Source organism: Hyaena hyaena, unplaced genomic scaffold (assembly GCF_003009895.1).
Source record: "Hyaena hyaena isolate Hyena2069 unplaced genomic scaffold, ASM300989v1 scaffold_397, whole genome shotgun sequence".
In the NCBI taxonomy this organism is placed as follows: Eukaryota; Metazoa; Chordata; class Mammalia; order Carnivora; family Hyaenidae; genus Hyaena; species Hyaena hyaena.
In genome coordinates, this window is record NW_024081028.1 from 409,509 (window position 1) to 481,597 (window position 72,089).

The 72,089-nt window shown below is 37.5% G+C and overlaps 2 protein-coding genes and 1 pseudogene across 7 annotated transcripts in view; 2 read left to right on the plus strand and 1 right to left on the minus strand.

Moving 5' to 3' along the window:
* Nucleotides 1–316: 316 nt before the first annotated feature.
* On the minus strand, nucleotides 317–43,181 carry ZMYM6 (zinc finger MYM-type containing 6). 2 transcript variants are annotated; one of them, XM_039251749.1, is made up of 16 exons: nucleotides 43,073–43,181; nucleotides 41,788–41,953; nucleotides 32,762–32,846; nucleotides 31,662–31,911; nucleotides 28,596–28,767; nucleotides 26,336–26,527; nucleotides 23,911–24,061; nucleotides 23,145–23,260; nucleotides 22,034–22,306; nucleotides 21,717–21,867; nucleotides 20,825–20,997; nucleotides 19,103–19,250; nucleotides 17,489–17,629; nucleotides 17,025–17,065; nucleotides 3,922–4,066; nucleotides 317–2,108 (listed from the first exon to the last, which is right to left on the minus strand). In XM_039251749.1, the coding sequence occupies exons 2-16, from the start codon at nucleotides 41,878–41,880 to the stop codon at nucleotides 403–405; spliced, it is 3,837 nt and encodes a 1,278-aa protein (XP_039107680.1). In that variant the 5' UTR covers nucleotides 41,881–41,953; nucleotides 43,073–43,181; the 3' UTR covers nucleotides 317–402. The 2 variants fall into 2 exon arrangements, with proteins under 2 accessions (XP_039107680.1, XP_039107679.1); XM_039251748.1 differs by having other exon boundaries at nucleotides 317–2,234.
* Nucleotides 26,594–27,256, plus strand: LOC120244915 (annotated as a pseudogene).
* A 19,723-nt stretch (nucleotides 43,182–62,904) lies between the features above and the next one.
* ZMYM1 (zinc finger MYM-type containing 1) overlaps nucleotides 62,905–72,089 on the plus strand; it is a 24,673-nt gene continuing 15,488 nt past the window's right edge. For 3 of the 5 annotated variants that reach the window (XM_039251711.1, XM_039251714.1, XM_039251715.1), the window contains exons 1-2: nucleotides 62,905–63,130; nucleotides 71,797–71,966. In XM_039251711.1, the coding sequence (XP_039107642.1) occupies nucleotides 71,871–71,966 (96 nt within the window). In that variant the 5' untranslated portion in view covers nucleotides 62,905–63,130; nucleotides 71,797–71,870. Of the gene's footprint in view, nucleotides 63,150–71,796; nucleotides 71,967–72,089 lie in introns of all 5 variants that reach the window. The other 2 variants (XM_039251712.1, XM_039251713.1) reach the window with 2 other exon arrangements.

Genomic DNA, 72,089 nt, shown 5'->3' on the forward strand with positions numbered 1-72,089 from the left:
TTAGCCAGGCCGCTTAGATCTTTGTTTTCTACCTACCCACAACCTGCTGGGGTGGGTGGCTGCCTGGCTGAAGACTGCAATGTCCCATGTGCTTCTAAAGGCCAAGCAGATTAACATCCAGGTGTGCTAATACATTATAAACAGGCTTTTTGTGGCCTTCACTTTTGCCCCTAATCAAGATGATCCAATCAATCAAATAGCTAAATTCTCTGACTTGGACTATTAAAATTATAATATATAACTAGGCATAGATGCAATTATTAAATTCCTCAAAAAAAGAAAAATTATTAAAACACGTAATCACTGAAAACACATATCCACATTAGGAAATTATATTTTAGGATACTTGTAAAAAATTTAACACAAAATTATAGACTTTGATAATTAGCAACACCCATGTTACTATTCTTTCTCCTTTACTAATTTTTCTATCCTTGGAATTAAAGATGTGACTGCAAGTCTTAGAGCAGGACCAGAAACCAACAGATTTCTTTGTTTTGACTCAGTCAAAGCGGAAAATGTAGCATCACATAAATAAATAGTTGAAAAAGGCAATAAAAACTTCATTGCCTTTTCATGAAGTTCTGGGTAATTTGTCTTTGCATTTATCCAAAACTGAGTTACAGACATTGACTTAAATACAGACTGTAATTCCAAATCTGAAGATAACTGTACTAGTTTTTCTTCTTCGAAGTCCGTGAGATTAGTATTTTTGTAATTCATAAAAGGATTAATTATCCACAAATTTCCTGAACGCAAGTCTTCTTCTGGTGGGTAACAGTCATTGAACATTTGACAAAGTCCTTCCAGGTGCTCAAAAATAATGCTTGCAATGCCTCTCATATTTAAGTCTGATGAGTTTAAGAATTCGGAAAATGAAGGGAACATATCATAATCATTCTCCTGTGTGCGCTTCAACCACATTTTTAACTTTTCCTTAAATATATCCATTTTATTATACAAATTGAAGAGAGTAGTCATAGTTCCTCGAAGACTTAAGTTGAGTTCATTTATGAGTGAGAAAATATCTGATAAATAGGCCAGCTTTGCAACCCATTCCTCATCAAGAAAATACTTGGCCAAATCTGAATGCTTTTGGTTTAAAAAATTTTCAATTTCATGTCGTAATTCAAATAATCTTGTTAAAATTCTCCCTCTTGAAATCCAACGTACTTCAGCATGAAGTGATAGATTCACATGCTCAGACCCCATTTCTTCATACAAAATTGTTAACATTCGTGAATCTGATGCATTGCTCTTTATAAAACTTAAAATTTGTGCTGACTGCAAAAGAATTTTATGTAAGCATGGAGACAACTTTTCTGCTGCTAAATGTTCACGGTGAATAAAACAGTGTGTAAATGCCACTGTATTCGTGGCAATTTCTTGAATTTTTGCCCTTAAACCAGAACACCTGCCAGTCATGCTTGCAGCCCCATCGGTGCAGAGACCAACACAATGTTTCCAATTCAGAGACTTACTATCAATATATTTATTTATTAGGTCAAATATTTCAAAACCAGTAATTTGAGAAGGCATTTCAATGCAACACAGTAATTCTTCTTTTATATCACTGCAATCATAATCAATGAAACGAATATAGCACAAAAGAAGGGTGATATTTGAGATTTCCGATGATTCATCTACTTGAAGGGCAAACCACTTTGATTTTCTGACTTTTTGAATCAGCTGATCTTCAATGTCTGCAGACAACTCATCAATCCTGTGTCCAATCGTGTTATTAGAAAGAGGAATGGTTTTCATTTTGTCTCCAGCACTTGAACCCAAAACTTCTGAACACATTTCTACTAAATACGGTTTAATTAATTCTTCAGCGATGGAGAATGGCTTCTTGCTGGCAGCAATTTGGAAAGCAATTAAATAAGAAGCTTTCACAAGTGACTTTTCAACCAGTAAACACTTTTTTAAAGAACTATTTTGACATTCCATTTCAAGAGATTTTTGTTCAAAAAAATCTACTGGTTTGTTTTCTAATTCTGAGTGTTTTGTCTTCAAATGATGAGAAAGATTTGCTGGCTTCATGTTTTCAGTAGATAAGATTTCTCCACAAATGACACATTGTGGCCTTGGTGAACTTTCTTTTGATCCTGGACAGATAATAAAACCAACTTTTAAATATTCCGCATCATAAGTCTGGAAAAAACCTATTCTTTTTTTCTTTGCAGGTGGAGAATCAAGTTCCGCATCATTTTTCTCATTAGGCATAGGTAAATCTGAATGAAATATTTGAATCACTGTTATTTTCAAGAAGAAATAAGCAATAATCTTTGTTTTCCCCCACACATTTAAAATTTATCTTTTTTTACTATATTTGTCAAAAGAATACACTAAAATGGAAACACAACCCACGATACTTTCATGGTGCCTTTATTAAAAACTGAATTTCTCCTTGCCCAAAACTTGGCCACTGACTAGACCAAAACTAGGCTGTAATACATGAACTAGGAATGCTATGTATTCCACAGATTACTGGAATTAGGGCTGAAATCCACAGGATCCATCAAATTAAGAATAAATTATTTTACTTTTTTGAATTTCAGAAAAAGAGAAAACATTTTTTTAAAAAGTTAACATTTGGTGAATCTAAATGAAGGATATATTAATGTTCACTGAGCCACATTTCCAATCATCCTGAATTTTGAAATTTTTTCAAAATTAAAGTTGAAGGAAAAAGGAAGGGTTAATTTGTAGTTTTAATACCCAGTGTCAATGAGGGTAAAGAGAAATGGGTGTTCTCAAACACTGATGTAATTTTCAATTTTGCAACACATATCAAAAGCCTTAAAAATCTATGATAGCTTTTGACTCTGAAATTCTGCTACTTAGGATTTATCCTAAAGACCTAATTAGACAAGTGAACAAAGATCCATTTACACAACTTAACTGAATACTGTTTATAACATTAAGTAACTAAAAGCGATCTAAATGTCAATCTTAGGGGGATGGATAGGTACATACATTGGAATCTATGCATCCACTAAAAATCTCAATGTGTATTTAAATTTATGTTGACATTAAATATTTCTGATGAGCAATGTCAAAGGAAAAAGTAGTTCAAAACAGTATATCTTAAACAATCGTATTTAATCTAGAAATTTTTAAAAAATGTATAAGGACACACATACCTATACATATAGATGTCCACAGATCCTTTACTACCTTCCACATGTGAATGTATACAGAATATAAATTCATGTACACAGAGTATATCATTTTAACAGGAATATAAAACAATCAAATTTACTTTGGAAGGAAAACATGATTTTCCTGGACTCCTACTAAAAGAAAGGCACCCTACAGAAAAACTCAAGATTTGTTGACAGATTATACTTTTATGTAAACTATATATATTCTGTATAGTAAAAATATCATTAAAAACAAAAATCAAAAAATGCTTTGGGCAAAGTAGGCTATGCAAGTAACTGAAAACATAAGGGTAGTGGCAGTTAACATGGATTGGGGCAGCAATAGTTTATAGCCTTTCCAAGTATTGAGCCCAAGTCATTTTCCTGATCACCAACACCTCAGACACCGTTATACTTTTAGTAAATGACAAATCAATTCACAGTGTTTTTAAAAAGAAGAACTAAGGTTAAATCATTAATGCTTTTAAAGAAATTTGTATCATATGATAGTCTGTACATTTGAAAAACAGCAGTGCAGAGATGTCGGTCCACTCTACACATAATGCTGTGTGCGCAGATGGATTCAATTTAGTAGTTACTAGTGTTAATGACAATAATTATAAAAGGAATAAATTAGATGTTCACAGTATGTGATCTACGAATTAATGTTTTCACATTTAAGAAACTGTAAATGATTTTCTTTGCCTTTCTTAAAAAAACAAATACAAACAAAACAGAATAACTTCCCACATATGCAGAGCGTAAGGATACATACCTGTCTGACATTCCCTGTGTTGTGTATGTGGTTTGCAAGAGATGGCCTTGGTCTGTGTGACAGGCTTGCACAATACTGCTTTATTCTTTAAAACCTTGGAAGACTGGGAAGTTAGAAGTTTCATGGCATCTATCTGTGTGCTTCCCTAGTTAAAAGCAAATTCAGAAACCAAAAAGATGTTTTTTAGTACCTTAACACTGACCAGAATCACTATCAATTGAAAGGTGGCACATAGCAAAAGAAACAGAATTCCTGTGAAAGAGTAGTTGCAATTAAGAAGTACTTTGGGGGGGCGCCTGGGTGGCTTAGTCGGTTAAGCGTCTGACTTTCACTTAGGTCATGATCTCGTGGTTCATGGGTTCGAGCCCCGCGTCGGGCTCTGTGCTGACTGCCAGCTCAGAGCCTGGAGCCTGTTTCAGTCTGTGACTCCCTCTCTCTCTGACCCTCCCCTGCTCACGCTGTCTCTCTCTCTCTCATAGAAATAAAAAAAAAAAAAAAAGAAGTTACTTTGGAAAATATACACTAATTCCTAAATCTTCTAGTCAGTATCAGTCCCATTTATTAATTTTTAAAAATACTCTGCCTATAGTAAGGACAATCAACACAATGGAAACAATCTTTGCTCATTAGGACAACTGGCTATTCAGAAAAATTAGATCCAACTCATACTTTATGCAAAAATATATTCCATTATTGATTCAAGACCTCAACATGAAAAAAATGAAACTTTAAAATCATTGGCGAGGGAGTGGCTAGCTGGCTCAGTCAGCAGGGACTCTTAATCTCAGGGTTGTGAGTTCAAGTCCCATGTTGGGATAAGAGATTACTTAAAAATAAAATATTTTAAAAATAAATAAAACAAAAAAATAAGATAAAATCACTGGAGAACTTTCAAATGACCAGAAGAGGAAGTATTCTTAAATGAAACACAAGAGTTATAAACAAAATAGAAAAGACTAATACATTTGACTATCTTGATTTTTTTTTTTTTTTTTTACAAATAAAGGTCTTTATAAAACAAAGTTGAAAGCTAAGCAACAGAGGTAGAGAATATATTTAACAGGCGCTTGGGTGTCTCAGTCAGTTGAGCATCCGACTTAGGCTCAGGTCATGATCTCACCATTCGTGCGTTTGTGCCCTGCATTGGGCTCTGTATTAACAGCTCAGAACCTGAAGTCTGCTTTGGATTCTGTATCTCCCTCTCTCTCTGCCCTCTCCTGCTTGTGCACTATCTCTCTCAAAAATAAAAATAAAACATTAAAAAAAGAGAGAGAGAGAATGTATTTAAGCATGTTTGTTGGAGTGCCTGGGTGGCTCAGTTGGTTAAATGTCCAACTTCAACTGAGGTCATGATCTCGCAGTTCGTGAGTTCAAGCCCCACATCAAGCTCTATGCTGACAGCTCCAAACCTGGAGCCTGTTTCAGACTCTGTGTCTCCCTCTCTGCCCCTTCCCCACTTGCACTCTATCTCAGTCTCTGTCTCTCTCAAAAATAAAAATTAAAAAAAACTTTTTAATAAATAAAACATGTTTTTCATTCAAAAAGTATTTACAGAATGTTTACTGTAATCCAGGAACTATTCTAAGCCCTGGGGATACAGCAAAAAAAAAAAAAAAAAACAAGACAAAGAAAGTCCTGCCTTTATGGGCTTTACATTCCATAGGGAGACACAGAAGATAAACAAGTAAAGCCAATATATACTGTATAATTCCAGGTAGTGACAAGTGCTATGAAAGAAAGCAAGCAGGGTAAGGAAATGGAGACTGATGGTGTGGAGAAGGGGTATTTTTGGAGTAAATATTTGAGCAGAGCTATTATGAACTCAAAAGAACAAACCACACAAAGGCCAGAAGTCAGAAGACTCCAAGCAGGGGGATTACAGATGCAAAAGCTCTGAAATGGGAAAGAGTGTAGCATGCTTTAGGAACATCAACAAGAACAAGGCTGAAATAAAGTAAGCAGGGGCTAGAATGAAATGTTTGAAGAGGCTGGCAGAAGTCAAATTGTATAGGATCTTGAAGGTCTTAATTTCAAAAACAGTAAGAAATTAGGACTGTATTTCAAATACGATGGAATGCCACTCCAGATTATGTTTAAATTTACTTCTTAAATAAGTAATAGATATAATAATTTTGAATAATGTAATGATACAAAAGGTATAAAAGTATATACATGAAAAGTAAGTCTTCCACCCATCTACCCTCTATCCAGACTTAACCTTGAACACAACCACTGTTAACAGTTTTGCTTTGCTTTTTTTAAGTTTATTTATTTATTCTGAGAGAGAGAAAGCACATATGTGAGCAGGAGAGGCCCACAGAGAGGCAGAGAGATAGAGAATCCCAAGCAGGCTCCACACTGTCAGTCCAAAGCCTGATGCAAGGCTCGAACCCACACACTGTGAGATCATGACCTGAGCCAAGATCAAGAGTAGGACACTTAACCAACTGAGTCACCCAGGCAATCCCCTAGTTTCTTACACATCCTTCTAGAGGTGGTCTATGTAATTAAGTAAACTGTTTATGTAATTAAATGCTACAAATTGGTGGCATATTATTAATGAGGTTCTAGCACCGTGCACTATACTTATTAGCAAGCTATCCTAGAGGTATCTTTACATAACTTTGTATAAAGCTGCCCTAATAACAGCTTTACATATTGAATGCATTACAGGTAATCTGAAGAGTCTCTGCTGCTGAATACTGAATGTTAAAAACATCTGCTATTACAAACAATGCTTTAATAAATACCCCTACATATAAATTAGTTCTACATGTGCTAGTATATTTATAGAATAAGGTATTTTAAGTATAGTTTGGTGGGTCAGAAGATTTTAATTATGTTGATACAGTCAAACTGCTTTCCATAGAAGCACACTGTATCATATTATATGACCTTCAGCAATGTACGTGAGCCTGTTTCCCAACATTCCAGTTAATACAGTATTTATGAAACTTTTTGTTACTTCTCAATAAATGAAAAATGATGTAACAGTCGTGTGGTTAGGTATTTTTCATGTTTAAGCATTATTAGTGTTTTCTCTTCTGTAAAATATCTACTCCTATCCTGTGCCATTTTCCTTTAGCTTTTAAAAAATTTCTAAAAAGTTAAAAACAAAGGGGGGGGGGGTGCATGGGCCCTGAGTGGCTCAGTTGGTTAAGTATCCGATGGCACAGGTCATGATCTCACAGTTCAGGAGTTCTAGCCCCACATCAGGCTCTCTGCTGTCAGCAGAGAAGCCTGCTTCAGAACCTCTGTCTCCCTCTCTCTGCCCCTCCCCTGCTCACACTTTTCCTCTCAAAAATAAACATTTAAAAGTTAAAAATTTTTCCATGCATAATTTTTTGAGTAATGTAACATGTGACATAAAATTCAAAGATTTCAGTATTAAACATGAAAATATACTAATTCCCCTCTTAAAATTCTGCCTCATTCATTCAGTTCTCCTTAGAGGCAACCACTATTATCTACTCATTGGCTGCCTTCCAGAGCTTTCTATATACATGTATAGGCATGTGCAGTTTATGTGTGCGGGGGGTGTGTGTGTTTAAAACACAAATGGCAGTTTGCTTTGGTCTTTTTCATTTATTATATGAGACCCACTCTATGTCTGTACATATATAGCTACCACATTCTTTTTAAGTGCATAGTTTTCTACTGTATGGATATAGCATATTTATTTTAACTATAATCCCCAAAGAGCTACTATATATGCTTGTACAGGGAACTCCACTTACCAGGCCACAGGACTAAGTATGACCTAGGAGAGGGGTATATTTCAGGTTCTACCCATGTAGGCCTATTTTTTTTTTTTTCTAGTTCACACAGTTACTCAGAATGAACTCACAATGGCCCTGACTACTGATCAAACAATGTGGTTGTTTTTAAGCTTTCGCTACTACAAACAATGCTGGAATCATCCCTGTACATACTTCAATTTATAAATGTGTAAAATGTATCTGAGATAAACTCCTAAAAATGGAGTTCCGTGGTAATATGGTATTTACATTTTAAATTTTAACAAGTTTTACTAAATTGCTCTCTAGCAGTTTTACCAACTGCAATAGACAGTATGTAAAAATGCCTTAACAGTGTTATCCATCATTTTTATCACTGCCAATCTAATAAAGCTGGAATTTCTCTAATTTCGAAGTTGAATATCTTTGCATATGTTTAAGAATAATTTTTATTTCCTAGTCTGTAAACTGATGGATCAGGGTTTTTTGCCCATTTTCCTAATGGGTGCTAGGTCTTTTTATTGATTCATAGAAGCTCTTTACATATGGAAAAACTGGGCTTTTATGACATGAACTGCAACCTTATAATATTTTTCATGTCTTCGACTTTGAAACGTAGCTGAATTGCCATAACAACTCTTTATGGCTTCTGGATTTTGTGACACATTTAGAAAGACTTTCTCCACTTCCATATTAAAATTCTTTCCTGTTTCTTCCCTACTACTTTATTACTTTTTTACACTTAAATCTTTTCTCCCTCTGGACTTCATTTTGGTGTAATTTTTAAGGTAGAAATCCAATTGTATTTTTTTCCATATACACTGTTGTGACAACACTGTTCATTGAATAATCTATATTTCTCCTACTGACCTGAAGTGCTACCTTTATTATTTCTAAATCTGTATATATATTTAGGTCTATTTCTGGACTTCTGAGTTCATGGTTTCAGTATCAGTTGTTTTATCTTCCTAGCTTCATAAAACTTACAGTTTTACTAGACTTTTGGAAACTAGCTCTTCCCCCCCTTCTTTATTCTTCTTTTACAGAATTTCACTGAAATTCTCTTTTTAAGCAGTGGAGTGACACAATCTGATTTAAAATCATTCTGCTAACAATGTTGGGGAGGGAATGCAAAGAGCAAGAATGCAAGCAGAAAGGCAGGTAGGAGGTCACTGAAATGAATCAGAGAAAAGATGACACCGCCTCAACGGAGGTAGCAGTAAGAGTGGTAAGAAGTAAGGAACACTAGAGAGAAAGTCTGGGGGGAATAAATGGGTTCCGATTTAGACATATTACTTGACATGGCCTTTAATCATCTAAGTGTATATGTCAAGTATATGTATTCAGTTGGATACATGAATCTGGAGCTCAGATGTCATAGCAAGATAAATAAATCTGGGAATAAGCCACCATCTAGGTTGTGTTTAAAAACCACAGAACTGTATTGAGTCCCCAGGAAGATTGAGAAAAAGGACAAGTATGCTGACCTAGAAGATGAAGAAGGTGTTTCAAGAAGAAAGGGAGATCAACTGTATCAAATGTTACCGAAGGATAGGTTAAACAAGAACTGAAAATTGACCACTGGACTTGCAAACTAAAGGTTCATGGCAACCTTGACAAGAGCAATTTCTTTTTTTCCATAACGTTTACTTATTTAAAAAAAAAATTTAATGTTTTTTATTTATTTCTGAGAGAGAGACAGTGTGAACAGGGGAGGGTCAGAGAGAGAGGGAGATATAGAATCTGGAGCCTGCAGATTCTGGGTTTCCCTCTCTCTCTGACCCTCCCCTGCTCACGCTGTCTCTCTTTCAGAAATAAATAAAACATTAAAAAAAAAAAAGAATGGTGCAAACAAAGCCTGACTTAAGTGCCCTAAGGAAAGATAACAGATAAGGAAATGGAGGCAGGAAGTAGAGGTCACCCCTAGGGGAATTTTTCTAAAATGCAGAGAAATAGGATAATAGCTGGAGGGCTCTGGTGTTAAAATATTTTTTACAGATATTAAGTATTACTACATTTTTTTATGTCGATGAAAATGAGTAGAAAGAGGTGGGGACAAATCCAGAATATATAAAGAAACTCCATAAATCAATAAGGAAAAGATAATTCCACACAAAAATGGGGAAAAATTAAGAATAGGAAATGAGGGGCGCCTGGGTGGCTTAGTCAGCTAAGCGTCCGACTTTCGCTTGGGTCATGATCTTGCGGTTCGTGGGTTCGAGCCCCGCATCGGGCTCTGTGCTGACTGCCAGCTCAGAGCCTGGAGCCTGTTTCGGAGTCTGTGATTCCCTCTCTCTCTGACCCTCCCCTGCTCATGCTGTCTCTATCTCTCTCCTAGAAATAAATAAAACATTAAAAAAAAAAAAAAAAAAGAATAGGAAATGAAAAGAAAATTCAAATGTTCAAAAACACGGTAAAGTAAAAGTGTAAGTAAAACTGCCAGTTATCAGTGACATGTAAAATAAAATAAGGTATTACTAAACAGACTAACCAAAAAATGTTTAAATCTGACAACATTAAATGATAGCAAGGCTGTGGGAAAGGGGTACTATCATAAACTCTGGTGGGAATCAAAACTGAAACAGCCATTTTGAAAACAAAAATGGAAATACTCTTTGACTTCAAAACTCTACTCCTCCATATCTACACCAGACAAACACCAGCACATGTGCACAAGGAGACGTATACGAGGAAGTTCACTGTAGCAGAGACTTTTTTTCAATAGTCAAAACCTGGAAGCAACCCAATGTTCATCAATAAAGCAATGGATAAATAAAATGCATTACTTTCATACAATACTATACAGCAGTCAATGAACTAATAATAAATGAATTCAGTAAAGTCACAGAATACAAAATTAACAGACAAAAATCAGTTGCATTTCTATACACTAATAAAGAGCTATTAGAAAGAGAAACTTAAAAAACAATCCCAACTCACAACTGCATCAAAAGGAACAAAATATCTACAAATAAATTTAACCAAACAGATGAAAGATCTGTACTCTGAAAAGTATAAGATACTGATGAAAGAAACTGAAGAAGATACAAATAAATGGAAAGCAATACGACAGACTGGAAGCAATTCTTCCAGCTCATAGACTGGAAGAATTAATATTGTTAAAACATCCACACTACCCAAAGGAATCTACAGGTTCAATGCAATTCCCATCAAAATACCAACAACATTTCTCACAGAACTAGAAAAATCTTAAAATTTGTATGGAACCACAAAGACCCTGAACAGAATCTTGAGAAAGACCCTGAATAGAAATCTTGAGAAAGAAGAACAAAACTGAAGGTATCACACACTCCCTGATTTCAAACTACAAAGCTATAGTAACCAAAATGGTATGGTACTGGCATGAAAACAGACATAGAGATCAATCGAATTGAATAGAGAACCAAGAAATAAACCCACTCATATATGGTCGATCAATGACAAAGGAGACAAAAATATACAATGGGTAAAAGATAATCTCTTAAAAACGGGAATAATACCTGCAAAAGAATGAAACTGGACCACTAACTTAAACCACATAGGAAAATAAATTCAAAATGCATTCAAGACTCGAATTGAGTGAGCTGAAATCATAAAGCGCCTAGAAGAAAACATAGGCAGTTAGCCATTTTTTTTTAATTTTTTAAGTTTATTTATTATTTATTTTGAGAGACAGCATGAGTGAGGGAGGGGCAGAGAGCGAATCCCAGGCAGACTCCATGCTGCCAGGGCAGAGCCCAACTCAGGGCTCAAACCCACGAAACTGCAAGATCATGACCTGAGCCAAATCAAGAGTCAGACGCTTAACCCACTGAGTCACCCAGGCATCCCAGAAGTTAGCCATTTGACATAAGTATCAGCAACATTTTTTTGGACCAACCTCTTCAGGCAAGAGCAACAAAAGCTAAAATAAATAAATGGAACTACATCAAACTAAAAAGCTTCTACAGAGAGAAGGAAATGACCAACAAAGTGGAAAGTCAATCTACCGAATGCGAGAAGATATTTGCAAATCATGCATCTGATAAGGGAATAATATCCAAAATGCAGGAAGAACTTATATAACTTAATATCAAAAAAATAAACAACGCAATTAAAAATGGGCAGAGGACTTGAATAAGCATTTTCCAAAGAAAACATACAGATGGCCAACAGATATATGAAAAGATGATCACATCACTATCAGGGAAATGTAAATCAAAACCACAATGATTTATCACCTCAAACCTGACAGATTAGATATTACAAAAAAACAAAAAATGACAACTGTTGGCATGGATGTAGGAAAAAAACCCTCACGCACTGCTAGTGAGAATATATATTGGTGCAAGCACTGTGGAAAACAGTATGGAGTTTCCTCAAAAAGTTAAAAATAAAACTCCCATATGATCTAGCAATTCCACTTCTGGGAATGCATCCAAAGAAAATCAAAACACCAAAGCGAAGAGATACATGCACCCCTATGTTCACTGCAGCATTCTTTACAATAGCCAATATATGGAAGCAACCTAAGTGTTCACTGATGAATGGAAATGGAAATGTGATACACACACACACTGGAATATAACTTAGCCATAAAAAAGAATGAAATTTGCAACAACACAGACGGACCCAGAGGGTATTATGTGCACTGAAATAAATCAAACACAGAAAAACAAATACCATCTGATTTCAATTGTATGTGGGATCTAAAAAACAAAACAAATGAGCAAACAAAACAAAACAGAAACAGATTCCTAGATAGAATTTTTGGTTATCAGAGAGAGGGAGAGGTTGGGAGGGGAGGGAGGCAAAACAGGTGAAGGGGATTAAGAGGTACCAATTTCCAGTTATAAAATAAATAAACCATGGGGATGTAATGTACAACATAGGGAATATAATCAATAGAGATATAACTTTGTATGGTGACATATGGTAACTACGACTTACTGTGGGAATCATTTTACAACGTATAAAAATATCAAATCACTATTATGTACTGATGTATTCTTGAAACTAATATGATACTACATATGAATTATACTTCAATTTAAGAAAAAACATAAGTTTTAGAAGAAAAATAAAAAAAGAGAGAATAACACTAAGCAAATAACCCCAATCTAACAATGGTTAATTCTCAATGGTGAATATGGAAACCAAATTGACAATAAACTATTTGTTAAAAAAAAAAAAAAATTCTCAATGGTGAGAATACTGTAAAGCAGGAGATGGCAAAGTTTGGAGTAGACCAAGTTCAGCCCACTACCCACTTTTGTAAATAAAATTTTATTGGAACGCAGCCACTCACTCATTTATGGACTGCCTATGGTTACTTCTACACAACAGCAGAGATGAGGAGTTGCAACAGAGTTTGTACGGCCTATATAGTCTAAAACATTAATACCTAGAAAGTCTGCTGACTTGTGCAATTTTTTTTAAGTTTATTTCTTTATTTTGAGAGAGAGAGAGTGTGTGTGAGCACAGGTGGAGGGTGAGAGAAAGAGAGAGAGAGAGAACGAATCCCAAGCAAGCCCCACACTGTCAGCATGGAGCCTGATGCAGGGCTCAACCCATGAACCATGAGATCATGACCTGAGCCAAAATCAAGAGTTGAACGCTCAACCGACGGAGCCACCCAGGTGTCCCGACTTGTGCAGATTTTCTTCTCTGTCCTTTTCTATATCTCACCTTCCCCTGAAATTTAAGACTATTTAAATAACTCTTATTTTCATTTTATTTTTTTTTACATTTATTTATTTTTGATAGACAGAGTATGAGGGGAGGAGGGGCAGAGAGAGAAGAAGACACAGAATCTGAAGCAGGCTCCAGGCTCTGAGCTATCTGTCAGCACAGAGCCTGATGCGGGTCTCAAACCCACGAATCCCCGAGATGATGACCTGAGCTGAAGTCGGACACTTAACTGACTGAGCCACACAGGCGCCCCAAGACTATTTAAATAACTTGAAGGAGAGTTACACTGAAGTCCCAGAGAAGCAAAGAAGATTCTAAAACTTTCAGGTTTTTTTTAATTGTAAGAGTACTACATTATTTGTTTTTTGAATAGACTAAGCTGAAAACGTTAATCAGAGCTTTTCTATAACACAGTTTAAATGACTGGTGAATTATAGAGGTACTCCACATAGGGAAAAAATATATAGGGCAGTCATATTTAATATGAGGGATGTATTCTTGAAAACCCAGAATAATTCAAAACTAACTGTCCCATACATATAGAGAAAGGATGCATTCTCAGGATTCATAATTTGCAACCAACATAAAATACTTTTATAATATATACTAATAACATTAGTATAAAATTTATGCCTTTATTAATTATACAGTTATGTGCTTAATAACAGAATTAGTAATTCTGCAATAATTAATCATGTAATTTAAAAATATAATTTAATATATAATACACAATATACAAATAAGTACAAAGTTAACTTAATGATATTGCATTAACTACTGTAGTATCCTGCCTGAAAATAATTGAGTACAAGTTACCATTATCATCTTCTAACAACACAGGTAAAAGGGGAGAGTTAAAAGGTATCAAATGAGGTGCATAAGAGCACATGTACCCCAATGTTCATAGCAGCACTCTCCACAATAGCTAAAACATGGAAAGAGCCTAAGTGTCCATCAACGGACGAATGGATCAAGAAGATGTGGTTTATCTATACGACAGAATACTACATGGCAATGAGAAACAATGAAATCTGGCCATGTGTAGCAACATGGATGGACCTTGAGGGTGTAATGCTGAGTGAAATAAGTCAGGCAGAGAAGGACAAATATCATATGTTTGCACGTATAAGAGGATTAGGAGGAACTTGACGGAGGAACAAGGGGGAGAAGAAGGGGGGAAATGGTGGGGGAAAGGGAGAGAGGTAAAGCATGAGAGACTCTTGAATGCTGAGAACAAACTAAGGACTGACGGGGGGAGGGGGGAGATGGGCATGGAGGGGGGCACTTGTGGGGATGAGCACTGGGTGTTATATGGAAACCAACCTGACAATAAGCTATTTGTAAAAAAAAAAAAAAAAAGGCTGAAAAAAAAAGTATCAAATTAGGACAAGCTATCTTTCTACATCATGAAGAAGGCTGGTCTGAGTCCCTGGAAGACTTCTGCTAAAGAATGAATCTGATGTGGCTGGTTTCTTTGCCTCTGGGGATTTCTTGATGTGTAGACACACTGTCCATCTTTCACCTTGCCACCATGAAACAGCAATCCACATTTGGATCATTTTCTTTAATAATAGCAATTGTTGCTGGAATATGGTCAAAAGCATATGTCAGTTATTTCACTGTTGGCTGCTGTGCTGAAGGCTCAGGCTAAGTGCAGGGACCCTCTTCCAGTTGCCTTTGTTCTTCTAATTCTAGCAAGTCTTCCTGTATTACTCCCTGGAGAACCACCCAAGTGAAATTTCAATATCCCCTTCACCAATCTTGCACAAATTCACCTTCTTTGTCACTATCAAGATTATCAGGTGTGAGGCTATTGTCTTCCAAGATAAAGCCTCTTTAGATTATGGTAAAGCTGAAATGTTTTGATAGCTTCAGTTAGCAGCTATAGCTTGTCTGCTCATTTTTATATTCTTATAACTTTGGTAGGCTTTAAAACTGGAAAGCCAGCCATGACTTGTCATAAATTTTCTGGTCTCACATGTTTTATTTTTATTTTTTTAATGTTTTATTTATTTCTGAGACAGCGTGAGCAGGGGAGGGTCAGAGAGAGAGGGAGATACAGAATCTGAAACAGGCTCCAGGCTCTGAGCTAGCTGTCAGCACAGAGCCTGACAGGGGGCTCAAACCCACGAACCATGAGATCATGACCTGAGCCCAAGTCAGACTATTAACCGACTGAGCCACCCAGGCACCCTTCTCATCTCACTTTCAACTCCTTTCAAATCATCAACATTACTTCAGACCTTAGCACAGGCTTGATCTCAAGGGCACATTATGGCAGCACTGACCTTGCAGCTGCGTTGCCAGGATTTTTTCCATTTACTCCATTACTCTTGCCTGGTTATAAGATAGGTTTTTGTGAACTAAACAATGTACCTTCTTTAATGCTTTTGGTTTTTTGAGCATGATCTCTAATATTCTGCAGGCTGCACTCTCCTAAATGAAGAGCATGGGGGATCACAGCTATGGTCTGGCCTTCACACAGAGTTTTATCACATCTAACTTTTGTTCCAAAGATACTGAATTTAGGGTATGCTTTTTCAGTACTAGAACCACTATTTACTGAACTTGAATGACATACAAAAATATTTTTAATTGTACCAAAAGCAAATGTTAAGAGAACAACCAAAAACAGTCACCAAAAACATTAACCCAACATCCAATACATTAGGTTCATGTGATATTGATAAAGGATGATGGGAATTTTGTTTCCTGTAACATAAGACACAGGAAACATAAGACAGCCAGTCAAATTTGAAATTATGCATTTCTTGAAAATATTTTTAATTTTAGAAAGTTTCACAATACTTCAAATTGGAGACATAAAGTGGGAATTTAAATGTATTTTTAGTTTGCACTATTTTCAGCCTCACATAATTTGAAGATGCATAAAACAACATTACACTGAACTTTTTCAAGAGACTTTCCAGTCTAAAAGAAAAATACCTGAATATAGTAAAAGAGAAAAATAAGCAGCCAGATGTAATTAAGACATTACAGGACATTAAGGAGCCAGGACGCCTGGGTGGCTCAGTTCATTGAGCGTCTGACTCTTGATTTTGGCTCAGGTCATGATCACAGGCTCATGGGATTGAGCCCTGTGTCAGGCTCCACACTCAGTGTGGAGCCTACTTAACATTCCCTCTCTCTCCTTCTGCCCTCTACCCTGCTTGTGCTCTTTCTCTCTCTCTCTCTTTTAAATTTAAAAAAATAAAAAAATTAGAAATTCAGGAGCCAGAACACAAACAATGAAATATATCAGAAATGCATTCTTATTAATGTAACTTTAAAATTCCAGAACAAAATTGGGGCGCCTGGGTGGCTTAGTTGGTTAAGCGTCCGACTTTCGCTTAGGTCATGATCCCGTGGTTTGTGGGTTCGAGCCCCGCGTCGGGCTCTGTGCTGACTGCCAGCTCAGAGCCTGGAGCCTGTTTCAGTCTGTGACTCCCTCTCTCTCTGACCCTCCCCTGCTCACGCTGTCTCTCTCTCTCTCTCCTAGAAGTAAATAAAACATTAAAAAAAAAATTAAAAAAAAAAAAAAAAATTCCAGAACAAAATTAATGCATAATACTCTACTTTTTTTTGAAGACTAAGCTGTAAAGAGAAATGTATTCAGACACATATTAGAATACTACACCCAAAATGAAAATTAACCCAAGTGGCATTATGAGGAAAAATATTAACAATAAAACTTACGTCTTCAATGACCTTTTTTGTTGCCTCTTTAGTAACTGCACCTGTTATAGATTCAAACATACATTATTATCTTCAAAATATACAGATATAAACACTTAGACCAAAAAGTTATTTTCCTCTCACTAAGGCAGGCCAGAGTCTAGTCCAGAATTTCTCAAAGAATGGTCCAAGAAAACTGGACATCAGTATCACCTGGGATGCTTGGTAAAAACAAGGGTTCTGGGGCCCCAATTTCATCTCCGGTGATAAAGGCAACTATATTAAAATCACTTAGGTTTAAAAAAAAATAAATTGTACATGCCACTTCCTTCCCTACTCATGCCAATCTGCTTGCTACTCACTTCCCTCTGAGAAAAAGGGACAGGTTTCCTCACAGAAATATAAAAGTAAATGTTATTAACAAGAGCTACTTAGATAACACTTACTTCTACAGTCTAACTAAATGCCTTTACATGAAATCATACCTTTTAAAACACTATTAGTGTTCCCTGTGGGCTGGGCAGGAGGTATTTTTGCCAATGACACCACACTGGTTATAACTGGTGTTGTATTTTTCCTTGTGGAAGGGAGCTCCGTTGAAGTAGTTTGCGCCTTATAAATATTTACTGATTAAAACAAAAAGGTAAGACCTAGTATAAACAAAAGGGTTACACACCCACATACACACACACACACACCCTGTTCAACAACTAAGTTTTCAAGGAGCAGTGCAAATATCTAACTCTGTATAATGTTTTAGGATATAACATCTAACTCTGTATAAAAAGTGATTCTGGTCAGATTACCATTCATTAGGACTTAAAGACAGCCTGATTCTCTAAAATTATAAACTTCAAATGCTATTTAATAGATAAAAATATAGGTATTAACTTTAGAATTAACTGGCCTTTTCTATTAGTGAATATTAAAACTCTTCCACCTAAGTTTGCTTCAAATAAAAATTTAACATGACAATTTTTGTAAATAAGTTGGTGAAGCTGCTACCCATCCACTGGTTTGTCAACATATATTATAAAATAAAAATTCTACCACTGACCTGACTGGTCTTAGGGAATGGATGATGACATAAAAGATTGGTACATGGCATATGTGATTAAGATGATGATCAATAAGACTGCAAAGGCAGACAAGGGCCAGACTGTAAGGACAAAGCACATGGATTCTGTCAATTCAACAGCACTCCAGGCTTTGATCAGACAGCATAATATCAAATATTTTTACCCTAACTCAGAGAAGTACTTCTTCATGGAGCTACTTTAAGAATGTGCCACACATGTATTTATTCATCTAGATATTTTGACCATATTAGCTGTCCTACTTGCAAAATTATTTTATTCTTAGCCAAAAATTTTCTTGCTACCTATGAAGAACTGGTGTACTTTATTTTTTCTGATGTAATTAATGTGTCGTTTCTTTTTTCCTTGGCTACAATCAAGCTCTTGATCAAATCTACGCCTGTCATAGCAATTGTATTAACATACTTCTATCCTCTCCTCCTGTTTGCCCTGATTTTCTATTTTTTTCTAGTTTATAAACTGAATAACATATATCCCTTAGTGGAAGTTATTTATGTACAGATAAATTCAACCAAAAGTAATCAAATCTAATTTTCCTATAAAATTAGTGTTCATACATTTATTGATTCCTTGGTGTTTTGACTATGATAACAAAAAGCATCAAGATTAATTTACCCTGAAGGGCAATTTTTAAGAATTCTTACAAGAGGGGCACCTAGGTGGCTCAGTCATTTAAGCTTCTGACTTTGGCTCAGGTCAAAATCTCACGGTTTGTGGGTTTGAGCCCTGGCTCCAACTCTGTACTGATAGCTCTGAGCCTGGAGCCTGCTTTAGATTCTGTGTCTCCCTCTCTCTCTGCCCCTCCCCTGCTCTTTCTCTCTCTCTCAAAAATAAACATTAAAAATTTTTTTAAAAAAAGAATTCTTACATGAAAATTTAAGGAAATCCAGGCTATTTGAATCCAATAAAGTTTTGTTTTTATTATATTATTTACATCTGTATGTACTAATAGTATATCCTAGCACTGACGTAACGATCCCATTAGCCAAGTTTAATTTTTACCTTTATTTTGTGAAAGAGAGTCATTCATAATTTGTCGATGACAAAACTCCAAGACACAAAATAAGTTACAGAAATGTTTGATGTTTCCTCGCCATTTTATGGACTCAGTTAGCTTACCCTGTCGTTTACAGCCATCACACTTGGCCATCTGAGAAAGAAATATAAGAGAAAACGGGCTTGAAACAATAAAATAATGAAAAGATAACATTAATCATAAAACCAGGAGGCACTATGAAAACAGGATACGTAAATCGGTGGAATCACAAATGCAAGTTTCCTACCTTAAAATGTTCTAGTTAAAAATGTATACACTTGGGGCACCTGGGTGGCTCACTCGGGTTAAGTATCCAACTCTTGATTTCAGCTCAGATCATGATCTCATGATTCATGAACTCAAGCCCTGAGTTGGGCTCCACGCTGATGGTGTGGCGCCTGCTTGGGACTGTCTCTCTCCTTCTCCTTCTGCCCTTCCCCCATTCATGAGCACACTCTCAAAATAAATATATATTTAAAAAAGATTTATTTGCTTCATATAGGGACCCTCCATCTAGAGAACATAAAAACTGATCTCCCATTTTCAAAATTACTGATGAAGGAATCTAAAGAAAGGCTCTATTTTTAAAAGATTAAGCAGTGACATCATGTAGTAGAAGAAAAAAATATGCAATTTGGAGTTATAAAGACATTGATTCATTCAGCAACTATTTAATTAGGTATCCTTTGTCTTGAGCACTGAGATAGGTGCCATATAATTACGATAAAGACATACTTCCCCACCAAAAAGATTGTATTTTAGGGGGTAGGGAGACAGATAATTTCACTGGAGTGTCATAGATATTGTCTATCACCTACCAGCTTCTTGAAGGATACACTACTAAACATCCCTGGATCTTACTCCTTTCCCTTATTTATAAACTGGTAATAAATACACCTACCTCTAAGAATTATACTGAGGATTAAATGCAGTAACACTTATGAAGTACTGGGCCTGTATTAGTAGTTCAATTAATTGTAGCTTTCATTGTTAGCCTTTCAAAAAAGTAATTCTTTAAAAAGGAAGTGGGGGGAAGCGCACCTGGGTGGCTCAGTCGGTTAAGCATCCGACTTTGGCTCAGGTCATGATCTCACAGTTCGTGGGTTTGAGCCCCGCGTCGGGCTCTGTGCTGACAGCCAGCTCAGAGCCTGGAGCCTGCTTCAGATTCTGTATCTCCCTCTCTCTGACCCTCCCCTGCTCACTCTCACTCTCTCTCTCTCTCCCTCTCTCTCAGAAATAAATTTAAAAAACACTTTAAAAAAAAAAATAAAAAGGAAGTGGGTAAGGACGTTAGTCACAGTCATTTGACCTACAAAGTGAGAACAAGGTCTGACTTCAAATTCATCAGAGTACCTTCTGAATGAGAGCCACTTAAGGCAACATAGCTATGTCAAGTTTGAACTTGAAAGAACTCAGTGATAAATAAGGTCAGTCTACCTCAAGAGAAAGCAGAAGATAAAAATAAAAGGAATATATGTTCAAACAACAACAAAGCCTCCAGAAATCCTATGCTCTATATTTCTATAAATGAAATTTCATGTTTATATTCAACTGAATTTTGCTTTCAGACCCCATAATTTATTTTTCCCATTTCTAAACACTAAATTTTACTTCACATGATCTGAACATATTTTAAGAAAATAGTTTGTACTAACTTCAGAAAGCCAAAAAGGTGTTATTACATTTACCTGATAAAATAAAACTGTAAATTTGGACATGCAATCTTCACAACAGAACTCTTCTAACTTTCCCTCCAATCGATTTTCTACCAAATTAGGGGATGTCTGTGAGCAATAACTGCACATCTTGCAGTAATTCCCCCAGCGCTCTCCAAAGTCACGGGCAGAGAGGAATTTGCAAACTGAGAACCAGAAGGGATGAAAGGAAGAAACATCAAACTTACATTAACTTGAAGGAGGTAAAGTGAGTTTCCACAGTCTCAGACACCAGCTAAGCTAATTTCTTAATGCTTAATACAATTATTTGTTTCTAGGTTAAAGGACAGTCTCTTTATTCACAAGCAAACTCATATCACTTTTCAATATACTCTAAATATTAAGCCATCTATATTCAGAAACATCAATCAAAGGTATAAAGGTTTCTTAAGCCAAGAAGCGATAATTGCTCAAGTACCCACTTTACAAGTTAGTGCAAGAACAGAAAGATCTCTCAAGTCACTGCTAAACTTATGAAGAGATGTTTTTACACTTTAACCTAATACCTTTGACCCATTTACCTTTCAAAAGTTTTGTTTTAGTTTTAAGCAATTTATTTAGATGACTGTAATTTTAAAAATCACAACTTGGCAAATCACGATCACAAATATATTATAGTATTTAAATTTTTTCAAGTTTTTCTTTATTGAGGTTATTGTAATATTTAAAAGGATAGACTTTGAAGTGAATTAAGCATGAAAAATAAAGTGAATTAAGTATAAAATCAAGAAAAATGCCTTAAATTATACCTCATAAAGCAAAATTACTTGAAAACTAATTGTAGACTTATAGCCCAAGTCAGCATGAACTACTTTGTAACAACCACATGCTCTGTGGATAAAACTCAACTACTTGCTTTCTTTACCTTCACTACAGAATGGCTTATCAACCCCTGAGAATCGGACAGTCTCCTTTATAATTTTCTGCAGTTTACAGTAGTCACACATTGCCATAACTTTATTTTTCTTTTTGTATTCATCAGAACAAGTCTTGCCACAAAAAAGGAACATTTTACCCTGCAGAGATTTAAAAGAAAGTCATTAATACCCAATTAACAACTGCTTTATCTTTAAGAAATCATTCTACTTCTCATTTCAAAGCAAAGTGACTGTCAAAAGATGAAAAGACAAATGCTTCTAATGGATACATTTACATTCTATCCCTTTCAATACTTCTTTTTACCTTGTAGAACAGAAGTTCTGGTTTTGTGGCAAACAGATGGTTACAGTGCTGACACTTGAGTTTAACAAGTGTACGGCTTAAAGCGACTTGCTGGGATGGGGCAAGAGGCCGGAAACGGGCTCCAGGAGAGCCACTGACGGATGCAGGGGGACCAGCAGAGGTGTTACCTCCTCCCGTTGACACTGCTGACTCAGAGGCCGGGCTTACAACCACTTGGCCCTGAGACAGGGGCACCACTGAAGAGTTTGTTCCTTTTGGCTTGTTAAATACATTCTGAATGAACACAAAGAAGGTAAGGATTTTAGCAACTGAGAAACAACATAACTTGGTAATTTTCAATTTCTCATTTTAATAAATTGATACCTTTAACATTTTATAAATATTTCTTAACATTTTATAAAGTAGTTCACAGAAAGGGTTTAAATGGCATATTTCAGAATAAAAGGACTGAGAAACGCAACACAAAAAGGTTTAAGACCTTGAATTCAGGCTTTTTAAACATGTCTAATATAGGGCTCTAATAAACTAGAACAAGTCCCTTCTTTCCCCCAAAAGCCCCCTCCATCTGCACTCCCCATCACAACCCAGACTCTGATGGCTATTAAGAGAGCAGTGGCTACCAGTAGTCTCTTTCTCCCTGGTGCCAGGGACATGTATCAGGCACCTTGCCACCCCAGATGATCACTTAACTCTTTCTCTGTGTATCTCAGAGAGTGAGAAGCAAACGGAACAAGTAAATGGAGGCTATGATTCCATGTCAGCAGTCATTATGTATCTGGCCAAGGATTAAAGGGACACATGAGCACATCACCATGCCACCTATCTGAACTATTTCTTAGCTTCTGTCCTTTTGAAAAGGAGAGATCCAAGAGCAAAAGTAGGAGGGAAGGGTAGTTCCGGTAAGGACCCTGAATTTAGGAAGGCAGCACTGAATCTCAATACCTGGCTTAGATATTTTGCAGAAATGACTTCTAGGACCAGTGTTGAACACAATTTTTTTCTTTCTAACTTGAATTTATTCTTTTGTAAATATGGACCTTCAGCAGTTCACATACTGCCATACACCAATGCTGACAAGCGCTCAGGGGTAAAACACTACCCTAGCTCATACCTGGAAAGCCACCACACAGCTGGAGCTACAGAAGCTGTAGATCGCTCCATTGGACATGGCTAGGTGATACTGAGGAATTGCTGAGGTTTTACAACTATGACACGAGACCTGGACACCTTGGCAACAAAAAATAAAAACCAATGAATATGCTACTTAGATGAGCAAATGATCCAAAAGTGTATTAGGGGAATTAAAAAATATTCAGTAATATACAAAACCAAAACCAAGCAACTTTATAATGATCTGTAAAGCTAAATACAACTAATCTAAGTCCCACTGACACAAAACTAACTTGGAACTTACAAGTGTTTTTTTTTCCTTTCTTTTCACATATGGAATTACAAAATAAATGCCTCAACCAAGAAAATCAGTGAAAAACTATTTTCACTTACAAATCAGTTCTTTAAAATTTTTTTTAATGTTTTATTTATTTCTAGGAGAGAGAGAGAGACAGCGTGAGCAGGGGAGGGTCAGAGAGAGAGGGAGATACAGACTCTGAAATAGGCTCCAGGCTCTGGGCTGACAGTCAGCACAGAGCCCGACGCGGGGCTCGAACCCACGAACCGCGAGATCATGACCTAAGCGAAAGTCGGACGCTTAACCGACTAAGCCACCCAGGCGCCCCACAAATCAGTTCTTTAAACTAAATCTTGGGTCTTTATTTAACCACACAGATAAATTCAGTTTGTAACAAAATGAAAGAAAAGCAGCTACGTTGTTCTTCAATAATTACTGAATCTATAAATTTACCAAGTTTAAACATTACCTGAAGAAATAACGGTCTTAACTCTATAAGCAGATAAGCAATTAATAGAGCAAAATAGCTCGGTTTTTCCTGAGTCGTTGGTAGTCTCAATCATTTCAGCAGAAGGCCTCAATGATTTCCCCAAGGCATATGGAGGAGTCTGGGCTGAATTCTATCAAGAAAACAAAATAACATTTAGATACCTAGTACAAGCACACACGTTGTTTAAGAAAAGAAAAAAGTAAAACTAACTACAACAACTGCCTTTGATTGAAATATCTGAACTCAGGACTATGAGGCCACTCTAAGTTTAGATTTTTTTGTAAGTTGGGATGTGAGAAAAATAAGTTCTTTCAGATCAATAATAAAAAGTAAACTGAGGAAAATTAGTAACTACACTCATATATTAACAACAAAATACACTAAAGGTAATAAATTTAGTATCTGTTATACACTTTTCTCATTACAAATAATCTAAGACAACCAGGTAATCCATGAACCAAAGGGCCATCCTCAGCAGAGTCTTGGACATCAATCTACTATATTGTCTACCACCTTTAAGGTTATATAACCATGGTGCACCTGGGTGGCTCAGTCAGTTAAGTGTCCAACTACCGCTTAGGTCATGATCTCATGGTTTGTGGGTTCGAGCCTTGCGTCAGGCTCTGTGCTGACAGCTCAGAAGCCTGGAGCCTGCTTCAGATTGTGTCTCTCTCTCTCTCTCAAAAATAAACATTAAAAAAATTTTTTTAAGAAGGTTACATAACCAGTAAGACTCTTTAATAGGAGGAAACAGAAATGATGTTTAACTTAAATTAGAAGATCTTACAGAACTACATTTTTTAAACTGAGTTTTACAATAAAATCTGCCTATAACTTTACTCACGTTTTAAGAAAAAACAAGAATGATGGCTACCATTTATATAAATTATCAATATTATTACTTATTTAGGGCTGACCATGAGCCAGGCTCTATACTAAATACACTGTATTTAATTTACATACACTGCATCAATAGAATCCTTCCAACAACATATTGAGATACTTAAAATTTTTTTTTAATGTTTATTCATTTTTGAGAGAGAGAGAGACATAGCATGAGCAGGGGAGGGCAGAGAGAGAGAGGGAGACCCATAACTCAAAGCAGGTTCCAGGCTCTGAGCTGCCAGCACACAGCCCGATGAGGGGCTCAAACTCATTACCTGAGCTGAAGTCAGATGCTCAACTGACTGAGCCACCCAGGTGCCCCAAGAGATACTTTAAAAAATTATATTAATAAAAAGTTTAAATTAATTTTAACTCAAACAGAAAAGTGGGAGGTGAAACATTTCATCTCACTCCAAAGTTCCAGGCTAACTATTATACTATACTGTCACTGACACAACATAAAGTCTCTCAACAAAACATTATAGGGGGAATTAAGCAGTAGGAAAATATAAATTATAAAGTTTTACTACATCATCTTCCTGGTGAAAGAGGAATATCATTTCTGCAGTTGACAGAGTATAATACCAACACCAAAATTAGAAACAGAACTGATTTTTGGATCGTGTATATAAAAACATGGATTTTATTCTTGTGAAAACAGTAACCAAAATGCCAAAAGTGGTAACTCCTAGAAAAGGGATACTTCTCACAAATGAACGTCTGCCACCAACTACTCAGAGGAATTAAAAATAAATCAAACTTGCTAACTGAAAAAAATTAGTTACCACTTATGCTCTTTTTTAGAAAAATAACTCTTCAAAGATTTCAAATCATTCAGCAATCATTAACACCAGTTGATCTACTTAGTAACCAAATGAATCCATTATTCATTACAACAAATAAAAATTGGGTAAAGTAACTGATTAAGGCATGTTCCCAAAATAATTACAATTCATCCCAAAACACATTAAAAAACATATTTTCTAGGGGCGCCTGGGTGGCTCAGTTGGTTGAGTGTCCAACTCTTGGTTTCGGCTCAGGGCGTGATCTCACAGTTCATGGGATGATCGAGCCCCATGTGGGGCTATGCACTGAAGAGCAGAGCCTGCTTAGGTCTCTCTCTCCCTCTCTTCCTCAGCTCTCTCTCAAAATAAATAAACATTAAAAATTTTTTGTAAATATGTATTTTTTTCCTAAAAGGAAAAAGAAAAAGATATGATTTAGATCTACTGATTTTTAACATCTTGAGCTTGTTGGCCATAGTTTTTTAAAATAACATGGAGTTTTCTTCACTTACCGATGTATCACAAAATATTTCTGACTCACAGCAAATCATGAAAGTACATTAGTGTATCATCTCACTACCACAGTCAACAGTCTCAAACCACCAGCACCTATCTCATTTTTCTACAGGGGAAACCACACCCCAAAATCAATTGATGGGAAGGGTCCACTCATTTGTTTTGCACCTCATCCCAGCACAGCCATCCTGGAAGGAGCGATGGACGGGCCTTCATACCTGCTTATATGCTGTGACGCTTGTTGAACTAAACACCTTCTGAGACCGGCAAGGCCCCGAGCTGCTGTAGCAGTAGCCCCCACAGTTCTCACAACAGTTCATGGTGAGATTGTTGGCAGAGTGGAATTTTGAGAAACAGGCATCACTACAAAGACCATGTACCACATTTTGATATTTAACTTCGAATCGGATCTAGGAAATAAAACACACACACATCCAAAGTAAGCAAAGCCAATTAAAAATCTCTGATCTCTGGTCATGGTGGGTTTGCTGAAGAAGACCACCAGCCTTAGGGGATTGGCTGTGTGTGAGACTCCACACAAGAGGCTAAGAATATTATACACAATGATTCTTGATGTTCATGAGCAAATCCCTAAAAATTCAGCATATAGAAAGTATACAGAACACAGAAACAAATTTAAAAAAACATAAAAAAAAAAAAAAAAAACATTGACAAAAAGGGCCACCTGGGTGGCTCAGTCTTAAGCGTCCGACTTCAGCTCAGGTCATGATCTCATGGTTCATGGGTTCAAGCCCCGCATCAGGCTCTGTGCTGACAGCTAGATCAGAGCCTGGATCCTGTTTCAAATTCTGTATCTCCCTCTCTCTCTGACCCTCCCCTGCTCACACTGTATCTCTCTCTCACTCAGAAATAAATAAAAAAAACATTAAAAAAAAACATTGAAAGAAAGTATACAGAACAGATTACAAATGAAAATTGAGTATGGTTAGAGCGGAACCAGATGTTAAGAAATTAGAAGACCAACTTAGAGTGACCAACTAGAAGAGGTGATTCTTCAGGCTGAAAATGAACTAAGTCTGGCAAGAATAATGATATAGTGGAAACCATGGGAGCCATTAGTGGAAGAGCCTCCTGCCAACCAATGGAAATAGCCAATACAATCATCATTAAATGACTAGCATGTTGATGGGAAACTGATCTAATTAAATGTTCTGTAATTTTAAAAATATTTTCTTGGGGCGCCTGGGTGGCTTAGTCGGTTAAGCGTCTGACTTTCGCTTAGGTCATGATCTCGCGGTTCGTGGGTTCGAGCCCCGCGTCGGGCTCTGTGCTGACTGCCAGCTCAGAGCCTGGAGCCTTTTTCAGTCTGTGACTCCCTCTCTCTCTGACCCTCCCCTGCTCACGCTGTTTCTCTCTCTCTCCTAGAAATAAATAAAAAATAAAACATTAAAAAAAATATTTTCTTATTGCTGATATCTTATAATCAAGAAAACGAATACAGAACATATTTAGGAGACTTGTTAAAATTGTTGACTGTGGTAGTAGGGATTTGTGAATCCATATTTGATATGTAAGGCATTCATTTAAATTATTTCAAAGATGTTGTTTTGTTTAATTTTTTTAACAGAGAAACTGTGGAGAGATTTGAAAGTTAATTGGAAAAGTACTATAGATTTTCAGTGCAGAGTCCATAATTGAAATGTGAAGTATTTTTAGTAGTGTCTTCAACACATCATTTAATGTTTTTTATCCTGAAAAAAAATAGGAAAGGTACTTTTTATTATTGCTTAGACAAATTTATAAGTCACTGAAGTGAAGAAGGTAAGAGTGAAAAACATCAAATTATAGTTGTCCAGTTGAGGAAATTGATTTGGTACTTGAAAGAAAGACATGTTATTTATAGTGGTAATTGTAAAAACATTTTTCTTTATCTCATTTAAAGCACTGAGCTTTCTGTTCCTTAGCCTTTTGTTTTCTTGATCAACCAAAGTACATCAAGGTAGAGAGAAAATTTATGTAAAACAAAAGACATAAAGAGTTCCTAAAGTTTATCTGACTTATGAATAGGCTTATACTCAGAACATCTTAGTCACATATGGGTTCTAACATCAAAATAGAATCACTAGGTGGTTTTCACTAAGTTCCCAGTATGAGTATAGTTGGATATCAAAACGAAGATAAATGCTATCAAAGGAAAGAAACAGTTGGAATAAATTACTTTTAATGTGCCTTCACCCTTTCTTTCTAAACCCTATCATTTCTAAATACTTAAATTTGGTATTTTTTAACTTAACGATAGTACTCTTGTGTGTTTATAAGCATGTGTGTGTGTGTGTGTTGCTATCCCTTGTGGCAAAGCAGAATCAATTCAGAATTTTTCAAATGAGAAAATTGTGTTTTTTCCAACGTATTTCTCCCCTACAGAGCTGTAAATTGAATGGTAAATAAATATTAAATGGAAAAAAGAAAATCTCTGATCTCTGACCAGAATCCCAGGAAAGGTACAATGTAACTTACATCAGCATTCTTCTGACACATGCTGCACTTGGTTGAAACGCTGTTAGTATATATGGTAACAACAGGCTTCTTCTTTAGCTCATAAGAAGAAAGGCATGACTGGCTGCAGAAATCTTTGCTAGGAGAATTTTCAAATCGGGTTGTGATCACATCCTTTGGATTTAAGATGTCTCTAAAAATAAGTAACAAAAGGTAGAATGAAATGTGTTCTTCATAATTCTAATTTCTTCCTCTTTGTGAGCTAAAATAACTGTTTACTAAGGGCAGCTATTGCATGGTAGAAAATGGCTTGCCCTGGATAAGGTATCTGAAAACCTGGGCTTGATGATTAGTTCCATTACTTAGCTGAGTAATTATTCTCTCAATTTCCTCATGTAGAAAATGGGTTTATGATACCTAATTTATAGATGTTGAAGGAAAATTATATTTGAAATATATCCAGCCAGATGTTCATGACCAAAGCAGTGAGGCTTCCAGCTCCAACCAAGTTTCATCCACTGGAGCCAATGGAAGAAGAGGCAGTCCCTCAAGTCCAGGCCACAAAACCCTTGTCCTCTTACTAGCTAGCAGCTGCTAAGAGTAGAAACAGTAGAGACAAAGAATGACATGTTTGTTTGTTAATTTAAATGCAAGATTTGGGAAACAGATGAACTACCAAAGATTAATATAAGAAATAAGCATGACATATAAAACTTAACTATGACTAAAAAGATCAAAGAAACAAGACAAAAGAACTATTGAGGTTTGGTAGCAGAGGACAGATGGAAATAAGAATAAGACAGAAAGAACACAAATAAGTGAATCATTCCATAAGACTCCTCAAGTAATTTTGTTAAGAGCCCATTGATGCAGTAAGCACTAACAGTAAAAACAGATGCTAAGTATTGCCATTTTCTGACCAGTAGAAAAAAACTAAAAGAAATGGTCAGTAATTAGAAGCACTATACGAACCACAAAGAATATAATGGCAGTAATATTATATACAGTGATGTGTACTGAGTAATTGCTATGTACCAGACATTGTTCTCTTTACTCAAATTATCCAACTTAATTATCACAAAAATTCTGTGAGATAATTATTATTATAATTGCCATTTTTCAGATGGGGAGACCAAATCAGAAAAGTTAAATAACTTGTCAAAGTCACAAGCCGGTAAGCAATGAAAACAGAATACAAATTCTAGGCAGTCTGATAGCATATTCAATGGTTCATCATTCCACTATTCTGCCTCCTAACCTAGGCCTTTATTATACAAAACTGTTTCATGGTAAACTATTTAAGAATAACAATAACAACAAAGTACTTTAATTTTCTAAAACTAACCTAATCTTAAAAATAGAGGACAGTGAATCTTGGAAACCAAGTGGATATGTTTACACATGGGTGAAGTTATTAATTTTGAATAGTGATTTTTCTAATAAAAACAAAGCAATAAAAAATGTTACTTAATAAAGTGAATCTGCCAGTGGTATAATATACATATATGTAAACCAAAGAGAATAACTTTTTTAATGGAAATCTGTGCACATGACTATAAATGCATTTTAAACCTTATGCATCCAAATGAATCTTACAGCTCAACGTTAATCTTAGAAAAAACATCTTCCAAAAACATGGCTCCAACAGTCTTCTAATTTATCTTTTATTTACAAGAACTCTAAGAACATCTTTTCAATGTTTTAGTCAAATATCATGTTTAACAGTATGACTGAGTTTAATCGTCTACAATAGTCAACTGATAAGGCATCAAGCAACTTTTGGCAATTTGCAAAAATCAAACCCATGGTATAAAGATAGATTTGTCACCTACTTGGTCTAAAGGAAATGTTTCAGAGGCTCTGAATGCAATGCCAAATCAAGAGATCAAAAAAATTTTTGAATAAGAGCAGCACTGTGGTAAAACATCTCTGACAAGAGTGACTATTTTTAAGAAAATAATATGCATTTAGATGTAGAAGTTGTGCTATGTTCTTTAAAATTTAATTCATTTTATTTTGATATGTGATATGTTGAAACAGAATATCTAAAAAAAAAAAAACAGAAAACTAAACTTACTCTTCTAGATCAGTTTCATGAGAATGCTATAGAAGAGTTTAAATAAGGTATTAGAATTGCATTTTAGAACCAAACAAAATTTGAATATTTATGTAAAATATTTTTAAATTCTTTCCTCTTAGTTGGAGATTTCCATTTTAACAGGATCTTTTAGATACTTAAGGCCAACACCCCAAGCAGATAAAGAAACTGTCACAGATCTCCAAAGACAAAATAAGGGACCAGAAATAATACGGTAAGATACATAATGTGATAAGCTCTGGGCTAACACTGTCTCATTAAAATCTGACGAAGTAGATACTATTTGCCAACGAAGAAACCGAGGCCTAAAAAAATTAAACATCTGGCCCCAACGTCACATAATTAATAAGGGATAGAGCACGATCTAAACCAAGCTCTTAATTTTTTTCACTCTACGTTAATGACTACTGACAACACAGTGTATTTGTAGAACTCCATTACCACAGGAAGAGGCAGAACATGCCAAATTTTTCAAACATACTAAGGTAGAGAAAGAAGTTTATGTGGCTTTGTTGCTATTTCTTCCTCTCTCTGCATCTATGTGTGACTGTAAAGCAATAACTTCAAAGGATTTTTTTTAGAAATAAACACATTATTTCTGTGACCATTTAGAGATTTTTTCTCTTCTACAGTATTAAAAAACTTTTACATATTATTATAAGACCAATGTTGTTCTATGCTATACTGAAATAACTTTCAAGATAATAAATAATCGTGAATGGCTGAAGTCTATAGTCACAGGATATATGAGTGGTCCTATAATTCCCACAAATGGTTTGTTATTTCTTTCCACATTAAAATTTAAACTTAAGGAGACAGAAAACTGGTTAAGATGATACTTATAAACACCATGTCCTTTGTTTAGCATTACAAAGAATTTGCAAAGTTCTCAGTTAAAAAGTTATTTAAAGTAGCAATAGCATATTTGACCTAAACTATATACACACTGAAAAGGTAAAGTAAAAAAGGATGCAATTAAGATTTTATACTTTGAGCAGTGTGTGCAGGTTCTCCTGGGAGGAGGTGGTACGCAGACAGGTGAAGGATATCCAGTGATGCACCGCGTGGAGCAGAAGAGCTGAGTAGATCCTGTCTTATGATACGCGGTTTGCCCTTTATAAAGCATTTTTTTACAACCAGAGCAAAAAACCTGAATAGCTACGGCTGGAACCGAAGGAAGCAATATATTTGGGCCAGATGATGCAAGAGAAAACTGAAAGCCTGGGGTCAACTGTTGGGCTACAAATACAAAATAAGGGGGAAAAAAACAGTTTTAGTATCAACACAAACACATATACATTCTCCATTTTTTAGAACAAATTCTGTCTCCAAATCCAATATTAATGAGCTAATAAACACTCTAAAACAGAGAGTTTCTCAACCTTTTTTTGTGGGGGAGCAGGTTTAAACCTTTTTATAACCCATAGTAAGAACTATATTCCACATTATACTCCAGGAGACATAAACATACATTTCTATGTATGTTTATGTGTGTAAAATTTAATAACTGAAACAACAGTTTCATGAAATGTTTCCTTACTACACCCCATCACAGTCTTATATAATCTTATTCTATTCCCACTTTTTGTTTCTTTATATATATATATATTTATAAATATAAATGTGTGTGCGTGTATATGTATATATACATATATATTATGTATATGCATTTTTTAAAAAGATTTTAAGTAATCTCCAAACCCAACATGGGACCTGAATTCACAGCCCTGAGATCAAGAACCACATAGTCTACTGACTGAGACTGCCTGGTGCCCCTCAATTCCACTTTTCAAAATGCTAGTCGTCAAGACCAGCTACCCAGTTTAAAAAGCACTACTTTATCTTAAGGAAAAAAAAAGACTTATATGAGGTGGTGCTCTCCCTCAGTTTTCATAGTTAGAATATAACAGTATTAATCATAATTAACTTACTCAGTTCTATTTCTTTTTTTTTTTTTTTTTTTTTAGATTTTATTTTTAAGTAATCTCCACACCCAATGTGGGACTTAAATTTACAACCCTGAGATCAAGAGTTGCATGCTCTACTGATTGAGCCAGCCAGATGCTACATACTCAGTTCTATTTCTTACCAAGAGGACTGTCACTGACTGAAAATACAGCACTAATTTTCAGTTCACTTTCTTGAGTTTTTGGCTTTGTGGGATGTCCATACTCCTTAAAGAAAAAGAAGAGAGAGAAGTGAATACAGTGTTAGTATTTAAACAAACTAGAAATTCAAGTAAAAAATAATTCTGTCATATCATTTCTACATTCTAATCATAATCACCTTCATAAATATCTCAAAAGTCAAAATTTACAAGTTGTTAGAATAAAGCTTTACAAAAAAGACCTTTCAGAACTGAAAAATCTTCCATGACAATTATTACTACTTTTCAAATGTAATATATAGCACTCGTATACAGCTACTTCAATGTTGAGCACTATCCTTACTTTAAGCTGTGTTTATAAGAGAACAATAAATGAAATTAAATCTGAATGATGCAGAGTTTGGATCCAATTAGTAATTTTAGCCAACAGACTTATAAACTGTCATATCTATTAATGGCATAAAAAACACAATGCAATCTGTTCGTTATACATAACATCATCACAGCCTAAATCAGACTTATCCTAATTATGTATTCTTTAAAATGCTTTAAGATAAAATATAATCATAAAACAAAATTTTATTTTATAAAACAAAAATTTTAAAATACATATATCTACTTTGAAAAAGACTATTCTTTTTTTTTCATAATTCTTTTTTTTTAAATATTTTTTATTTATTTCTAGGAGAGAGAGAGAGACAGCATGAGCAGGGGAGGGTCAGAGAGAGAGGGAGATACAGACTCTGAGATTGGCTCCAGGCTCTGAGCTGGCAGTCAGCACAGAGCCCAACGCGGGGCTCGAACCCACGAATAGCGAGATCATGACCTAAGCGAAAGTCAGACGCTTAACCGACTAAGCCACCCAGGCGCCCCTGAAAAAGACTATTCTTTATTGAGATCACAACCATCCTACAATTTTGTTGTAGTTAAAATAGCCTTACATATTTCAAAATAAAAAGTTAAGGGGCACCTGGGTGGCTCAGTCGGAAAGCGTCCGACTTCAGCTCAGGTTATGATCTCACAATTTGTGGGTTCGAGACCCGCATCAGGCTCTGTGTTGCCAGTTCAGAGCCTGGTGCCTGCTTAGGATTCTGTGTCTCCCTCTCTCTCTCTCTCTCTCTCTCTCTCTCTGCACCTCCCCCACTGTGCTCTCTCTCTCAAAAATAAACATTAAAAAGTTTTTTAAAAGTCTTACTTTTCTGAAACAATGGTGATAATAAACAGCAGTTGTATTTTAACATTCCTATACTTAGTAAAATAAATGACAGATACATCAGCTCCCAAAGTTACTTTTGAAATTGCTTTGGATAATTACATGCCAAAGACTAGGAACCACTACATTAATTCACCACTTCCCATAGTTAGTGTACATATGGCCCCAAATAAGCTGCTGTCTATTAGTAGGAACTACATTATCTTCTTTATAGATGAGGAAAGTGAAGCTTAGAGATGCTTCAGCAATTTGTCCAAGGTCACAAAGACACTAAGTGCACAGATGGGAATCAAACCCAAGTCTGTCTGTTTCAAAAAGTCATGCTATCTCCCTCACAGATATACAAATACAATATAAAAAAAATTACTATAATGAATTCAAGCCCTAACCCCCACCAGAAATTAAGCTCCCAATTCCTTTCACTCATAGCACCTGTCACAATATGTCACTTCTTACTTATCTGGGTGATAATTTGTCTAACATCCTTCTTCTTTCCTCCATACACGCAAGACTGAAAGGAACATGTCCATCAAGAACAGGCACCGTATCTGTTTTTCTGCCTCTGCACACTCAACATGTGGCACAGTTAACATAACCTAACAGAGAAGGCTCTGGGTTCTGAAAGCAGGCAGAAACAGATATGATCTTGGCTCAAATTATTTAATCTTTTCTAGTTTCAATTTCCTTATCTACAAAATATATTATCTAACCCATAGGGCTATTATGGGGGGATAAATTATTTAATACAGATGAAGTACGTAGCATGATCCCTTACAGATAAGCCAAAACTGAAGCATGATTTATACACAAAAATGCTAGCTTTTATTATTTTCATAAGTATGGCATTTAATAAATATTTGTTGAGGAGTGCCTGGGTGGCTCAGTCGGTTGAGTGTCCAACTCTTGATTTCAGCTCAGGTTATGATCCCAGGGTCATGGAATCAAGTCCCACATCAGGCTCCACGCTGAGCATGGAGGATACATGAGATTCTCTCTCTCTCTCTTTGCCCCTCTCCCCTACTCTTTCTCTGAAATAAATAAATGAACAAATATTCCTTGAATGAATGAATCCAAGTGGATAGTCTTAAACATACTTAAATAACAATAATTTATTGGCACTTGCATAAAGGAGAGGAAGTTAAAAGTACCTATATACACCCTCCTTCAACTTTCCAAAAAGAACACTTAAGAATCAGTATAAAATTAATTTGCCTTATCATCAACTTATTCTCTAATATTTTTCTAACATGTCTGTTAAATTTCCCCCGATCAGTTACTTTTACCTCACAAAGTAACTGTTCCAAATCATCACCACCAAGGCACAACCATGCAAACCATGCAAATAAACGTCCAGCCCCCTGATGTTTCAATTTCACCAAGAAAAAAAGAAACTAAGAACTCCCTCAACACCCTGATTCCCCCCACCACCATGTCTACAAATTGATCAATAAACTGTCCTCTCATTTTCCAGGAAAAAGCAACCTTCTTAACCACAACTGACTAAAAACAGTGTTTGCGTTTGGGATCCCATCTTTCAGCACTGCATACTGTCATGTATCTTTAGCCTTTACCACCCCCCATGCTGGTTTTTTCCTCTTAGCTTATAAAGAACCCATTTTTTGAGAAACTACTTAACTACCCTCTTCTCACTCCTGCCTATGAGCAAGCAAAAAAGTGCCTCATTCTTTTTCTACTTCTTTATTTTTCCTTTAAATGTTTATTTACTGTTGAGGGGAATGGACAGAGAGAGAAGGGGACAGAGGATCTGAAGCCGGCTCTGCACTGATAGTAGAGAACCCCAATGCAGGGCTCAAACTCACAAACCCGTGAGATCATAAACTAGGCCAAAGTCAGACAGTTAACCAACTGAGATCCCCAGGCACCCCTTCCTTATTTTGACTCCCTCCTGAACCTAATGCTATCTGGCTACTGCTTCAACTGAAACTGTTAGTTGTTGTTGTTTGTTTTTTTAAGTGTATTTGTTTACTTAAGTAATCTCTACCCCAATCTGGAGCTAGAACTCATGACCCTGAGATCAAGAGTCACATGCTCTACTGACTGAGCCATCCAGGCACCCCCAACTGAAACTGTTTTAAGATTAACCAATCACCTCACAGTTGTTTAACTCAATAAACATTTTTTAGTTTTATCTTATACGGCTTCTAAGATACATTTGACACTGCCAATGATTCTGTTCACGGTCTTCTGGTTCTTACTTGAACTCATTACTGTGTCTTACTCTCCTTCACTGATGTTCTTATATTCAGCCATAGGGGCATCAGAAGCCCCTAGAGGTCTTGTTAAGACATAGACTGTTGGGCTTCAACCCCAGAGTTTCTGACTCAGAAGGTCTGCACCATGGGGCGCCTGGGTGGCTTAGTCGGTTGAGCGTCCGACTTTCGCTTGGGTCATGATCTCGCGGTTCGTGGGTTCGAGCCCCGCGTCGGGCTCTGTGCTGACTGCCAGCTCAGAGCCTGGAGCCTGTTTCAGAGTCTGTGACTCCCTCTCTCTCTGACCCTCCCCTGCTCACGCTGTCTCTCTCTCTCTCCTAGAAATAAATAAAAAACATTTAAAAAAAAAAAAAAAAAAGAAGGTCTGCATCAGGGTCTAAGAATACACATTTTTAAGAAGCACTCAGATAATGCTGAGGCTGCTGATTGCAGGAACTACTTTGAAGCCACTTTGAAGCCCTAAATTAATCCATTTCCCAGCATTCTGTCCTGAGCGCTGCTCTCCTCTCTACATTTTTTCCCTGAACAATCTCATCCATATTCGTAACTTCAACTATCACCTATACAGGGTTACCAGATTTAGCAAATAAAAAATATATATATATAAGCCTGGTTAAATTTGAATTTCTGATAATCAACAAATATTTTTTAGTATAAGTATGTCCCAAGTATTGCATGCAAACTACTTACTGTAAAAAATCATTACTGTGAACTCGAAAGTGAAATTTAACTGGGCATTCTATATTTTATCTGGAAACACTACACCAAATCTCTAAATTCCACTGCTTCTCAGCCTTTTGGCTAAGATAAAATGCAACTATCTAAATACCATACCCATATATGCAAATGCCTCCCAGTGCAAATTACCAGGTGAATGTCCCACCAGCCCTTTAAACACAACAGATCCTGGGGTGCCTGAGTGGCTCAGTCAGTTAAGCTTCTGACTTTGGCTCAGGTCATGATCTCATGGGTTCGTGAGTTCTAGCCCCATATTGGGCTCTGTGCTGACAGTTCAGAGCCTGGAGCCTACTTTGTATTCTATGTCTCCCTCTCTCTCTGACCCTCCCCTGCTTGTGCTCTCTCTCTCCCTCCCTCTCTCTCTCTCTCTCTCACACACACACACACACATTAAAAATAAACACAAAGATTCCAAACTGTACTTATTACTCTCTCCCAAATCCTGTTCCTAGCCCCTCAGTAAATTGTATCATCAAAAACTCAACTGAGGACAGATACTTCTAAGTAGTCTGGGATTCCTCCTTGACCCACATATCTCATATGCTATCTCTAAGTCTGAGCAACCCTACCTAAATATCTCAAATCTATTCTCTTTTCTTCTCTTTATTGTTGAAACACTCAACCACTAAACATACCACATTCGCTCACCTCTCCATGACTTAGCACATGCTATTTTCTCTGCCTGGAAACTTTAATTGTTACAACTCAAGTGCTACCTGTCCCATGAAGCCTTCCTTTCCTTTCCAGACAGACATAAGGGTGCCTTCCTGTATTCTCCCAATGTACCTTACACAATTTTTTTAGAATAATTACTTAATACTGTGATTTTGTATCAGTACAGAGGTGGCACAAAGCAAAAGAAAAAATACAGTTTGAAAAAAAATTAGAAAAAGAAAGAATACAAGTTTGAAGCCAGGTCCTATTCTAGCTCTGAGGCTGCCTCTGAGTTTGACAAATTACTTAACTTCTCCCTTCTTCAGTTTCCTCGTTTGTAAAATGGGGTAAAAATCTGTCCCTCATATGGTTGTAGATTTTAAATGAGAATGCATACCACACGCTTAGCACAGCTTCTGATGAGGCACGCTCAATAAATATTTACCCCTTTTTCCTGTATCTTTATTCCTCCTTACACTATCAATTTGAGAACAGAGGCCCTGTCTTTTCATATTCTGAAATCTAAATAACTAACACAACAGCCTGCAGTATCATGGTTAAGAGGTTGGGAATCTTTAACCAGACTGTTCGGGTTCACATTCTAGCTCAACCATTGACCAGTTGTATGACCTTTAACAAGTTACCACCTGTCTCAGTTTCTTCGTGTGTAAAGCAAGAATAGTAACATTATTTAACTCCTAGGCCCTGCTCATCAAATGGATTAATCTATGTATCCCACTTAACGACAGTGTAGAACAAGTGCTATGAATTATAGTTAGCAGGAATAAAAACTCAGTGAATGAATGACAGCTCGACTGTGACTCTAATATCCAGAACAGACTCTTAGTAGAGGTATTCCTCACTTTTCAAAAGTTCATGCAACACCACTTCACCTTCACAAATCACTTAGATTAATACCTGCTTTCAACAACCAAAAGAAATCTGAAGATTTTCACTTTTATGAGAAAAGGCAAAAAGCGAAAACAGCCTTCAGCTTTGTTTTCAGCGAGCAGTTACAAAGCAGTGTGCAGCCTGGGAAGTGAGAGCTGCACCACCGAGCTCCTTTCCTAGGAACCACAGTCAGCATCTTAGCATCAACCTGACACTGCTGTAACACTGAACTTCGTAAACATTGGTGCCTTCTCTTCATTTATTTTGTGCACTGAGAGTAAGATGTGTCCTGAGGTATCAGAAAAGCCTAAGAGTGGTTAGTTTTAGGGGTCTAGGAAGGCTCAAAAATTTTTCTATATAAACCAATAGTAATCACTTGATTTTACACCATTTCAGCTTACAAAAGTTTTCATAGGAACACTAGTTTCAGATGCATGAGGGGGAGGCAAGGGGAGGCTATATATCAGAAAATATTGAACATTTTCTGTTTCTCACTTCCTATTTTCCAAACTTTGAACGCAATACGGAAAACACTACAATTTGTTTAACTGGCTTTTCTATCATAGCCTACACTCTCGCTTATGCAAAAAAATTATACACTATTCACCTTGAGTAGCTTTAATATAAACCAAAGAGAACTGAGTTGGTCCCCATCTGCTTACACGAAAATGTAAGCTGTTAGGGGGATTTTCATTATCACAATTTTGATATTAAGAAAGAACACTCAACTCATAGGACAATACTTCTTAAGCTTATATACCACAGACAAGGCATAATGAAAGAAAAATTAGATCTGGAATTTTAAAAACTGGTTTTGTATCCCAACTTGCTACGGGACCTTGGTGAAGTCACTTATTCCTTCAGTCTCAAGTGTCCCCATCTGTGAAACAGAGGCTCTTTTATTCCTATTATTGAGCATGTACTTTGTGTCAGTCATTTGACCAGGAATTGAGGATGCAGGTCAAGTAAGACCAGACTGTATGAAAACAAAATTCAGGGCACCTGGGTGGCTCAGTCAGTTGGGCATCTGACTTCAGTTCAGGTCATGATCTTGTGATCCATGAATTTGAGCCTCACATCAGGCTCTGTGCTGACAGCTCAGAGCCTGGGGCCTGCTTCAGATTCTGTCTCCCTCTCTCTGCCCCTCCCCCACTCATGCTCTGTCTCTCCAGTCTCTCCAAAATGAATAAACGTTAAAAAAATTTTTTTTAAATTCATGGACACGTTGATGCCACAGCAAAAGTGAAACCAATATACAATAGGAAAAATAAAAGAATTATTAATTCTACCCCTGTGACTATCAAACTATATCTTAAAAAAGGAGAAAATCTATGCGAAGCTGCCTAGTTTAGAATGCCACAGGCAGAAGAAATAGCATGTGCAAAGAGAGAAAGCAAAACTCAACAGGATATGCTTTTGAGGAAAATGCAGATAATTTGCAGATGAACAGATTCAAAAAGGTGGGAAGGGTGACCAATGATGCTGAAGACAGAAACAAAGGCCTAAACGTGGATAGTTTGGACGTTACGCTAAAAAGTTCACGCTTTATCACACATGAGGAGACAGGGTCTTTAAAGGGAATGATGTCATCAGGTCTGTAGAGATACAACAGCATCATTATACAGTTTTGATGGAGACTGTGACTACAGGAAAAAGGATGAGTAGGAAATACAGTTCAAATGAGAAATAAGAAATAGGGAGGAAAAGGAAGAGAGAATATAAAAAAGTCTTCAAAGGCAGAATCAACAAAACCTGGCAAACAAAGCAACCACTTTGGAAGAAGAGTAAGAATATACCATCTGGGGGGGAATAAATGTCATGATGCCACCATTGCCCACCCCACACCCTGTAGACAGTCCTCGGAAGCTTCTCAGCACAGTACTCTAGTAAGACATGGAGTTGATAAATGAGATAAAGCTATTTGGTGCCCCGTCCTGAAATAATATTACCTTTGAGATGATGTGAGAAATAAAATATTTACATTATTATTTATTATTTGGTTATTACATTATTTATATTTTTATTATTGGCTTTCTTATTCAATAACTAAAGAGTATCAAGCAAAGAACCATCCAAGAAGAAAAAAATCATTTTTTGCCAAAACAACTAACCAATGTCTCCCATACTGATCTCCACAGATTTCCAATCCTAAAGGTAGCTAGATGGTCTTTCTGAACATATTTATCTCATCTTCCCACTTAAAATCCTGCAATCTCTTTCCACTGCTCTCGGCATTAAAAACCAAAATTCATACCAAGGTCCCAAAGCCTTGCATAATCTGGCCTCAAACTACCTACAGAGCCTCATCCTTGAGGCAGGATAACACAGGTTTCGAAGTCTGACTACCTGGATTTGAATATGGTCTGCCATTTATGAGGTGTGTTCCCTAGTAAATTGCTTGACCTCTTCGTACTTTGGTTTCCTCATCTGTAAAATGGGGGTAATAATATGGTTCTGAGAATGATGTCTGGCACAGTCTAAGCATGTATATCAATAATAATAAGTTAATATAAAGTCACATGCTATTATAACATAATATATACTACACACTGATACATAAATACCATCTATGTTATTGTGGTGTTGTTATTACGATCAACATTATCATCATCACCGTTTTCATACCTTTTCTGTTCCAGGCCCACTGGTCTCACAGCTCTTCAAAAGAACCAGGTAACTTTCCAACTCAGGGCTTTCCTATATGCGGATCCCTCTGTCTGGAACATTCTCTGTGCCTTTGCCTAGTCTACTCATTCTTCATCATTCCGCTTACACATCCTTCCCAAAGGGAAGCCTTCCCTAGGCAGCTTCTGCTCACAACCAAACCTGGGTCAGATTTCCCATTTTAGGCTTTTCTTGAAGAGGCATTTGTCATAGTTTATAATTATATATATTATTTGATGAATTACTTGTGGAATGTCTCTCTCTCCCACTAATGTATAAGCTCAATGAGGGAAAGGACTAAACAGACTCCTCGATCCCCTGGCATAGAACAGACCACAAATACTTACATGATAAAAGGAAGCTTCTGTCAGATATGAGAATTTTATTAAAAAAGGTACCAAGTATTGATGAATAGTAATACACATTACTTTCCTTTTACAAAACGATATACAATTACTAAGATCTTTTCTCATTTACAGAGGAGAAAAACGGATTTACTCACCTAATGGGGAAAAAAATCAGCTTGGGTTCTTTTAACATTGCCTAACTAAAAATCTGAATTCACCAGATAAAAAATAATTTAAAAAATTTTTTATTTAATAAAATGAAATGCTTACTTGAGCATTGTCAGGTTCTTCTTTAATTTTGTCCAAAAGCCCCTGCTGTGGTGCCATTGCCTTGCCACGTTCACCATCCAAAGGTTCTTTCATTCTAATTGTTTACGTAAAGGAACTCCCCAGTCTAAAACTAATAGATTCTTCTTGGGAAAGGAGAGCTGGGCTCCTAAAATACAACATAAGGGATTGGCACTCAGGTTTATTCTTCTCATTTTCTCCTTCATGTTTATATTTAAAGCTTTGTGTTGCACTCAAGGTTTTAGAGTTGAGCCTTTGAAGAACAATTCTTCTGGGGCCACGACTAACTTTAATCTCCCCTCCTTCCTTCTGCTCCTTTAGTAGTTCTCTCCACATATGAAAAGTCTTCTGGCTATAGCTCCCAACCTCCCTAATAACTTTAAAGTCAAACTCTCTGGTCTCTCAAATGCTGAAAGTTACAGAGGGAATCAGACCAGCAGGCCAAAAAAACGGGAAGACGTTACCAAGCAACCAGAGGAAAGGATTCGGAAATACAGTTTCTGACTCCAAGGGAATTAGTACTTGGAGGCCTACCTCTGCTTTTATTTCTCAAAGTGGGGGCACACCAAGCTCCCCACCCCCACTCTTTTGCTGGAGACCTCTGTCAGGGCCCCATTTCTTGGCCTAACGATAAACCAGAACTCCAGATGCCATCATAAGTGAACAACAGGTACACCGTTGTTTAAGTGGACCACCTGCACCTTCCAGGGTCTCCCTGGGGGCCATTCCCACAAATAAGCCCCTCTGAGACTTACTTCTTAAATGCTTTCCTGTAAACAAGAAATTCTATTAGCCATTCAGCAGATTTCCGTTCCCTAAAAGGTAAACGTTCTAAACCCGAACCAAAAAGGAAGCTCCCCCACCCCCACCCCAAAGCTGTCTTCATCCAAAGAGTCAAGCCAGACAAGGAAATGGGCAACTGGTGGAAAAGCCTGTGCGTAAAAAGAGATGAGAACTTTCGACCACTTGCCACAGTTAAAACCATCTATGGGTGCTCATCCCTCCTTGGAGGACGGTATTCGCTCCAAAAGTCTCGTCCCCACCAATAGTCTCCACGCCCGTCACCGAGTACAAACGCGTCAACGTTGTATCGGATAGAGAGAAGACAACCCGCAAATCCCTGTCACCGCGTCTCTGCAGCGAAATGCGCACGGCGTCAGCCGCGCAGCCCGCCTGGCGCCGCCCCCGCCCGGTGCCCGCCTCGTCACGTGGCGCGCCCGCCGCCCCGCCCCGCGCAGCCCTGGCCGCCGCCACCCGCCGTGCTCACCTTCTGGCCGCCTCCCGGCTCCCGAGAGTACCTAGGTAGGTAAGGCAGCCTAGGACCCAACGGACTGCGCGCAAAGACCAGGATTATTTTCTCTTACTGAAATTCTTCCGCTTCATCTATCGCAACGCAACACCCAGCCAACCGTGCGTGCGCAGCTCTGGACTCCGCCCCCCCTTTCCCGTCATGCCCCGGACCTGAGCTGAGTGGGTCTTCCCAGGATTCCCCTTTGCTCAGTTATGGTTGACTTCTTAAAGAGACCAAGACACAAGTGTGAGAAGGTAGAAGAAAGGGTTTAGGGCGGGAAGTTGGGGGCATTAGTTACCTTGCAGTATTCTTTAATGTCTGCTTCCAGAAAGATGACCCGTTAAGAGAACATAAGAATAAATAATGGCTGACATTTATTAAGCCAAGTGCTTACTAAACACTTGGCATGCATCATTCCATTTAATCCTCACCACACACCCAAGAGGTACAAATTTAAAAAAAAAAATTTTAACGTTTATTCATTTCTGAGAGACAGAGTGTGAACAAGAGAGTGGCAGAGAGACACGGAGACACAGAATTCGAAGCAGGCCCCAGGCTCTGAGCTGTCAGCACAGAGCCTAATGCAGGGCTCTAACTCACGAATTGTGAGATCATGATCTGACCCAAGTTAGACCCTTAACCGACTGAGCCACCCCGCCGCCGGCCCAAGAAGTACAAATTTTTAGCTCCGAGAGGTAAATGAATAGATTAATTAACTTGCTCGAAGCCAAGATTTGGTATTTTTATTCAAAATTGTTTTTTGATTTGTAACTGCTGTATAGTATTCCATTTTTATGATCATGCTACAATTTATCTACTATTGATGCACATTTAGATGTTTCCAGTTCTTGGTTATTAGGAATGATGCTGCTGTGAACATTCCTGTCTTATGTTGCACATGTGCTAGGTTTATACCTAGCAGTGAACTTGCTTGTTACATATACACAAAACTTAATGAGAGTTACAGTTGCCCCACATCCTTGCCAATAACTACTACTGTACATCTTTTTGGTTTTAACCACTTTGATGGGGGTATAGTGGTAGCTCTTTGTGGTATTTTATTTTTATTATTATATTTTATTTTTAAATAATCTCTACACCCAATGTAGGGCTCAAACTCATGAACCCAAGATCAAGAGTCACTCTCTCCACCAACTGAGCCAGCCAGGCACCCTTCATTGTGGTTTTAATTTGGATTTCCCAGCTTTCTAATGAGACTGAGCCCATTTTTGGATATCTGGATATCTTCTTTTATGAAGTGCCTGTTCAAGTCTCTTACCCATTTTTGTTTTGGATTGTATGCCATTTTATCATGGATATATATTCTAGATATGAGTCCTTTCTTGAAAATATGTATTGCAAATATCTTCTCCCACTCTGTGGCCAGCCTTTCCACTTTATTATTGGTGTCTTTGACAAACATACAAGACCTTTATGTTTAGTGCTTTTTGTGTCCTGTTAAGAAATATTTTCCAGGGCACCTGGGTGGCTCCATCAGTTGAGTGATCGTTGATTTCAGCTTAGATCATGATCTCAGGGTTGTGGGATCAAGCCCCATGTCTGTCTTTGCACTGAGCATGGAGCCTATTTAATGATTCTCTCTCTCTCTCTCTCTCTCTCGGCACCTGAGTGGCTCAGTTGGTTAAGCATCCAAATTCAGCTTAGGTCATGATCTCACAGTTGGTGAATTCAAGCCCTGCATGGGTCTCAGAACCTGGAACCTGCTTTGGATTCTATGTCTCCCTCTCTCTCTCTGCCTCTCCCCCTCTGCTTTGGAGTATCGCTCTCTCTCTCAAAAATAAACATTAAAAATTCTTTAAAAAGATTTTCTCTCTCCATTTACCCCTCTCCTCAACTCATGTGTGCTGTCTCTCTAAAAATAAAATTAAATAAATTAAAATAAAATAAAATAAAATAAAATAAAACAAATATTTTCCTACCAAAGGTCCTGATTAACTTCTGGAATTGTTATTACTTTGTTTTTCTCATTTAGCTCTGCAACCCACTTGAAGTTGGGTATTGCGTTTGGTGTGAGGTAAGTCAGATTTCATTTTTCACATGTGAACGTTAAATTAAGAACTATTTTTGAAAAGTCTGTCCTTTCCCCTACTGTTCTGTATTGTCACCTTTGCATAAATGAGGTCTCTATAAATGTGTGAATTTGTTTCAGAACTACGTAATCTATTAATTTAATCTCTCTTTGTGGAAATATCACTGTCTTGATTTCTGTAACAGTTTTACAGAAAATCTTAGTATCCGGTAGAAAAAAAAGTCTTCCTTCCCATTATGTTCTTCAAAATGGTCTTGGCTTTTCTTGGTCCTTTGCATATTCATATAAATTTTTTTAAAGACTTTATTTTTAAATTATCTCTACACCCAACATGGGGCTCAAACTCACAACCAAGAGTTGCATGCTCTACTGACTGAGCCAGCCAGGCACCCCCATATAAATTTTAGAATCTGCTTGCCAAATGTAACCACATTTTTCTCATAAATTTTAGACTCAGCCAGAATTTTGTTTAGTATTGCACTGAAGCTGTAGACCTGTTTTGAAGAATTGGCATTTCTTATTCATTGTGTTTAACTATGCCCCCCCAAAAGATATGTTAATATCCTTACCTTCAGAATATGACTTTATTTTGAAATAACATCTTTGCAGATATTATTAGTTAAGAGGAGGTCATATTGGAGTTGGATGGACCCTTAATCCAACATAACTCATGTCCTTATAAGAAGAGGAGATATAGAGACAGACACTTGAGGAAAGAACAACAGGTGACAATTGAGGCAGAGACTGAAGTACTGCAGCTGCTAGCCTCCAGAACTGTAAGACAATAAATTTCTGTTTGTAGCATTTTCTTACAGCAGGCCTAGGAAACTAAGATATGGTTGAATCTTCCAATCCATGAAAATAGTATTCATTTATTTCTGTAATTCTCCTAATGTTTTATAGTTTTTAAGCATGCAGATCACACATCTTTTTTAGATTTATTCTAGATTTTTGATATTTTATGGTATTTTAAATGGTAAAATTTCATTTTCTAATTGCTTATTTCCAAGAGAAGTATAGGAATATAATTGACTTTTTTATGTTGGTTTTGAAGCCAGAACCCTTGCTAAATTCATTTATTCTAATAGTTTGCCCATATTTTAGAATTTTTTTCTAAGTTTCCAACTATATGGAAAATAATGACAAAATTTATTTATTTCTAAGCATATAATTTTTATCTCATTTTCTTGTCTTAACAAAAATGGTAATACTGGATACCTGCATCTTCTTCCTGCTATGTTGTTTTCAATATAAGGTCATTAAATATTAAATTTGATTTAGAATTTTTGCATTTACCTGTGGAGGTAAATATGGCAAATTCTTTGCAACTTCTTTCATCAAGAGAGGAAGTCTATGTCCCTGCCCCTCGTTTCTTAGTTGGCTTTGTGAATTATTTTGACTGACAGAAGGTGACAGAAGTGATATCATGTGAATTCCCAAGTGTAGGTCTCAATAGTTTTTGCAGCTTCTCCTTTTACTTTCTTGGAATATTCTCACCACATGTCAAGGTTAGATGGGTTAAATCACTGAATGATGGAAAATCATGCATTGAGAATAGCCCCTTAGCCAGCACCAATGCCACATACATGTGAGTAGAACCACTTTAGATCCTCCAGGTTGACTGATGACTGCAACCTCATGAGTGAGCCCAGGCAATATAAGCAGAAGAATTACCTAGCCAAGCAAAGATTTGTTGTTATTTTAATATTATTTATTTATTTGTCTGTTTATCATGAATGAGTAAATGGTGCTTATTATAAGCCAGTTAGTTTGGGGTGCTTTGTTATTTAGCAATAGATAACTGTTACAGAATTGATATCTAGAAATGGAGTGCTGCTATAACTAAAATCTAAAACGTGATACTGACTTTGGGACCAGGCAGCCAGCAGAGTCTGGAAAGACAGCAAGGGGTCTGTTAGTGGAGGCTGGAAGAGCAGTGAGGAAATTGTTAGTGGAGGCTGAAGAAAGACTAGTGTAATGCAACAGCAAAATGTTTGCAGCCCACCTGTTAATAACATGGAAGATAGAAAATGTATTTAGTTGGGGCACCTGGGTGGCTCAGTCGATTAAGAGTGCAACTTCAGCTCAGGTCATGATCTCACCATTTGTGAGTTCCAGCCCCACATCGGGCTGTGTACTGACAGCTAAGAGCCTGGAGGCTGCTTTGGATTCTGTATCTCCCTCTCTCTCTGCCCCTTCCCTGCTCACGCTCTGTCTCTCTGTCTCTCAAAATAAATAAATGTTAAAAATTTGAAGACAAAGAAGAAAATGTATTTAGTGACCTTGTAGATCTGGTTAAGAGATTTCCAGGCAGAATGTTAAAAGTGCCTATTGATTTTAGTTACTTGTGATAAGGTTTTGCAAAAGATAAACAAGCTAAAGAAGGAACTTTGTTTTCAAACATAAATTAGACAAAATATGAAGGGTCCAGGACAGTCTCTACAGCTAACAAAATATCATCAAAATAAGAAACAGCCTCAGAAGTAAAATCACATATAGGATATTACAGGTAAAATGTGGCCTCAAGGTCAAGATCAACTCAAGAGTGCCACTGTAAGACCCTCTCATTTGGACAGAAGGGCTTCCAAGAAGCCCCAAATTATTGGGGTGGTTTGCTATATAACAATAGAAAAATGACACACTAAAACAGTTTACATCTTTTAGCTTGATGTTCTCTCAGTATGTATGTTCTGCTTCAAGAATCCTTACTGTATACTTCTATTTCAAGCTCCCATTTGCAATATTGTGACCTGTTTAAAATATAGATTTATTGTTTTTCACTCTTTCCTTTCCCTTTCCTCTACGTTGAAAACTAGCTAGAGTATTTTATTTTCCTCAGATACACTTATGGATGATATTTTTTTTTTTACTCACTGTGTGTTAAAGAGTGTATTTTTAAACAAAGAAACCCCAAAATGCAATACCTCAAATAAACTGAAGTTTATCTTTCTCGCCTATCACTGTTCAAGGCACATGTTCCAGCTCATTAACAGTGGTGTTTCTACATCATCATTTATGAACACAGGATACTCCCATCTTGTTTCTCCATCATTGAAACTGGGTCACAGACACATCTTCCTGAGAGTGTAAAGGAGGCACATGTGGGTCTCATGTTGCTGGGCTCAGAAATGACACATAACACAAAGCACATTCTATTAGGGACTCCTTTGTCCACATAGCCATGTATCACTGCATTGAGGTGGGGGGGGGGGCAGTGCAAGGAGAGAATAGTGTCATGTTCCCAGCTACAATTATAAGCCCATTTATAAGTAAAAATGACACATTTGGTTATGAGGTGTTGCCAAATTAAAACTAAAGTCTCTGGGAAGTGATAGGCAGCTCTCCAGTTTGTGAGCATAGTGCAGATGTGTGAGTAGTTAGTAAAGAAAATCCTGTGTGAAACATGAAAAAGAACATTTACTTACAAAGGAAAGAGAATTAGACTAGCTTTGGACTTCTCAACTACAATACTATGACGGAAACTAAAATCTAAGAATGTTATACATGTCCAAGACTTTTGTCGTGGTCAATTAATGACATTTCTGGAAGTACTGTACAATGTGTGGTGTAGATTGCTAACTTCCCAGTAAATTTCAGTCTTCCTTTTCTTTATGGTCAATTATATTCATCATAGGCAGACCAAGCCTTCTCCACCTCTCCCGTTCTCAGGACTGCCTGGCCAATCCCAAGAGGAAGAAGCCCCATAGCTTAACTAAGCCTGGGGGTAGTGGAGGAAAAGTGTATAAATGTGGGCCAACCAGTGTTTATTTAGTGATGAAGTTAGGTCTTAACATACTTTTCTTTGAAGAATATATGAAGATAGGGTGCCTGGATGGTTCAATTGGTTAAGCTACTGACTCTTGATCCCTCTCTTGAAATAAACTTTAAAAAAAAGAGTAAAAAAAAAAGAACATATGAAGATAAACATTCATAGCAACATCTATATGCAGGTAGGAGTTTACATAAGTTGTATGTGATTTAAATTACTGTAAATCAGGGTGTACATGTATAAGAAAGCAATAGGAGTTCGGGTTCATTTGTCTGTGACATTATTCTGAGTGGCCTCCAGGTAACCTTGACCATTCCTAGACAGACAGACAGCTTTCAGAGTGCTGCATCTCTCTGGTACCAGCCCTATGTCCCCCCATAACCTCAAATTTCAGAAATGGAAGGCCATTTAGTGGTTATATGGTCTAAGGATTGTGCCATGTTTGAATCCTTGCTGCAGCACTGCAAAGTGCATCTTCAGTCTCTGTTGGCACTCCTTTCATAATAAGGATTTACTTCCTCCTTAGCAGCTCCTTTCACAGTGGACAGCCCTGCCTTCAGGAAGGTTCTGATCACAAACCTTGGTTAGGCCCTAGGAAGGCATTCCCCTTCTCCTCTTCTGTACTCATTCCCACTTACATAATTCAGCTCTGAGGTACCTCCCTTCCTTTTCTCAATCACCGTGCCTAAAGCTATCAATTATTATTGACGCAGAGCCAGTGCTAAGCACTAGAGACATAGAAATGAATGAGTTAAATTTTATCTTTTAAACAATGTTTACTTATTTTAAGAGGGAAAGAGAGCATGAGCAAAGGAGGAGCAGAGAGAGAGGGTGAGAGAGAATCTCAAGCAGGCTCTGCACTGTTAGTGCAGAGAACACCAGGCTTGATCCCATGAACCATGAGATCATGACCTGAGCTGAAATCCTGAGTCACATGCTTAGGGGCACCTGGGTGGCCTAGTCAGTTAAGTGAGCAAATGAATACACACACACTCTCTCTCCTTCTCTCTCTCTCTCCCCACTAAAGAAGAAAAAAAGGAATTAGGAGTTGTTAACTGGACTGATGAGGAAGAGTGGTGGCTTTCAGGAAAGGCTCCCTGGAGAAAGAAACATCTGAGCTGAATTGGAGGCAGAGTCAGGCTGAGGAAGCCCACAGTCAGTGCTGCCTCCTCTACCTACCCACTCTCCAACTGTGCCCTAGCTCCTCACTCTTTTCTCCTGCTAAGCCTGGAAATCCAGAGAGGAGAAAAACAGGCTTAGACATCCCTGGGGTCAGTGTCTCACAGAGTTACAAGCAGAACTAAGGTGGGAGGTGCCACCATGTGAATACAGAAGTCCGCCAAGTGCTCCCTGGGAGATTCTCCTCTGGGAGAGGATCACAAGGAGGGGACAGGCCCTCCAGCCTCACGGAGAGCTTTACAGGACAGTGTGCTAACCCAGGAGGCAGCCCTAAGCTCTGGCTCTGGTGAGGGTCTACATCCCTGGACCATGGACCTGGCCTGGCTGAGCAGCTCTTGCCCCGAGGGTCCCTGCTCTGGGCTTGGATTCCTAACTACTGCTCTCTGGCAGTTCTGGCAGGCATAAGTGTGTCAGTACCCTGGAAGCTAGGGCACATCGTGGACTCTATGGTTACATCAGCCCAGCTCAACCCCACTCAGAGATTCTCAGACTAGAGAAGGCTCTGGGGCATTAAGAAAAAAGAAAGAAAGGAAGCAAATGAATTTCTTCTATACCAGGCACTACACAGGGTGCTTCACACAGATTAAACCTTTGATACCACAAATCTCAATTTTAGCATGGTCATAAGAAAGAACACACATCAAACTGTTAATACTTATCTGTAATGGGTAGAATATTTGAGGACTTTGTTTCAGTGTTTTATATGCTGATATATTATCAGAAGTAAAATATCTTGGGGTACCTGGGTGGCTCAGTCGGTTAAGCATACAACTCTGGCTCAGGTCCTGATCTCACAGTTTGTGGGTTAGAGCCCCACATTGAGCTCTATGCTGACAGTTCAGAGTCTGGAACCTGCCTAAGATTCTGTGTCTCCCTCTCTCTCTGTCCCCCCACTCCCTCACACTATGTCTCTCTCTGTCTCTAAAAAATAAATAAAACATTAAAATTTTTTAAATAAAAAAAGAAGTAAAATATCCCTAATGTCCAAAATATCTATTTTGCTAGATAAGATATATATTTTATTTTCCACATTTATATAAAGGGTCAGTCATTAACATTAAACTACTGACTTCTATTTGCCCTGTCATTCTTACTCAGTTGAGGTAATGACTTCTCTAAATGGAGAGTTTGGAAGGACAGACTATATGCAATTTGGGCTTTTCTTTCTACATAGAAGCAAGTTGTCAACAGGAAACTAGTTTTCTTTGGCTCTTCTTTGCCTTAAGTTTCACAGGGGCAGGACTGCCCCATGTGGGGAGTCTTAACCTCCAACCTAGCATTTTTTCCAGTAATGAAGATGATATATACCTTTATTTACCATTTCCCAAGTCTCATTTCTCAATTGGTTTAGAAGTTAGTGGGGAAGAGAAATGCTAATTGTTTGGCCCCCTTCAAACTCCTAAGAGTACAGGGAAAGAATGGTGAATCAGGAGATAAAAAGTCAAGTTAGTAATCCTAGACCTGCCACTTATGAACTGTGCCCTAGGGCAAATCACTTACCCCTTAAGACCTCAATTTTTTTAGCTTATGAAGGAGTCTATGTTCTTTTTTTTTTTTAGTTTATTTTTTAAAGTTTATTTATTTATTTTGAGAAAGAGGGAAAGTACAGGCCAGGGAAGGGCAGAGAGAGAGAGGGAGAGAGAGAAAGAATCCCAAGCAGGCTCTGCACCTTCAGCACAAAGCCCATCTATGTTTTGCTTGCTTTATTTTTTTATTTTATTTTAATTCTAATGTAGTTAATATACAATGTTATATTAGTGTCAGTGCTCATCAAGTAAGTGTACTCCACCTCCTCTTCTTCTCCTTCTTCTTTTTGAGTAGGCTCCATGCCCAACATGGGGCTTGAACTCACAAACCTAATTTCAAGAGTCACATGCTCTACTGACTGAGCCAGCCAGGCACCCCAGGTCTGGCTGTTGTAAGCCAAAAAGGGAAAATATGGTGGCCTGAGAATAATGAGAAACTCTAAGAAAAGGTTTAGACAATGAACAGAATGAGGAAACTCCCAAAATCTGTTAATCCAAGTCACTGATACTGCTAAAATAAACTTTATGCCAAACAATTGGTCTTTTAGTCTGGGTTAGCCAAATGCTAAGATAAACTCCCAAACTACACAGGTTCTACACTGTGAACGTTTATTTCTGTCTCACACAATTGTCCAACACGGTTGCTCCTGTTCTAGTGGCTTTTCTGGGCAGCTGTCCTCCAACCATTGTCTCAGGGCCCATAATCCGTACATTCTGTGGCTCTATCCTCTTCTACGTCTGTGGAGTCTTATCCCTTCAGCCAATGGTTGGGGAAAGAAAGGACAAAGATCACATGAGGGAAGTTTCTATAGGTCAGGTCTAGATGTTGGTCATTGTTCCTATGTTCCATTGTCCAGAACTCAAGTCACATGCCTGCACCTGACTGCAAGAAAAATGTTGCATATTTGTATGGCCAGGAAGATAAGAAAATGGGGTTTGATGAACATATGAAAGCCTCTCTCACAACGTCACTTGAACAAGATTCAAAGTTCTGAGAATAATCTGATTGGCCAAGTTTAGGTCACATGCTAAGCTACTAGCCAAATCAGGAAGGAAATACAGAAAGAATCTATCCCTTTCTATTCCACTGTTAGAGGAAGCAGACAGAGGAACTGTCCTCACTTACAATGGAGAATTTCCCTAAAAAGGAGATGAGGATGCTTAGAAAGAGGGGAAGAGTTGGATGGTAGACAGCCAAAAACGACAAATGTCCAGTATATCTGTAATTTGCATGTATTACACAAGAAAGTCTCTAAAGGCTTTTTCAGCTTTAATTATTCATAACTCAGATGCAAGAACTAAAACATATGTAGATGTCCAAAGATTTCTATTGAAACAGCCCTCCAATTCCTAAGGGCCTTCCTTACTCTCAGAAGAGCAAATAATTCATAGAACAAGATGATATTTGTCAATATCTGGGAAAGCATTAGTGCCCAATGGAAGCATGTAGTCTAAGAAAAGTATGATTTTTTTTTCACTTTTTAAAGTTTATTTATTTATTTTGAGACACAGAGAACATGGGGGAGGGGCAGAGAGAAAGGAAGAGAGAGAATCCGAAGCAGGCTCCATGCTGTCAGTGCAGAGCCCAATACGGAGCTTGAACCCCCAAACCATGAGATCATGACTTGAGCCGAAATCAATAGTTGGATGCTCAGCTGACTAAGCCATTCAGGTGTCCAGTATGGATTTATTTTCAACGTGTGCATGCATGAGAAAGAAGATCCCCAAATGGTGGTTGTGGTCTGTCAGGAGGGGTATTTCATATTTATCAGAACCAAGAAAGGCTGTGAGATCTCAAAAGCTATTAGATTTGACATTTAACTTTGAAAAGGGAATTTACCAGCAGAAAAATCACAGGAGGGATGAAAAGAGAAGGTAAGGGCTATCAGGGGTTACTTGGTGAGTATCAGAGGGATGGGGAAAAGGGGGAAAGGTGTTTTTATTTTATTTATTTATTTATTTTTACAAATAGTTTATTGTCAAATTAGTTTCCACATAACACCCAGTGCTCATCCCCACAAATGTCCTCCTCCATGCCCATCCCCCACCCCCCACATCCATCAGTCCTCAGTTTTTGTCAGCATTCAAGAGTCTCTCATGGTTTGCCTCTCTCCTTTCCCCCACCATTTCCCCCCTTCTTCTCCCCCTTGTTCCTCAGTTAAGTTCCTCCTAATCCTCCTATACGTGCAAACATATGATATTTGTCCTTCTCTGCCTAAGAAAAGTATGATTAAGTAATATAACATGTTAAAATGGAAAATAGCATTGCAAGGTCATGACCTTGATTTTTTTTCCAGGTTTGTCACTACTAAAAGACTTAGCAGCTCTAATATTTTGACCCCACATTTACTCTCATGTATATCCCTAACACCTAAATTTGATCTTTAGTAGTTTTATCCACCAAAATTATCTGGAATTCATTGCAGAGTAGCTGATTATACGGGGCAGGGGAAAAAATTAGTCTGACTTCAGAACATTCTGTTTTGGCAAGAAAGGAGGGATGATTCAAGGATATTAGGGGCAGAGCTAAAAGGACAAAGCTTAGAGATATATGCAATGGTGAGGTTGTAATAATTTAATTTAAATTTAAATAGTTTAATTAAATAATTTAAAGCATCATAATTAGAGTGAATTGGAATAAGTCAAATCTACAAAGGCTATGCATTCATACTGAGACTCAAATGAGAAAAGTAAACAAAAAATATAGCTTTAAGTAAACAAAAAAATTTAATACGATAGAAGGATGAATACAATATATGTATAATAATAAGTAATATGTGTGTCTTTGCATGTACAGGTGTGGCTGCACATAATTTTTTTCTTCTGTAAAAGGTATGTTGACTTAAATATATCCACATATAATTTACCTATATCTATGATTTATATATGAGCAAGCAGATAAAAATGAACCAAAAGGTAGGAGGAACCATCAACACTAGTAATTTTGTAAAATTATCACGAACAGCAGAAAGTGAGTCTGTCAATTATTCAGCACCACATTTACAACAAGCTAGTAATAGATTGTTCAACAGATATTCTAAGATTGAGAAGGGTAAATCAATCTTCTATGTTTCAGGAGATAAAACAACTAAATGGCTCTACTAATTATAATAAAATACTGATAAGAAATACTAAGTTCTTAAGCAGATTGATGTTATATAGTAGCAAGATGATTGATTAGGGACCACTGGTCATGCAAACCTTAGAGCTTACATCATTTCCAAGATAGACACTAAGTTTCAAAATTTAAAAACTGTAAGGAAGACAGAAGATTTTAAGTCCTATAGTATTTTAAAACTTTTACTATTACAAAAGGGTTTTAAATAAATGATCCTAATTACTTTGGACAACAAAACTAGATCTTATGTCCCAACCAAGAAACAATTAGTTGGTATCACAGATCCTGGAACCTCAACTGGCTTAAAATTATATTTCTTTTTCTATTTGATTTGGTAAGATTTCTGAAATCCCAGAAAATAATCAAAATTCTATTACTGAAACCTTAAGAAGATATGAAAGTAAATATAAATATAATCTTAAGAGGTATAAAAGGGGTAAAAAAAATAATACAGTAATATTCAACCCATGGCATTGAATATTCAGTCCAGACCTACCTAATTGATACAAGTGTAGTTGATTTTTGTAAGTTTTGTATTTGTGCATACTTTGCTGATATTTAATGCTTATGAGATATTCAAAAGTATCAGCCATGTTAAATTTATAATTCCAGCTTAAATTGTTTTAGGGAACTAAGTTAATCAAATGTGTATTCTGTGTTTAATGATCAAGAAAAAGTATTTCAACATTTTATTTATTAGGAATATGATTTTGGCAATTGGGCATTAAACAATAAGCAAGCTGTGAGTATTCTCCAGGTGAGAAAGCCCCATAGACTGAAAACTACTGAGTCATAAGGCACAAAGTCGATAATGTGTTTTTACTAATACTCCTTAGGAAGAAGGGGAAATAATAAATGGGAGACTAGAATGAGGGGTTGGTTGAAAGACTTTAGAAAACTGTGACACATACACTTTCTGAGAGGGAAACACAACCACACAGATAATTAGCCTACAGTGTGGTGAATATTACAGAAGTGATACTTGGACCGGAAATCCAAGAGAAGTTAACCCAATCTGTGCATCTATTACTTACCAGGTATAATAGAATACTATGAAAATTGGCTAGATGTTTGTAAGCAAGTATCATGGAAACCTCACATCAGTTCCAATTCTAAAGATTTTTCATAATGTGAGGAAATCAGATTAAGCTTAAAATGTCCCCATGGCTAGGATCTAGACATATCCACTAGGCCTACCTAATTGATAGGACAGCCAAGAAGTCTGTTTTCCAAGGGACTTCTGAGAGAGAACTAATGTGAAAGGAAAAAAAAATAAGCCATTGGGACAAGCCTGGTGCAGTAATGAAGCCTCAGGGACAGTGAATAGGTGACTGGACAGAGTACTGTGTCTGTCACTTGGATTTGATTCAGCCTCAGCTCAAATGGTGTCACGTCTAGGGAAAGGGAGAGACAGGAAGAATGAGGACTCAAGAAGACACAAAAAAGAGCAAAAATCAAAACTAGAAATATCAGTTTTTATAAAAATTTATGACCAATATTAATCCTACTTCAGGACCCCCTCCTCCCAATAGAGTGCAACACAAAAGTGGAGAGAGATGGTTTCCTCACTTTATTATAGATATCAAGAGATCATATTGCCAGGGAAATGCTGATTACAAACAAATTAGAGGGCTCTAGGATTGGTTAAGCAGCTTCCCCAGCTTCTGCCAAGGTTGTAAGTGATAGAGTTAGCATTGTAAATTTTTTAATGTTTTATTTATTTCTGAGAGAGAGAGAGAGAGCGTGAGCAGGGGAGAATCAGAGAGAGAGAGACACAGAATCTGAAGCAGGCTCCAGGCTCTGAGCTGTCAGCACAGAGCCTGACACAGGGCTCAAACCCACAAACTGTGAGATCATGACCTGAGGCGAAGTCGGATGCTTAACCGATTGAGCCACCCAGGTGTCCCTAGAGTTAGCATTTGGACCTGAATATATGTGTGGATCCAATTGCTTTTCCCTCCCCTTTCATTTCAGTGTGCTCCTCTGTGGTCCCTAGGCTGTGTTTATTTCTAATGATAACTACTTCACTTGCAGCTCTCTCAACTAGAGGATGCTCAGTCTCCTATACCATCTGCCTTTGGATTTTTTTAGGGTTTTATTTTAAGTTATCTCTACATCCAATATGGGGATTAAACTCAGAACCCTGACATTGTCTCATGCTCCACTAACTGAACCAGCTGGGCACCCCCTAGATGCCTTAGGATTTAAAGTTGGGTCTGTATCCCCCACGTCCCCCTTTGCTAATCCTATGTAAAAATTCATGTTCCTTTAAAACTTATTTCATCAGGCTTTGAGTACCTGTCCTTCTTACTGGCATCTACTCATCTCCTAGTCACTTTTTAACATTCATTGAAGAATTTAACTGCTGGCTCCCTGTTTTCCTCTTCTGCCACGATTTCACCTTTCCCATGGACATTTCTAACACCTTGGTCTCTCAGTTTATTTAGCTTCTCAATTTCAGCGAACTTTTCCCCTTTCTACTTGCACCTCCCCACTCCAATGACACATCTTGAATCCTTTGCCTAAAATTGCTCCACCTCAGAAATAATATATTCAGATATCCCACTTTCTGACCACACCCTTCAATCTTTTCTCACTCAATTTCTCCCTCTAAAGCTACCCTTCTATTTTATAAAGACCTCTGTCCCTCCATCAGTCTACTTTCATTCTATTTATTTGCCTTCTCCTGTCTTCTTTTCCTTTTATGTTTTCTACTAGTCACTTGCCAATATCCTCCACTCTCTTCTATGGGCCTTATGTCGTTTCTACCTGGAAAAACCGTAAGCTAACTTCTCCATGCCCACACCTGCACTGCTTATTATTGTTGATAAAAGTCATAGAACCTACCAAGCTGTCACAAATATAAATTCTCAGGGTTCTCATCCTCAACTGGGCTGATGGTATTGTCTAGAAATCCTCCCATGGATCTTTCGTCAGTTTTCTCTTCCATTCTTCACAATGACTATTCAGAGTTTTTCTTCAAATCTCTGACCCTAAACTTCAGTCACAGTAGGTGACCTATCCTCTTGTTCTCATAGAGAAAATAAATAAGAACTTCCTCAGTTCCTGGCATGAAACGCAGTTTTCTGCAATTAAACCTGCCACTCTTTCTTTCCTCCAATTACAAAAGAGAGATTGTCTCTCCAGCTACCACCTTATCTTTGTCACAGCCACATACCTCTTAGAAGAGCTAACTACATTCATTGTTTTCATTTCTATCATACCCACTCCTCAATCCACTGCTATCTGGCTTCTGCCTTCCACAGAAACCACTCTTGGTAAATTCACTAATGACTTCGTTGGTAAATCTTATGGATACTTCTCAGTCCTTATTTCAGCAATCAACGTTATTGCTGCTATTGACCTCATCTTCTTTTAAATCCCCTCTTCTCTTGGCTTTGTGATACCATATTCTCCAAGTTTTCCTCATATGGCCTTAGCCATTTCTTATTAGTTCCTTTCTTGTGTTCCCATATCTACACTAATTCATTAATTAGCAGTGTTCCTCAAGGTTTCTCTCTCTGGCCTTTTCACCTCACTCTACCCACAATGAGTGTACTCTCATCACCCACTTCTGTGGCTATAATCATCAATTCTGTGTGATGACTTGCAAAGCTACACCTCTTTCCCAGATATTTCTTCTGAACTGTTTATCCAACTGCCTATTAAATATTTACCTTTGGGTATTTCATGGTGTCTCAGACTCAACATATCTAAAATTGAACCCATTATTTGCCCAAGTGCTCCACCCTTTCACAATTGTCCCTCCTCTGTTCCCTATCTCTTGGAATAATACCACCATCCACTAGGATGTAACAGTGAGAAATAGAAACAAAGATATTCTGAAAAATAAAGGATACATTCACCGATCCATTTATCAAACAAACATGTATCAAGTGACTCCCTACCCAGTATTGTGTTAACTACTAGGAGATGGGCTGTAATGAGACAAAGGTATACAGTTTCAGAAGCAGAGAAAAGTGCATGTCAGGCAGAGAAAGACCTACACAGAAAGTTTCATTTCATTTTGTGTGTTTGATAACCAGGAAAAAAAAGTATATATATTTCAAATAGTTGTCCTGAGACAGGATGTTGCACATAATTTGGGTGCTTCTTAAAATTTTTCTTCAGCATAAAGAACCTTGAAGAGGGAAAAGGGCTGATCAAGGAGACAAACAGAATTATGACTCATTCTTGTTATTGGCAATTAGCTGTGTACTAACTGTCTGGTTAAATCTCATACTACTATTTTGCATCATTCTTTGACTCTTGATTTTTTTTCCAATAAATTTATGCAGCTTTTTTTTTCCATTGTAAAAGTGATACAGGCTATAGTTGGGGGGGATATATAAGAAGCCTTTTGGATGGTACAGAACACAAAGAATAAAGTTGTGGAATTAATTCTCATTCTTTCTGAATTCCTACTCTTGGACACAACGCATAATACTTTTTTTTATGTTCATTTTTGAGAGAGAGAGAGACAAACAGAGCACAAGTGGGGGAGGGGCAGAGAAATAAAGACACACAGAATGGAAGCAGGATCCAGGCTCTGAGCTGTCAGCACAGAGCCCAATGCATGGCTCAAACTCATGAGCTGTGAGATCATGACCTGAGCCAAAGTCGGATGCTCAACTGACTGAGCCACCCAGGCACCTAGAATGCTTACTCTTAATATCTAGGTGTTTTCCTAGGGGTTTGATTGCCACTGATTATCGATGAGATCCTGGGGAATTTTAGGACTATAGCTTGACTGTTGTTGGGCTTCTCTCTTCAAATACTTCTTCAAAAGAGGTAAGTCAAGGAACTAATTTGGGTTCTGATGCTTCATCCAGAAGTAACAGCAGTGAATTTTAGGGCATATTCAGGCATGGAGAAAATAATATTTATTTTCTTGTAATGAACTTAAATCCAAATCTGAAGCCTCACACTGCAACATTGGCAGAAAATTTATCTGTCATTATTGGCATTCTCAAGAAGAAGGCCACCAGAGGTATGCATAGTTCCCAGGATGGGCCTTACCTCCCATCAAAGCATCAAGAAAGCTCTCCAATGATTGGCTCAATAGTCCAGATTGGTTACCACAGAGACAGCTACTGCCCCAATTTTCATGTTCTCCACAGGGCCATGGCTTGGGGCATGACCATCTTCAGCAAGGATAAAACTCCTTATGCTCAGGGTCCAGTCTTCTCCCCACAGCACTGTTAAAGAACATGGTACAGGTTTTTCACATCACACCATGGACCTTTACCATCTTCCTAGTCTTCTGAAACCTTTCTTCTTTGGTTTTCTCTAAGGCACTTTCCTATCTCCTCAGAACACACACACACACACACACTCTCTCTCTCTCTCTCTCTCTCTCTCCCTGGATACTTTCATAATCTTTTCAGTCAGGTTGAATTTTTACAAAACATAAGACAGCTCTTGACTTCCAACAGCTTTTGCTTTGGCTCTTACCAAAATCACTCTGACAAAGATGCAAGGGAAGGAAAGTACACAATACAAATTAATGTCTCAAAAATTAGATAACTGCCCCATGAAAAAGCAGTTTGCACACTCAGTGGAACTCCTCACCTGGGACCAGAATTCAATATTTCTTAATAGTGTTGTATTTTCTCAATCCTATTATCAGAAGCAGGGATGTGTACTCAGTGCTCCAGTTCTCCTGAAGTTGTTACACAAAACCTAGGGCATATCTTTCATTGATATTTTTTACTTGCACAAGTCATTCATTTATGAGAAACAAGAGTCTACACATCTTATAGACCCAATGCTTATCTTGCTTAGATAAACTTGTGTTAACTTAGAAAATAAAACACATTTGTTGACAGCAGTTGCTCATGAGTACATTTTCTAGACAGGACTTTTGGCTGCAAGAGACAGAAAACCAAATCAAAGTAGGTTAAGTTCAAGGAGAGTCTATGAGCTTACATAATTTGTCCAAGCGTTGGACATCACAAATGGATGGATCAGGGAGGGAAGGTGTCAAAATTAATATCATATAACTTAGACTGGAATCAGAGTCCTCCATCATGCAGGTATTGTGATTAGGTCAGTGATGGTCATTTGATGGTCAGTACCTCACTGGAATTTTTTTTCTCCCACCCTATCAAGAAATAAGCTTCTATCCATTGAGAATATCCTTCAGGAGTGGAGGTAAAATAAAGACATTATTAGAGAAGGAAAACGAAAATAATTTCTTGGCAACAGTTCTGCTCTAAAAGAATTGCTAAAGGAAGTTCTTCAGATAGGGGAGTGATACCTGAAGGAAACAAGAACATCAAGAATAAAAGAAGAACAGAAATGGTAAATATCTGAGTAAACATAATAGACTATTCTCCTCTGGAACCTGATGGTTCATGAGTTCAAGCCCCACATTGGCTCTGTGCTGGCAGTGTAGAGACTGCTTGGGGTTGATTCTCTGTCTCCTTCTCTCTCTCTCTCTCTCTCTCTCTCTCTCTCTCAAAAATAAATAAATAAATAAATAAATAAATAAATAAATAAAATATTTTCTGTTTGACAGCAAAAATTATTAACACTGCCTGATGAGGCTTATGATTCTAATACATAAAATAACTATAACAAAAGGGTGGAGACAGGATAAATGGATTTATTTAGGGATAATATTTCTACATTCTACTTGAAGTGGTAAAATACTGATTCTAAATGGACTATAAAAAGTTAATTATGTCTATTGCAGTCACTAGAGCAACCACTAAAAAAATTATGTAAAGAGATATGGTAATAAATAGTTAAAATGGAATAATAGAAAATGTTCAAATTAGCCAAAGGAAGGCAAGGAAAGGGAACAAAGGAAATAGAACAAATAATAAAATGATACACATAATTACTAGATATATTAGGAACTTAAGAATAACTTGGAGAAACTAACTTCAGTTACCAATGTAGTATTCAGAATCACTAAAGGGTCTGAATTTGAGGTTAACTGCAGAGGACATTTAGGAACCATAGCAGTAGGGGTCAGGAGGACCTTTTGAACTGGACATAGACTTCTGATAGTATCTCAAGAAGTATGGTCAAAGACAAGATGGCAATAAATTCATCACTCAACTCTATATATCTTTTATAATCCTATTATGATTTTAGGAATAGCACAATTATTTGATACTATACTTTTTTAGGTGTTGAAAATGTTAATTATTAATAGCATTTAAAATATAACATGAATGGGGAACCTGAGTGGCTTAGTCGGTTGAGCATCCAACTTTGGATCAAGTCATAATCTCGGGGTTCTTGACTTTGAAATAAACATTAAAATTTTTTTAAAATAAAATATACCATGAATATATATACAATGGAATATTACTCAGCAATCAGAAAGAATGGATTCTTGCCATTTGCAACACTGTGGCTGGAACTAGAATGTATTATGCTAAGCAAATTAAGTCAGGGAAAGACAAATATATGGTTTCATTCATATGTGGAATTTAAGAAACAAAACATGAACATAGGGAAAGGGAAGGGAAAATATTGAAAAAACGGGGAGGGAAGCAAACCATAAGAGACTCTGAAACAGAGAGAACAAATTGAGGGTAGCTGGAGGGGACTTGGGTGGGAGGATGGGCTAGATGGGTGATGGGCATTAAGGAGGGCACTTGCTGAAACAAGCACTGGGTGTTATATGTAAGTAATGAATCACTAAATTCTACTCCTGAAACCATTACTACACTATATGTTAACTAACTTGGATTTAAATTTTTAAAAATAAAATAAACCATGATTTTTACACACTTTCGGGATTATTTTAATATACTAAGAGCACCTCCAAATGGAAAAAGCCCAAACCCCCTCTCTATCGCTGCAGCTAATTCCTTTTGCTGGTAATTTACTCTGCACCTGGAACGTTTCCAACCTTCCCTTTCCAATCTTCACATGCCTATGACACAGGCACCCAAGGATGAAGAAATTGGGATTTACAGAAATTGCTAAGAGATCTATCTCTTGAATCCAGTAAAGCCAGCTGCCAGTTCCTGAGTCCATCCCGACGCTACCTAAGTCTTTAAGTTTCCAAATTTGGGGCCATCTAGTAAGGCTTCATAGGTCAGACCAGACCTGACAGCGCTCCCTCCGCCCTTTGTTGCTAAGGGGAAGTGGACTACGACCGGCCAGCTGCGTTGCGCATGCTCAGACGCACAGCTCGGCGGGAAAAAGGCGGGGTCTGCGTGACCGTTTCGCGTCGAAGTTCCTTAGAGAAGCGTCCCGCGGCGAGCGTCCCTGAGAGAAATTAGTAAGCCTCCTTAAGTGGCAGTGTTGTCGTTCTTTATTCCTGCGCCTTGCCGGAAAGGGGCTGAGAGTTTCGACTGTCAGAGGGAGGATGAAGCGTCGGGTCGGGCCGGCGTCCTAAAGATGGTTCCCTGCGTGCGGCTTCCGCCATGTGAGAGTCGGGAACTCGGGTCAGGCCCCTGGGTCGTGTTTGTCGTTTTCTTTAACCTTGTCCGTAGAGTCGGGGGATCTTCGTCCAGTATTTCCAGCGTTTCTCGCCGCCCACTGCCCCTGCGTCGTAACTGGGCTTTCAGCGTTTGGTCTCTCTCCGCGGCCCCTTTAAAACATTCATCTGATCGCACCGGTGGCTCTCCTTCATTAAGCAGTGGTGATTTTTCAAATTAAAAAAAAAAAAAAAGAAAAGAAAAAGAAAAAAATCATGAAATCATGGAAGTTCTTTTGTAAATAGACGTGTACACGTAGTCTCAGCTAAGAGAGATTGACTAGTAACTACGAAAGTGTGACTCTTGAATTCGAATTTGAAATTGGTGTTAGATGAAGGTGCAATCTTTATCACTTTATTTCAGTATTTTGCTTTAGTGCAGGGGACTGAGAGTATTTTCATTTGCATGGAGTAGTGTTTGGAAACGGTCACTTCTAGCTTTCTTTGGATGCAGTTTCAGCAAGAGTTGGAACACCTGACAGTAATTTGTATTCCTCATCACAAATACATAGGAAGAGAAGAATTTAAAATTTATAATAAGAACTAAAAATACTTATAAGAACTATACTAATTAAGTCTGGCAGTATCAGGATTGAACAGTTTGCCATTTAACCCCCCCTCCCTTTTTTTAAAAGATTTTATTTTTAAGTAATCTTCATACCCAGGGTGGGGGCTCAAACTCACAACCCCAAGATGAAAAGTTGTATGGTCTACCCACTGAGCCAGCCAGGCGCCCCTTGCCGTTTAACTTGTAGGTTGAAGCAAGAGCATTAGAGGAGCAGATGCCGTTGCTAAAATAGTGACTTTGATTCCGGGATTTTCTTTGAGTGAATATACAACAGGTCACAATCCAAAAAGAATAGATGAAAAGCTGTAGCCTTCTTCATCACTGACAAAGCTAGCAAGGAATTGAACTATGTTCACCTAAATGGCAGGAAAAGCTATTTTCTGAAGGTCACTGTTAATCTGGCACAAATTGAGGCTTTGGAAGCCTCTAAAATACTTAACATTTAGTATATTACACAATTAAGTATAACTCATGATTTTTAAAGTACGTTTTAAAAATAATATGAATGAAATGTGTGCTGAACCCCAAAAGCTACTGATTTACAAGAATAAGTTCAAGGATTTTGGTGTTCAAGGACCTTTCTGATAGGACCCATGTCAGCTTTTGCAACGTTATTTCCTTACACTGGCACTCTTTTTCTTTAACAGTAACTCCACTTCTTGTAGTTCCCACGTGTTTGTCATTTTGCACAAGCTGTGTCTATATCTGGAATATCCTTTCATCATCCTTTGTAGGCACTTTATTTTTTTTTTAAATTTTTTAATGTTTTTATTTATTTCTGAGAGAGAGACAGTATGAGCAGGGGAGGGTCAGAGAGAGAGGGAGACAGAGAATCTGAAACAGGCTCCAGGCTCTGAGCACAGAGCCAGACGCAGGGCTCGAACCCACAAGCTGTGAGATCATGACCTGAGCCGAAGTCGGACGCTTAACAGACTGAGCTACCCAGGTGCCTCCCTCTTTCTCCACTCCTAACCCCTCTCCTCAGCTCACTTTCATTCCCCCCCCCCCCCCACGGTTTCGGAGCCCAGGCCCCCCTGTAGATACTTTCAAAGCTAGTTCAAATTTTATCTTCTAGAAGATTTCTTCCCTCTTTTCTGCTTTTTGCGTTGCATAGACTTAAATTGTTGTGATTATACTGTGCTAGCACAGTATTTATGGTAGAGTATTGGGACATCCTAATTATGCCTCTAATTCCAGTACCTAAGTACTTCATAAATAGTGGCTGCCCGTTGCCTATAGAATTAAGCAGGGATATTTTAGTTTGGTTTGAAAGGCATTTAGCCTTCTGCCTCCAGCTTTTCTTTTTCTTTTTCATATTTATTTTTGAGGGTGAGAGACACAGTGTGAGCTGTGGAGAGGCAGAGAGTGAGGGAGACACACAATCTGAAGCAGGCTCCAGGCTCTGAGCTGTCACCATAGAGCCCAGCACATGGCTTAAACTCACAAGCTGTGAGATCATGACCTGAGCCGAAGTCGGATGCTTAACCGACTGAGCTGCCCAGGTGCCCATCCAGCTTTTCTATCAAGATAGTAAAAGAGTTTGCAGAAAACAAGTGAATAAAACAAGTTTTTGCAGTGTCATGTATAAAGCAATAACTATAATGCAAAGAAGTGAAATGTTAGAGGAATACTCCTTCTTACTCATTCGTCACTTTTCTTTTTGCTTGTGACCACACCAAACTTAGATTAATTACTGTAGCTTTACAGTAAGTCCTCCCAACTTTTTTCTTTTTTTGAGATTGTTTTTAGCTATTCTAGGTTCTGTATACATTGCATATACGTTAGAATCATCTTGCAGGTTCCACAAAAACTAGGATTCTAATGTGTAGCTCGATTTGGGGAAAATTGACTTTACAGTATTAAGACAATAAGCATGCTTTATTTCTCCATTTATTTATATCTTCTTTAATTTCTCTCAGCATTGTTTTGTTTTCATTGTATATATCTTTACATATTTCATTAAATGTATTTGATGTTTTATGATGCTATAGAAAATGGTTGTTTTAAAATTTTTAATTGTTAATAGTAAAAAGAAGTGATTTTTGAATATTGATCTTCCTAAATTTAATTAATAATTTCCGTAATTCCTTGGAGATCCTTTTGGATTTTCATTGTATACAACCAGTCATCTATAAGTAATGACAATTTTACTTATTCCCTCAAGATTTCTTTCCTTCTTGTTTCTTCTTGTTATTAACTTGACTGAAATCTCTATTACAGTGGTGGAGTGGTGACGACAAAAGTTTTAAATATTGATGTTGTATTATCCCATGATCCTTATAAGTTCACTTATTCAAGTATTTTATTGAGAGGGAGAAGATATTCCTTAGGGTTTTCTGTATATACAACAATTATGCCCTCAACAAATAAAAGCAGTTTTATTTACTTTTCCCTTTCCAGTCTTTACACCAAATTTCCATGGAGTACTTCACTTAAAGAATTTTCATTAGCATTTCTATACTATAGGTTTGCTTATGATAAATTCTCATTTTCATTTATCTGAAAATGTCCTTATTTTACCTTTATTTTTGAAAGATATTTTTACTGACTAGAGAATTTTGTAGTATTTTTTTCCCCCAGCATCTCAAAGGTGATCCATTGGCTCCTGGACTTCATTGTTTCTTTTTTTTATTAAATTTATTATTTCTGAGAAAGAGAAGAATGTGAGTAGGGGAGGGACAGAGAGAGAAGGGGACAGAGGATCCTAAGCAGGCTCCCTGCTGACAGCAGAGATCCCAATGTAGGGCTCAAACTCACGAACTGAACCATGAGATCATGACCTGGGCCAAAGTCAGATGCTTAACCAACTGAAGCACCCAGGCGCCTGGGTCTTTATTGTTTCTGACAAGAAAACAACTTTATTCTAATTTTTCTCCTCTATGTTATGTCTTTTTTCTTCAGCTGCGTTTAAGATTTTATTTTTAGTTTTCACCATTGTAACTATAATGTGCATAGTTGTGTTTCCCTTTATTTACCTTATTTGTTATTCATAGAGATTCTTGAATTTGTGGTGTTTGATATTTTTCTTCATCTGGGGGAAATTGTCCAGCCAGTAGTTCTTCAAATGTTATATCTGTTGCATTGTATGTTTACTCTTATTTTGGGACTCTATTTACATCTGTAAATAGATGTATTGCTATGCTCCTTACATGTTGCTTATATTAATTTGTATTTTTACCCTTTTATGCATCAGTCTGAACTACTTTCTACTATTGATATAAAATTTATCTATTAAACTCTTAATTTCCCTGTTTTCCAATTCTCAAATTTCCATTAACTCTTTTTTTTAAAATTATTCCAAGACTCTACTAAACTTCGTGTTTTTCTCTGTTTTCTCAAATGTATCAAAGACCTAGCCTGATAATACTAATATAAATGCCACCTATAGGTCAGTTTTATTGTCTTTTTTCTTTTAATTGGTTTTGATCAGTGTTATTTGGGAATTTTTGGTTGGGGTGTACCCATACGTTTTTATTGTATTGTGAACATTGTGGATGAAAAAATTTAAGGACTTTAAATGCACTAACTCCAGAGAGTGCTGTTTCCTGTAGGCAGGCAGATAGTTATAGATTACATTAATCCTGTTGAGGATTAGTGTTAGGCCTTGTTAGGGCTGATTTATTTTGGTTTGCTTTCTTCTAGTGAGTGGTCTTTTCTTCTGGGTTGTTGTCTGTACTCGAGCACATGGTGCCCCTAGAGTCTCAACTGCAAGTCGAGATCTTTACCAAGATCTTGGTAAAGACCAAGTCGAGAGGTCTTTACCAAGTCCTCTCTACCTTTGCTAGGCTTAAATTTCAGCTTTGTTCTTAGCTCTGCAAAGCTACTATAATCTCTTTTCAGCTCTTTAGACTCCCAGTTGCTATTGTCTGCTATATTTTTTGGAACCATACTCTGTAGGTAAGCAGTTTAGAAGTCAGCTAATAAGTGGAGAAGGAGGGTATTTGTATGCATATTGGGGGGCTTATTTCTCCTTGGTTCCCACCTCTCCCTTGTGCCTCTAGAGTTCCAGCTATTTTGGCGACCCAGGTAGCTCAGTATGCCCTTGTTTTCTGTTTGGGCTTGTTCCTCTGCTCTGGAAAGTACCTTCCGGGGTAAAGCCTGTTAATTTTATCATTGTTTTCAGTAGGAGGGTTTATTATGCTGAAGGTTACTCTGTTTTGCCTAGATTTTTTTTTTTTTTTAAGTAATTTCTCCACTCAACCTGGGGCTTGAACTCAAGACTCCAGAGATCAAAAGAGTCACGTGCTTTGCTGACTGAGCCAGCCAGGCATCCCTAGATTTATCAGCTTTATTTTAAATTCTTAGCAATCTGATAAAACTTGGAGCTGAGTTGGTTTAGAAGCTGAGTAGGATTTGAATAGGCAAAAATGACTTTACAGGTAGGAGAACAGTATGAACACAGTATAGTGGGGAAAAATTACAAGATTAAAGGTAAGCAGTTTGGAGCATCAAGCTTATATATGCCATATTGTACCAATTTTCCAGGAGGAAAGTGCATACATTCTTTCTGGAGGTCTGTTTGTATGTCTGGAAATAACTCCTAAGAGCTTTCAATTTCTTTGCAGTCTTCTATTTTACTTTAAGAATTAACATGTTGGGACGCCTGGGTGGCTCAGTAGGTTAAGCAACCAACTTCGGCTCAGATCATTATCTCACAATTTGTGAGTTCACGCCCCACGTCAGGCTCTATGCTGACCACTCGAAGCCTGGAGCCTGCTTCGGATTCTGTGTCTCCTTTTCTCTCTGCCCCTCCTCCACTTGTGCTCTGTCTCTCAAAAATAAATAAATGTAAAATTTTTTTTTAAAAAAATGTGAATTTTGTTTTCTGCTTCAGGTTATATTCCTCTTTGGCTTATATTAAAATGTGTTAATTGGTTATTACCAAGTAGCAGTAACCATGAGGAATATGTGCCACATTATCCTAGGACTATTAATACTCTCCAGCTTTACACAGTATAGCCTCAGTTGGGAAAGACAGGTGAGAGACTGTATTAAAAAGAGGTTTCAACACTTGGCTGGCTTATTGAAGGAACATGTGATTCTTGATCTTGGGGTCATGAATATAAGGCCCACGTTAGGTGTAGAGATTACTTAAAAATAAAAATTTGGGGGGGGGGTGCCTAAGTGGCTCAATCAGTTGAGCATCTGACTGGTTTTAGCTCAGGTCATGATCTCATGGTTCATGGGTTCAAGACCCACATCAGGCTCTATGCTGAGAGTGTGAAGCCTGGGGGGGTGGGGGGGACTCTCTGTTTGCCCTCCACCACTTGTGCATGCACTCTCTCTCTCAATAAATAAATACACTTAAAAAATTGTTTTAAATAAAATATTTTTTAAAGTTTTTTTTATTAAGTATACCTAACATGGCTCAAACTCACAACCCCAAGATTGAGCCAGCCAGGCACCCCAAAAGTAAAATCCTTAAAAAAAAAAAAAAGGTTTCTAGGACTTATTTTACATTAATGTGCATCATGTTGGAAGTCCTGGATTTATTATTCATATATGTTTTTTGCTCTTTTTGTTTTTCTAATAGTTAAATGTTCTATGCTGTTCTCCCCTGCTTCTGAAACATATTTTAGATTAATTATTACACTTTCAGGGTGTTTTCTGTTATTTTCCTATTTGTGTGACAACTAACACACTTGAAGGGATTCCAAGATGCAAAAGCTTATAGGTGCCTTGTTTTTGTTTCTGTTTTTTTTTTTTTAACATTTTATTTGTTTCTGAGAGAGAGAGAGAGCATGAGAGAGAGCGCGCGCGTGTGAGTGTGAGCAGGAGAGAGGCAGAGAGGGAGGGCAGAATCTGAAGCAGGCTCCAGGCTCTGAGCTGTCAGCACAGAGCCCATTGTGGAGCCTGAACTCACCAACCGCAAGATCATGACCTGATCTGTAGTTGGATGCTTAACCGGCTGAGCCACCCAGGCACCCCAGTAGGTACTTTTTAATATATTTTTATTTTTTATTTATTTTTTTAAAAACATTTAATCTTAGAGAAAAAGCAGGAGTGGGGGAGGGGCAGAGAGAGTGTGTTACGTAATTGGAAGCAGAATCCAGGCTCTGAGCTGAGCACAGAGTCTGATATGGGGCTTGAACCCACAAACTGTGAGATCATGATCTGAGCCGAAGTCGGCCGCTTAACCAAGTGAGCCACCCAGGTGCCCCTTAATATATTTTTAGACTTGCATATTTTCTTTCAGGTGAATAATCATCTAGTAGTTAATTTCCAGTGAGTTTTACTTTGCTAGTTGTATTTAGTGCTCAGATGGGCTGGGCAGAGGCCGTATGAGCTTTTATTGCACTTCACAGGTAGGCCTTAAGTATTCATTTAATATTCTCCTTTGAGATAACGGATTTTACTAAAAGCTACCAGAAAAGGGAGGAGAGAGATCTCAGATGAGAGAAAAGAAGATACAAGGAACCGGTCTGTCCTTGAAAAAGAGGCCTTGGGACTAGGCTATCAAAAGGCACTTGTGGGGATGGTTCAGTCAGCTAAGCATCTGACTCCATTTCAGCTCAGGTCATGATCTCATGGTTCTTGGAGTTAAGCCCCGGGTCAAGCTCTATGTTGACAGCATGGAGCCGGCTTGCGATTCTCTCTCTCTGCCCCTCTTCTGCACTGGCTCTCTCTCTCTCTCTTAAAATAAACATTAAAAAAAGGCACTTTTATAGTTTCTCAAGGGCTATAAAATAGAATTTTTTTTTCAAGTTTATTTTGAGAGATCGTGCAAGCTTGAGCCAGGGAGGGGTACAGAGATGGGGGGGGAAATAATCCCAAGCAGACTTCATGTTGTCAGCCTGGAGCCCAATGTGGGGCTCGAACTCACAAACTGTGATATCACAAAACTGTGATTTTGACTTGAGCCAAAATCAAGAGTCAGACACTGAACCGAATGAGTCACCCAGGCCCCCCTGGCATTATTTTTTAATGTTTAAATAATAAAACATTTATTATTTTTTATTTTATTTATTGTTAATGCACAACAATCTTTTATATTGTGATTTTGGATTTTAGCTGTCTTATTTAGTTCTCAAAAAGGAATCCATTGATGGGGGTTGGGGGAAGGCAGGCATGAGGTGTAATGGAAAAATAGATTCAAAACTTATTTAGAAGGTAGGGCACCTGGGTGGCTCAGTCGATTAAGGATCTGATTCTTGATCTCAGGTCATGATCTCACAGGTTGTGGGATCAAGCCCTTCAGCAGGCTCTTTGCTGACCCTGTGAAACCTAAAATTAGAGTTGGGATTCTCTCTCCCTCTCTCTCTGCCCCTCCCCATGCTCATGCTCTTTCTTTCTCTCTCTCTCTCTCTCAAAATAAATAAACTTTAAAAAAAAAAAAAAAAAGGACCAGCAAAGAGATAGGAGAAATAGGTTTTAGAGTCATAGGATTCAAGGAAAGGGAGAATTTCAAGGATGAAGGAAGGGCATGGTCAGGGAGAGGGCAATAGCTTTAAAAGTTGGATCTTTCTATGCTGAGAGTCTGGAGCCTGCTTCGGATTCTGTGTCTCCCTCTCTTTGCCTCTCCCTTGCTCACGCTCTGTCTCACTTCCAAAAGTAAACATTAAAAATTTTTTAAGTTGGATCCATTAATGTATTTGAATGTTTCTATGTGAAAAGCCAATAAGGAGAGGAATTAGAGTTGCAAAAGACACAGATAATTGGCCCTATAGAAAGGCAATGTTGGGGGAGAGGTAGTGACTACAGGTATTTGAATTAACCTTGGATGGAAGACTTTACATTAGTAAATAGTCCTAAGACTATTTAGTAAGTTAAAAGTAAACTTGTGAGTTTGGTGGGTTTATGCTGTAGTCAGGCCTGGGGGAGTAGAAGTAGAGAAGACTAGTTCCAGAAGAAAGCATAGATATGTCTACCAGAGAATTATAAAGCAAAGCCGTATTGGAGAATAATGAATGAAAGGAAGAAAGCCAGTGTTGGTACTGTGAAGGAACCTTGAGTCCAAGGTGTCTAAAAACACCTTGTATTTCCAGAAACTTACTGTATTTAAAAGGACTAATTTTAAAATCAGGTTCTCCATCAATTCATATTTTAGGAACCTGGATACTATTCCCAAAGAAGAAAATCTTTAGTTTGGAACTGGTGGATTCCTTTGCATCAGATACTAAGATGAAAGAGTCACCGATAGATGGTGAATGTGCCAAAGCAGTGGCACCACAACTGGAGCAGCTAGATGAAATTAAGACGGAACCTGACAATGCTCAGGTAAGTATTCTGCTTTATTTTCTTTTTTCTAGAACAGCGTTTACGTATACATTCCAGTTATGCAGATGCTGGCTTATGGGTTTGAAATCTTAAATCTTGGAGTGCCTGGGTGGCTCAACCAGT

Coding starts and splice junctions, on each gene's coding strand:
- ZMYM6 (XM_039251748.1), bottom strand. CDS start 41,880: ATGAAAGAACCTTTGGATGGTGAACGTGGCAAGGCAATGGCACCACAG. Junction 24,062..26,335: donor GCGTCACAGCATATAAGCAG/GTATGAAGGCCC, acceptor TTTTCTTGATAG/AATTCAGCCCAGACTCCTCC. Junction 21,868..22,033: donor CAGAACTTCTGTTCTACAAG/GTAAAAAGAAGT, acceptor AAATCTCTGCAG/GGTAAAATGTTCCTTTTTTG.